At 40.0% G+C, this 72,089-nt stretch overlaps 2 long non-coding RNA genes across 2 annotated transcripts; both read right to left on the bottom strand.

The window, feature by feature from the left end:
- Positions 1 to 25,420: 25,420 nt before the first annotated feature.
- Positions 25,421 to 57,351, bottom strand: LOC116423533. The gene is made up of 4 exons (XR_004234143.1): positions 57,265 to 57,351; positions 54,481 to 54,858; positions 51,003 to 51,091; positions 25,421 to 25,952 (listed from the first exon to the last, which is right to left on the bottom strand). It is a non-coding gene; the product is annotated as an uncharacterized LOC116423533 (long non-coding RNA).
- Positions 57,352 to 60,247: 2,896 nt separating this feature from the next.
- Positions 60,248 to 63,150, bottom strand: LOC116423732. Its single transcript, XR_004234242.1, has 2 exons — positions 62,832 to 63,150; positions 60,248 to 60,608 (listed from the first exon to the last, which is right to left on the bottom strand). It is a non-coding gene; the product is annotated as an uncharacterized LOC116423732 (long non-coding RNA).
- Between the last annotated feature and the right edge of the window lie 8,939 nt (positions 63,151 to 72,089).

Genomic DNA, 72,089 nt, shown 5'->3' with positions numbered 1-72,089 from the left:
GGATTTTCAAGTCCCTTCCAAAACTCAGTGATCCATTGAGCGCCATCATTTCAAAAGTGCCCCATAAGAACCCAAGGAAGTAGGTCCAAAAGTATTATAACTACATCACTCTGGTTAGATTGTTTGTCTGTGCTCCTATGGCTCATGGATTTATACCCAGCAGCAGGGAAAGGTTTTGAGCCAGGTCTTCTAAGCCCAATGCTCTTCTGAACACAGTCCTATTGACTTCACTCTAGCCACAACAGAACAGACCTTCATCTTTCTCTCCCCTCCTCTCTCGCTTTCCCAGAAAAATCATGTCAGTTTTGTAGGGGAGTTGGACCAAACTTGGTCAGGCAACCTGCCTTTACATCCCACCTTGGACATTTAAGAGCTAGGTGACCTTGACCAAGTCATAGAAACCCTTCCCCCTGTGCCTCAGTTTCCTCATCTGTAAGAGGAAAAGATTGGGGTTGTTGTTCTCCAAGATCACTTCTGGCTCTAAACTTAGGATTCTAAGATCTTATGACAAAATTTCATGTAATTTTACAAGATTTTTAAAGGAAACCTAAGAAAATACCATCCACAGAATTGAACCAATGCGGAAAAGAATAGCACCATGAGCTCATCACCTTAAGATGGAGAGCAAAGCCAGGGTGCAAATCGCCTTTGCCATTATTCCTTTCAGTCAGTCTCTACTAGTCATTCACCTCCCTCACAAACCATCTACAATTTAGAATATAGGTTATAAGGAATATGAAAATGCTAATGGTAGTCACCTCGTGATTAAGGACCCCAAACTCCATTTGTATACACTGCCAGAAATCCAGGCCCCTAACACTGATTTGGGTTCATCCTGCTGTCTAGGACTCTGGGAGATTCTGGAGTCTGGGACTCAATGAAAATCTCTAGCATTTATCTCACAATAGGAAACAATCAGTCGTGATATATTTTGACTTATTCGGCATTTACAAAGGCAATCACCTACATAGTTCCCAAATAAGTGTTGCCTTTTCCCAGCAAACAAACCAAGAGAAGAAGATGCAGATTGTACTTCAGCCAAATGCCCGGCCAATAGTATAATTCCAAAAAGAGTGAAATAAAATGCTGGCCAGGTAATAGCGTCCTTTCTCAAGCTGTTTGATATTCCCTAGCTTTCGGTGACTGGGGTGCTCTGGGCAGAGCTGAGGGGATGGGGAGCAAAGGCGGCAGCAGCAAAACCAATGAAAATGCAAGTTTTATATAGTCGCAGCTCACACTGACATTTCATGCCAAGTGTTTCTTTGCATTTGGAAACTCTGGAGGGGAAAGGACTTCTTTTTTCCCCTTTGTAACTTTGCATCCTTCAGTCATTTTTATAGCTTGGCAGTTTTCCCCCTTGTCTAATGATGGTGTTTGGGATCTTTCACGTACAGGAACCTCTCCCCACCCTAGGCTTGTTTAATTTGGGAATATTGTCTTTCATTTATTCACCTTTATCAAGTGCACACAGAGGGCTGACTCTGGGCCACTATAGCACAAGGAAGGCCCCAGTTGTGCAGCTCTGCCTCATTTAAACCCAATTCATGATGAAGTTAAGACATCACCCCATGATAGCATTGGTCTTCTTTGAGAACAAAGGATGAACAACAGCAACAAGCATGGTATGATTGGTGTCATATTACATGGATGTTAGAAACTAATCTATGAAAATGATAGATAATATAATGCTGATAATAAATTTTGACTGATGAGAAAAAAATGCAAAAGAGAGAGAGAAAGGAGGGATGAAGGGAAGAAGGAAAGAAGGAATGGAGGGAGGCAAGAAGGAAGGAAGGAAAGAAAGAAGGAAGGAAGGAATGAACGAACAAACAAACAAACAAGGGCTTCTGATGGTTTTTCCTTGATGGTTGCTGCTCAGAAGAGTGTCCCTTCACAGAAGGATTCCTTGGCTTCTCTTAACTGCTCTACCTCACTTGAACATGGCCAAAGAGGGCACATCCACTTCTGACAGTTGGGTCTTTGGGAGGTGGTACTCACTTCCCTACTTGGCATATAACAGACAGAGAATCTCCAGGAGGTCAGAACATTTAAAACTTGAAGACATTTTACAGAGCATCCGATTTATCTACCCTCATTAGATTGTAAGTTCCTTAAGGATAATGAATGTTTGAGGGAATGTAAGAAAACTGGGATACTAATACATTGTTGGTGGAGCTGTGAACTTATCCAACCATTCTGGGAGAACGATTTGGAACTAGGCCCAAAGGGCTATCAAACTGTGCGCACGCTTGGATCCAGCAATGTTTCCTAATTGGGTCTGATTATAAAAGGGGCAAAATGTTTTTGGCAGCCCTTTGTGCAGTGGCAAAAAATTGTAAACTGTGTATCTAGAATGGCTGAATAAGTGATGGCATATGAATGCTATGGAATATCACTGTTCTATAAGAAACGACCAGCAGGATGATTACAGAGAGGCCTGGAGAGACTTACAGGAACTGATGCTGAGTGAAATGAGCAAAACCAGGAGATCATGATACACGGCAACAACAAGATTATTCGATGACCAATTGTGATGGACGTGGCTCTTAACAATGAAGTGATTCAGGCTAGTTCCAATGGTCTTGTGATGGAGAGAGCCATCTGCATCCAAAGAGAGGACTATGGGAACTTTTCACCTTTTTTGGTTGTTGTTTGCTTTTTGTTTTCTTTCTCATTTTTTCCTTTTTGATCTGATTTTTCTTGTGCAGCCCGATAATTGTGGAACTGCATATGTTTAACCTCTATTGGTTTACTTGCTGTCTAAGGGAGGGGGTGGGAGAAAGGAGGGAGAAAAAATTGGAACACAAGGTTTTGTGAGGGTGAATGTTGAAAACTATTTTTACATATATTTTGAAAATAAAAAGCTATTTTTAAAAAAAGATTGTAAGCTCCTTGAAGGTAGGGATAATCTGTTGCCTCATTTTTTATCCCCAGAGTTTAGAACAGCACCTGGAACATAGCAGACACTTATTACATGGTTTTTGATTGATTCATGGGGGAAGATTCTAAGATATCAAGAGGTTTCTTATCCAAGGTCTCAGAGATGGAAGAACCCTTCTGGGTCTTCCATGCTCATTTCTTCTATAACATACTTTCCCTCACTCTCAACCTCTCCCATTTTTGCTCTTACCCCCTTCAAGAATGTTTTCTTATATTATTAATACATTACATACATAATAGATTATATTAAGAGTTATAGAGAAATTAGTGGAATTAATTCATAGCCATTTCATTTAGGAGACTATGGGAAACTCCATTTGTTTCGGGGTTTTTCGTCCCTATTTGTGATATTTTAGATTTGGAACTTCCCTCCACAGATATGTGTCAGTAGCACATCTATAATTTACAGAATTAGAGATTTGCCTTCAGAGATTAAATGACTTGCCCAAGATCACTCAGTCATCGCTGCAGAAGTAGGATCGAACGCATAGTACCTTGACTTAAAGGCTAGCCTTCAATTGATCACGCCACACTGCTTTTCTGATTCTATAGTGCTCAAAATAGAATAAATGGTTGGAGCAATAAATCAATTCACATTTATTGGGTGTTTGCTATATTCAGAGCATTGTAAACATGGAGACAAAAATGAGGACATCCCAACCTCCAGGTAATTCCATTCTATGTAGGGGAAACAACACACATACATATAAAAGTAATTGTGCGTGTAAGGGGTGGGAATCTAGAAAGGTCTTATGCAGAATGTGTCACCTGCGTTATTTATTAAGCACCTACTGTGGTCCAGGCTCAAAGAAAGACAAAATCAGTTTTCATCCTCAAGGACCTTACATCCTCAAGAGATAGCTAAATAATTAGGTATAAATGTGTGTGTGTGTGTGTGTGTGTGTTATAACCTTCCCAATATGTTGATGGAGATCCTGTAGAGCCAATGGGCTTCCATCGATGATCCTCATTCTTGCCCTTGTTTTTGCTTATCCATTTCTAGAATAATGGTTTAATACACTCTTGTGGTTCCATATTTGTTACACCTTATGGTCTGGCCATGGCCATAATAGGTGCTTTAAAGTGCTTGCTGAATGATTGATGGGAATTTGGATCCTTCTTTAGCAGATATGAATTGGACCCATGATTTCCTTAATGTAGGGAACTTTGGAATGAGGAAACTTTCTCCACCAATACAAATTCTCACCTTTTCTGCAGCTGACTCTGAGAGAGGGTCACGCAGCCAGTTTGTGTTAGACATAGTATTTGAACCCAGATCTTTCTCACTCTGAAGTTGGCTCTGTCCATTGTACCACAATGCCTTTGAAACGTCTTTGTTCCAGGCTACATAACTGAATAAATGCTATTTCTCATCTACAAGAGTTTTTTTTTTCAAGTATGTGTAAGTGATGTTGTGAGAAATAAAACAGCTCATTTAAAAGTGGTGACTTCGATCAGCAGATTTTTGTCATCAAGTCATTTCTCAGCTGTAAAATTTTTTGACATCCTCTTACTAGAAATGGTTTAGGAACCAGTGGCTCAAATGATCTCTTGGGTACTTTCTGGTTCTCCCTTCTAGGATGCATTAGACTCACTTTGGATTCTGGTAGGGGAATGATTTCTTCCTCAGAGTTCCCCGTTTCCAGTGCCTTCCTTGCTGGCCATCAATTACACAGTTGAAGCTCTCCCTGACACCTGGGAGAATCAAGGCACTGAGTTAGGTTTCTGAGACATAGTAAGGTCTCTTGGGAGAGCAGACAATTATGATCATTTATCCTTGGGATGGATGGGAAAGCAAAATATGGTGCCTGCAACACTCGTCAGAACTCTATCTCTATCCCTGCCTCTTAACTCTCTATCCCTCCCTGAAAAATTCCCAGTCCTCACTCTCTTTTAAAAAAAAACTGAGAAAATTCAATTCATAACAGAGTAAGATATTTCAGCCATAAAACTGGAAAGAGGTAACAGGTTGTGGTGAACAAAGAGCCAGCCTGGAAAGACCATCTCCAAATCATTCTTCAAACCATCTGGCTGTGTCACCCTGGACAAGTCACTATCCACCACATACCCCAGGGAAATCTTTGAGATTCAGCTGCAGAACAACTAAAGATCAGCACTGGAAGAAGGGTTTCTACATTTCCTGTTCTTTTGAGTGAAATCACCTTACCATCCTTAAAAATCAGGAAGCTACAGTTGTAGGCCACTATGTAGTGAAGGGTTGTTGAGTCTCAAAGAGCTGAGATCAAATCCTGTCCATTCCTCCAAGTCTAAAATGTTCTCCTGCCTTCTTTCTGTCTCCTGGCTCCCTTAAAGCCACAGTTAAAATCTTCTTTGAGTAAACTTTCCTGACATCCCCTCCCCTACTTAATGCTAGACTCTTCCTTCAGTTCATTAGTCACCATCTATCCTGGGTATGTCTTGTTTGAATATAATTATTTATGTGATGTTTCTCTCATCAGAGTTGAACTTATAGAAGGCAGAGACAGTTGTGGTGGTGCTTATTTGTATCCCCAGAATTAGTGCATTGCTTGACACACAGTAGGCACTTAATGTTTATAGACTGACTCAGATACTTACTAGCTGTGTGACCTTGGACAAATTACTTAACCCTGTTTGCCTCAATTTCCTCAATTGTATAATGCTAATAATAATACCACCCACTTCATTGGGTTGTTGAGTATCAAATGAGAAAGCAAATGTAAAGTGTTTTGAAAACCTTAAAGCACTATGTAAATAGTAGTTATTATTCCCTAATGAATTACCCTGCCTGTGGTGTACAGATGTATGGTAGGGGAAGGACTGGTGTTACTTTTCTAGCATGCCATAGATTTGTGCTTTCCGGGAGATGTAACCAATCAGCACTCAAATGCCCACATGTGTGGTTTTGGTAGTGGCGGAGTCCCTTCGGAATCAAAACTCCCTCCCCAGAGGCAGATTGAGACCCAATTGTGACTTACTTTGGATCATGAATTTAGAGCTCTGAGATCATCTGGCTAAACCCAAGAGAAGATGATGAATCAGAACAGTTAAGTGCCTTGTTCAAAGTCATTCAGATAAAAAGTGATAAAGGAAAAGTTTAAATTCAAAATCCAGTGATTGCAAATTGGGCATCAGGATACCTCCAGGTCACAATTCCATTCTAGGTATACAGCTTTCTAGTGTGCAAATTTCCTAGAAATCCACAGTGTCTACATGACTACATGTCCACTCTAAGTCTACAGATTTCTAGTGTGCAAATTTCCTAGAAATCCACATTTTTACACCCCCATCCCTCTCTGATTACCTTGTGTTTACACTGTATGTAGCTTCCATGTACATGACGGTTTTCCTGTTGTCGCCTGCTTTGGATCTTGAGAAATCTGAGGGCAGGAACTGGTTTTGCCTTTCTCTGAATCCCCAAAAGCTCAACACAGTACTTGCCACATAGTAGATCATAAATACTATTGACTATTAGACAAAATAAATAGGATACAAAACTAAAATCATTATCGGCAAAACTTTGAGATAAGCCCACTGATTTATTGCAAAAATTATGTGGATATCTCAGGGTTTCATACCGTTTCCACAGATGAGATATCCTTCGTCCTTCTCCTGCCTAGCAAACTGTCCCTTATAACAAAGGAGGAAGAGAAACAGAAAAAGAAGCATGAGCTCATGAAAATTATCGGAACGAACCAAGAATATGTTCAAAGTTCCACCCCCATAATTCCCTACTTCTGAAGTGAAGGAGCTTCCTTTTCTCAGCCTTTCTCTGGGTCCCAGTCTTGGTCATTATGCTTACAATATGCTGATTTATTTAAGGCAATCCTGAGACTAACGCTTGTAAAACAGGAATTCCTAGGAGATCGCAACATTGTCTTAGAATAGAAGAAACTGAGGCGCTGGGGTGGGATGAAGTGGTTTGCCCAAGGACATGTTGTAGGTAGCAGAGCTGGGGCTTCAAGCTCCCCAGCTCTGGCTCTTTCCGCCATGCTGCGGCTCTATTTGGGATATGTATGGAGCCTTTTAAAAAGGCATGCTTCTGTCTGCCAGCCTCTAGAAACAGTGATCTAAGAGCTAGACATTTCCTATTAAAGTTTAAAAAACATAGCTTTAAGTCATACATTACATAGAGCACGTTCATATCTCATCTGACTGAGGAGGTTTGAAACTTCACAGAGGTCACATTACCGAGCAGCCATCACTTTTTACTCCATCTCCAAACATTAAATAAAAATAACATTAATAATACTCTAAGCCTGCAGTGGGGTCAGGACCATGTCTTAATTATAAAACTGGGAAATAAGTTTCTTTCTTTGTACTTGTATTCCCCAGTGCTGAGAATAGTGTCTGGCACATAGTAGGTGCTCAATAAGCGCTTGATGGATTAAATTATCTTTGTATATCCCTTTATATCTAGCACAAGATTTTACACACAGCAGAATGTAAGCTCCATGAGGGCAAGAGCTCTTTTTCATTTTTTATTTGGTGTCCCCAGTCCCCAGCACAATGCCTGGCACATTGTTGCTATTATTGTTCAGTCGTGTCTGAGTCATCATGTGAACCCATCTGGAGGTCTGGCACATAGTAGGAGCTTAATCAGTGTTTGTTGGATGGCAGTGGATAGATGCTTTAAAAATGGCGGCTGAATGGATGGATGGATGCTTCAGCTCCGATGTAGTTATGAGTAAAGACATCTACAGGGGCTGCTCCTGTGGACCGCGTGACATGCAATGGCTCAGCAGCAACAATAAAGCGTATGTGCGGAGACCTTTGCCAAATCCTATCGTTAGGGCAGATTACCATGATCGGGGATAATGATGAACGTCACCTCGCTGATTTAGCTGGGTTTCTTTATCTTTTACCATATTTTAATCAAAGGCATTTTATAAAGTGTGTTCATGTTTGCTAAGCCTGTCAAAACATCTTGTCATGTAAATCTTCAAAAAGAAGTCCCAGGAATCCAGGTACTATTAGGAAACTGAAGTTCAGGGAACTTTAGCCACGTGTCCGTGGGGTTGGTAAGTATCAGAGGTGGACTTGGAGTCCTTGTTCTTGGTTCCCATTCTAGTTCTCTGACCCCTAGGCCATGGCTGATTCTACCTGGCCTTGTGCTTACCTGGCAGTCAGAGGATGTCCTCTGGAACCGAAGCCCCCCATTCAGATTCTAGTTTTGCCCCTTACTGCTGCGATGCCTTTGGCTAAGTTCCATAGAACCTTTCAAAGTTTTGGGTTCTTTTGGTTGGTGGCCAACACCGGGCATCCCTTCTAGGTAAATCTGGGCTTCTCTTTTTTACAGATAAGTGAACAAGGCCCCCAAGTGAAGGGGACTCGAACAACTCAAGTCTTTGATGTAAGAGCTCCCATTATCTGGTTGACCAAGTTTCCCCTATGAATCAATCAATCTACCCATAAATATTTGATCATGTGTCAGGCACTGTGCTAAGCTCTGGGGATACAAAAAGAAAAAGGCAAGAGGTAGTCGTTGATGTCAAGTTTACAATCTAATGAATCATTAATCAAGGAAGGGGGGTTGTCCCCTACACTATGGCACCTTGTTTTGGTGTTCACCAGTTTCAGTTGTGTCTGACTCTTGGTGGTCCCATTAGAATTTTCTTGGCAGAGCTATTAGCGTCATTTGCTACTTCTTTCTCCATCTTATTTTATGGATGAGGGAATTGAGAGTCTCTGACAGTCTGGCAAGTGACTTGCCCAGAGTCATATAGGAATAAGAGTCTGAGGCTGAATTTGAACTTACAGCTTCTTGACTCCAGATTGTGATTGTTCAGGGGGAGAACAAATGCAGGCAAACCCTTGGATGATCACATCTGAGTTTTCGTAGCTCATTCATTCCTTTGCCTTTGAGAGCCAACGTGAAGGCTCAGGGTTGTTAGAGGGCCTGCCTTAGAAGGGGGAGAAAAGCTGTAGAGGTCTCAGAGTATTTCACAGGAGCCAGGGGGAGCCTCAGAAGACATTCTAGCCCAGTGCCCTCATTTTGAAAAATAAGAAACTGAGGCATAGAAATGACCTTGGAATCAGAGGAGCAAAGATTTCAAGCTGGGGGGACCATCTTGTCTAACCAGTTCATTTTATGGATGAGGAGACCGAGTCCTGGGCTGGGTAAGTGACCAGCCCTTGGTCACACATGAGGTCAGAGCAAGGCTTGGGGCTCAGGCCTTCTGCCTCCCAATCAGCCTCCTTCCTCCCTGTGTACAATCCCATCCTCAGAGGCCAAGTACCGGGCTTTGCCATGAGGCAGTTTCCCTATAAGATAGGGGAGTGACTCTGGGCTTCAGGGCATTAACTCAGGTAGACAGCCTGCAGAGAGCAGGATGGCTTAGGGGCTCTGTTCAGGGTTTTTAACTTAAACTGTTGTAAAGTTGCCCAATAGCTCACGATGACTTGTGCTCCATGAGGATGTCAGAGCAGCCCATTCCCCTAGTTAGAGCTCCCTCCCCGCTCCATTCCTCTTGTGGGGGAGGGGGGAGGGACTCTGGACACACTCCATCAGTGGGTCCCATATTTACTGTGGAGGATTTGCAATTTATCCAGCTGGTAAAGGGACATTTCCCTCAGGCAACATTTGTACACAGAAATAAAGCTTGCGCTTTATTGTTTGTCTCGGAAACCTAGCAATCTTAGTGTGTCCTACACTCAGCTGTGATGGGTAACAAAGTCCATGGGTAAAATGTAGCTGCAATTGAGCCTGAGTGTGAGTGTGTGTGTGTGTGTGTGTGCAGCCTAAAAATGACCCAGTTTAATTTTCTGGGGAAAAACAGCCCCCAGCCCCAGTTTTTTTTTTTTAAAAAAAAGGATTTCCCCCAAAGTGCTTATGATCTTATTTCCTTTTCTTCAATGTTCAGTTGCATTTAACTGTTCATTGCTAGAAAGATGCATTCAAACTTATGGGGCATGACGTTTTAACACTCTGTACTGAGATCCATCTCAATTTCTTTTACTCTGAAATGTAGCCTTTCTTCAGAAAGTGAGTCATTTCTTTGGATTCTCCAGTGGTGGAGGTGATGGTTTGCCATGGTGGAGGAAGAGGAACTATTGAGCCCTGGGGATACAGCACACCCTAGGCAAAATGAGGACTTGAGTGGGGATGGGGACCAGCAAGCACAAGGGAGTGCAATAGTCCCCACTGGGGAGTTTTCTGACTCCATAATGTACTTCCTAAAAGTCCAGGCTCCATTGTTTAATGTCTGACCTTGGCAAATCATTTTAATTCTCTAGAGCCTCAGTTTCCTCAGATATAATAGGAAAGGGTTCAACGACATGATGACTCAAGTCTCCCCAATAAACTAATGATCAGTCACAGAGGATGAATCATGGAGTTCTAGAAACGGAGGTGATCATGGCAGATCTCTTTTACAGAATTCCCAGGACAAAATGCCCAAGGAGTATCCCAGCCCTGCTGGAATGAGAGCAAGCGCTATACTGAGGCCAGAAAGGTAAGAGTAATACTGGTCCTGCCCTCAGAGACCTTATACACTAATAGGGAGATAATCTGCAGAACAGCTGTGGACTGGACATCAAGGCCAGAAGGTCCATAGGAAATCATGGCAGGAGAAAGAATAATGGAATAAAAATGTATTAGCACCTACTATGTGCCAGACACTATGCAACAAATATTTTTTCATTCAGCCCTCACAATAACCCTGTGTTGTTATTATTCTCATTCAAGAAACTGAGGCAAAGAGGTTAAATGACGTGTCCAGAGCACACAGTTTGGCTCTAGGCTCAACACTCCATTAGTTTGTACCACCAGCTGCCTACCAAATAGTACAAATTCAGGGTAGTCTATCAGATCTTGAGACAGTGTTGCCTAAAGGATAGAGTGCTGGGCTAGGCACTAAGGAAGGGCTCAGATCCCACTTCTGTGTGACTTTGCGCAGGTCACTCTGTTCCTCAGACTGTAAAATGGCGGAGTTGGACGAGATGGCCTTCAAGGGTCCTTCTAGCTCTGTTCCTAATATCATCCCCCTGACTGTTAACAACTTCATGGGAACTTCCCCGGCAAACCAGTCATGTTTTTCCACTGGCATTTTCTCTAAAAACGGTCACAAGGGGATCAATGACACATCACCATCCTGAGCAAGGCGCCCCAGTGGAAGGCCTGTTAAGGTGCCCACAAAATATTCACTGGTGGTACTGAACTTCCCCTGGGGACTCCCCTTGTTCTTTACCATATTAGATTGGTATCTAGACAGGGAAGTGCATTTCACTGTTTCTGTCAATGACATATATCTATCTTATTCTCTTATATTGCAGGAAATCTATGAACCTTAGCATCTCTCTCAGTCTCTGTCTCTCTCTCCCTCTTTCTCTTTCTCCCTCCCTATCATCTCTTCCTTCCTCTCTCTTGTTGCTCCCTCCACATCTCCTTTTCCCTTTCTTTCTCTCCATACTTCTCTCTCTTCTTCCCTTCCTCTGTACATTCTTCTTTCTCCCCCTCTTTTCCTCCCTCCCTTCTCTCTTCTATCTCCCTTCCTCCCTTCCTTCTGCCTCTTACCTCCTTTTCTTTTTCTTTCTTTCTTCTTTCTTTCTTTCTTTCTTTCTTTCTTTCTTTCTTTCTTTCTTTCTTTCTTTCTTTCTTTCTTTCTTTCTTTCTTTCTCTCCTCATATCTCTTTCTCTTCTCTTCTCCTCTTTTTTCCTTTTTCTTCCTTTCTCTCTATACTTCTCTCTCTTCCTCCCTTCTCTGTACATTCTTCTCTCTCTCCATCTCTTTTCCTCCCTCCCTTCTCTCCTCTCTCTCCCTTCCTCCCTTCTTCCTTCTCCCTCTCTTACCTCCTTCTTTCTTTCTCCCCTCCATATCTCTTTCTCTTCACCTCTCTTTCCTTTTTCCTCTTTTTCTCCTCCTCCTCCTCCTTTTCTCTTTGTCTCTATCTATTTCTGTCTCTGTCTCTCTCTCCCTCTCCTCCCTCCTTCCACATCTCCTTCTTACTCTCCCTCCTTTCCTCCTTTGCTCTCTCTCCCTCTCCCTCCTCCTTCTCTCTCTCTCTCTCTCTCTCTCTCTCTCTCTCTCTCTCTCTCTCTGTCTTCCTTCCTTCTCCACATTCAGTCACAGATACAGTGAAGCAATAATACATCACTAAGCATGACCCCTTGGCCTTTATGAATTATCTGTTTAGAAAGATGTGAAGCCACCTTTTATAAGCACCATAATAGATACTTAGACATCATGGATCAATAGCAAACAAGCTTGCTGGTTGTAGTTAATGAGTGCCGAAGGGGCACTCTGACAGTGACCCCTGACACCACAGCTGACAAGAAATCTATAGAGCAAAAAATAAGGAAGACGGACAGTTTTTAAAGTTATGAAAATAGATCTGTAGCCAATCGGGGTAATTTTCTCCGGACCGAAATCCTTCAGGCTTCTGGGTGGACGTTAGTTTCTTCAAGTCGCTTAATTTTGACTCCCGAGGGACGAACGGGCCGCCCACTGGAAGCGCCAGCGAAGCCGCCTGCCCACATATGATAGGCTCCCATTTGTTGCCATTCTGAGAATCATCTGATATTGTTTTGCTGTCAACGCAGCATTTTTCTCGCTCTGAAATGGGCTGTCATTTATAATTTCAGGCGGGCACAGATTTGTTAAACAGGCACATGGTAATGGGTTTCTATAAGGAGATCCACAGACTCATGGTTCTGGAAAAGAAGGAAGCTGGTGAGGTATTTAAAAACCTAATGGGAATGGAACATTGGGGGCTTCTGGGGAGAATGGTGTCGGCACAGCCTATTACCAGGGGGTAATTTCACAATAAATCCAGCCTTGTGTGTCTGTATCTTCTGTTGGAAGCCACTTCCTTCTTATTCCTTAGAGGTACTTGTGGGAAAGCAAAGAGTGTGTGGGTCTTTCTATTTGAGGTAGTAAAAATAATCATAATAGAAGTGATAATAATAATATTGACAACAGAACGCAAAACGTAGAAGAATAATTGTGGTGGAATGCTTTGTCTATCCCAGGAGGGTTTCAATCCGAACTCTCTTTTTTAAAAATGGGAATGAGATAATTAATAATAATAATAAGACCATTTCTATCTGAATTCCATCAGACAAGATGAGAATGGGATGATGATAATAATAATAATAGTAACTGACATTTATATAGTGCATTAGGATTTCCAAAGTACTTTACATACATTATCTCATTTAATCCTCACAACAGCCTTGTGCTATAGGTGCTGCGAGCATTGTTTATCCGATACACCAGTGGGGTAGTGGGGAAATAAAAAGAAGTGTAGAAACAAAAATGACTTATTAAAGGAGCTGAGAAAATCTCTAATTTATGAGGGGTCTGGATGACAGCAGATTGCTGCATTTTTCCTGGCAGAGAAATTAATATGTTTCTACCAATGCTAAAAGGAGGAAGAAGGGACAGTGGGAGATAAAATAGGAGAGAAGAGGAGAAGGGAAGAGAGGAGAAAAGAATGAGGGTAGAGAGAGGAAGGGAGAGCACAGGAGAGGATGGAGAGGAGAGAGTAAGAAAAAAAGAGGAAAGAAATAAAAATAATAATAACTAATATTTATAAAGCACTTGGAGGTTTGCAAAGCAATTTATATGTTATCTCACAGCCCTGTGAAGTGAGTATAATTATCCTACTTTATGATGATAATAATAATAATAATAATAAATAATGAAAGCTAGTATTAATTAACGTAATGTTTTAAGGCTTACAAGATATTTAACTTATTATCTCTCATTTGATTCTTCCTAGGAAGTGGGTGCTATTATCCTTATTTTGAGATGAATATGGGAAAGATTGTGACTTGACCAGGGTCATCAGTGTCCGAGGCAGAACTCAAACTCAAATCTACCTAGTTCTAAGTCCAACATTCTCTCCCTACTGCTGCCTGTCTACTTAGAAAAAAAAGTGGGAAATGAGACAGAAAGAAGGGAAAACCAAAGAAAAAAGGAGAAAATAGTGAACAAGAGAGGGTTAGAGGGAGAAATAAAAAAGAGAGAGAAGAAAGGAAGAAGAGAAAAGAGAGATCGATACAGAGATAAGAAAATTGTGTCCAATCCCTTTGAAACGCCCCCTGAACGATGTCCCCAGCGAGGGTATTATGATGTCACACTTCAGTAGCGGGGCCTGAAGTCTCAATGGTCTCCCTGCTGTTAAGCCCCATCGCAAACACATTTGTCCTGGCTGTTCTCCCCTTTGTAACCCCCTCTCATCTGTGCAAGATGAATCGCTGCTGGATCCAGGCTGACTCGGAGGGCCGAGCCCAGGTCTCGAGGAGGTAGCTCGCCTCCCGCGGCTTCAACGTTTTAATTAATTTTAACACTAATGCACAAATGAGAGTTAATCAGTCTGCCCCAGCCTGCTTTCCAATTTACCAAGTTTATTCATTAAAACTTTCCTCCCTGAACTTTGATTGAATGTCATGCTTTTTAAGGGGCCTTTCAAACTGCCTTAAGGGGATTCAAGTGATGGGCTTGGTAGCAGTTGGTGCTTGGTAAAGAAGGAAGACCTGGCAAGCAGGAGCTTATACACTCAGGAGTTAGAAAGCTATTTTAGGGGCCTGGAATCTGGGAAAAACTGGTTTAATTCCAAGATATCTAGAAAAAAAGAAATGAAAATTTGGCAAGACTCAAGGATGTTCTAAATGAAAACGGCAAAATCTGCCCCAAAAGATGCTTAATAATGACTCTATGGAGCTCCTGTAAATCATGGCCATTTTCTCTGGGGCCGAAATCTCTGTGGGCTCCAGCTGGGCATTCATTTCTGAAAACCCCTCAATTACAGGAAAATGAAATCCATCCCCTCATGCTGTCCCAAACTTGTATCTTTCACGGTATAATGAGGTCGTCCTTTAAAATTAGTGGAAAGATGGCAGCTGAATTCCTATCATGTGATAGATTCATACTGTGTTTGCCAGCCTAATTATTTTGGAATCAATGTAATAAAATCTTAGGTACACAGTTTTATCTATTAATTTCCAGAAAGTAGCTTCAAAAGATGGCATTTGAGCAGAGCCTTTTATTTCAAAGGAACTGGAGCACAATGTAATCTTTACCTTTTTAATTAGCAGCATTCAATATGATGTAACAACATATCTCATACTGTCAGTTACCAGGGAAGGCAGCAGTCAGACTGACACTCACTAAGAAAGCCATTTAATTACTTTTCAGCAATTTATAATCCAAGGAAGTGAAGGAACGGGGTGGGTCTTTTCATGTTTGCTTGTTCTGGAAAATATTGTGTTTAGAAAAAAATCCCCATCACTGAGGGGTCAGAGTTCTGACATCAGAGAGACGTCGATCAAAATACCGCCCAATCTTTGTGGATGTAAACTTGGAACTGAGGAAAACTTAAAGGTAGTTAAGGCCAAGCTCTAGCTTTGGCAGCTCTGTGGCAATGGCGCGGTAGAGATGGGAAAACATGAGTTCAAATCTTTCCATCAGACACTTAAGCTGGCCGATAGTGGCCACCTCTGTGTGCCTCAGTTTCTTTAACTGTAAAATAGAGCATAGGAATAGTGCTTATCTCCCAGGGTTGTTGTGAGGATCAAGTAATACAGGTAAAGAAACCAGAAAGGGCCAAGTGATTTGCTGAGGGCTACATAGCTAGTAAGGGTCTAATTCTAATCTGGGCCCTCCTGAATTTGAATTGCACACCTCTTGAAGCAGCTAAGTGGTCAAGTGGATAGAAAACTGGAATGAGGATCAACGATTACCTCAGATATTTATTAGCTATAGGACCCCGGACAAATCATTTAATCTATCTGCTTTAATTCCCTCAACTGCAAAATAGAGATAATAATAAGTCTCAGAGATGTTTTGAGAATTAAATGAATTTGCAACTATAAAACATTGAGTACATAGTAGGCTCTTAATAAATGTCTTTCTCCCCCCCCTTTCTTTATTTACTATGCTGCACATATACTTGGATGATTCCAGATGGTGACATAAAAGTTTTCATGTACCTTTTTAATGTTCTATAACTGAGTCTCATTGTCATTCAACTACGATAGGTTTCTGACTTGTATTTTTTTATTTCACAAAATGAAAAAAGTTACCTTTTTCTCTTTAATATAATTATTGATTGTCCTTATGATTTGTGTTGACCTTCATTTTTCAGGACAATATTCCTAAATCTCTATTTCATTATGTACCTTTTGCGTGTTTCCTTTATTAATCACATTTTTATTTAGATCGGCAGCATGGCACAGTTGATAAAATGCTGGATTGAAATCCTGAGATAAAATTCTGCCTCAGATATGTATAGCTGGTGACCTTGAACAATTCTGATTACGATAGCATCTACCTTACAAAGTTGTTGTGAGGATGAAATCAGATAAAACATTTGAAAATACTGTATTAATGTTAAATATTTGTGTTGTTGAATTATGATTTGCTAAGGATATACTTATGATCTCTTCCTTTTTATGTTTGTTTATGAATCTTTTATGACCTAGATCATGATCCCTTTTTAAAGAGGTACTGTGTATAACTGAGAATATGGATATTCTTTACTATTTCCATTCAGTTGATGAGAGAAAAAGCAAATAACAGGTCTAGGTTCCTCAGATAAAGACTATAGAGGACACCTCTTCGCACTCCATTGCTCCCTTCAGGAATTAATATTTCTCAGAATGAGGTACCCTTCCCTTTCCTTTCTCATCAGTAGATCACCTCATAATTTTGTGCTGACTCCCTAAAGGATATATCTTTCAGTACTTAATCCAAGTTATGAGCATAAGGAATCTGATAAAATGTAGCTCATTCAAGAGCTAATTCCCTTCTAGGGACCCTCAGAAGTCAGAGGACAAATACTTTGGTTAACGAGGTCTTTATATTGCGAGTCATTCAGAATGCTTTTGTAGCTCTCATTCTCTGATGTGATGGGGGATGATATGGATACTATCTTACCTGGGGAAAAAAGAATGAACAAAAGTGTTTTAATTTACCCATAATGCAACTAATGTCGAGCAAACAGAAACTCAGGAAACTATTAATTCCCTTCTTATTCTTCTTGTTGTTCAGAGGTGAATGACTCTTCATGACTCTTTTTGGGGTTTTCTTGGCAAAGATACTAGAGTGGTTTGCCATTTTCTTTTCCCACTCGTTTCACAAGTGAGAAAACTGAGGCAAATGGGTTAAGTGACTTGTTCAGGGTTACACAGTTGCTAAGTGTCTGAGTCTGGATTTCAACTCAGTCCAGAACTGCCACACATCCAACACTCCCCCTAGCTGCCTTTAGCGAATTTTAATCACTTTGCTAAGGACTTGTTACTTCACTGAGGGGAGAATGCCCTCCTCCCATGTAGATTACAACCCATAACTGATTTACAAATCATTGTAGAAATGATGTGACTTGACTATAATAATATAGTTAATATGTGTCAGAGATTGGATACAAATTCAGGTCTTCTTGACTTTAAGTCAGATCATCTAGTTCAACTCTTTCCACATCCTTTACTGAGAAGGAAACTGAGTCATGGAGAAGTTAAGTAATTTTCCCAACATCACTCAAATGGAAGATGCTTTAGAAATCAATCTTCCTATTTACAGATGAGGAAACTGAGCCACAGAGAGAATAAATAATCCTCTTAAGGTCGCACAGACATTAATAAACAGAATGATTATTATAGTAGACTCTTTCAGAAACCGGAGCAACCAGATGGCACAGTGGATAGAGCACTGGCCTTGAAGTCAGGAGGATCTGAGTTCAAATCTAGTCTTGGTACTTATCAGTTGTGAGAGCCTAGGCAAGTCACTTACTCCCAATTGCCTTGCAAAAAAAAAGAATTCAAGAAACTTCCAGGGATATCTGCTTCCCTTCCTTTCTGGCATGCTGAGGAAAAGAAAGGTTATCCAAATTAGCAAAAATTTTCAGAGAAGGAGAGGGTCCAGGGTTTCTTAGCAAACCAGCATTTTTAAATGACAGTTCTAATTAGGGTTCAAGTGACATCAATCATGTCTGTTTAGGATAATAGAACTCCAGCTGGATATCCAATCCTCTTTTTATACAGAAGCTATGGGGCATAACAGGAACAGTGATGTACTGGGAGTCAAAGGGGTTGGAATCAAATCCTGGCTGAATACTTATTACTTGGGTGAACCTGGAGAAGCCATGACCTCCACGGGACCCAGGTTCTTCATCGGCAAAAAACAGGGGGGGGGGAAGTCTCTGGTCTTTGGGGCCTTTTCACTTCTCAGATTCTATGAAAAGAGTGGCCACTGTCTAGAAGGATGCATTTTAAGACAGAAAGCGTTGACATAGAGTGGCACAGAGGGTAGGTGGGAGAACGGATGAACGCTGGGAAAGGTAGTTAATTAATTAGTCAGTTACTTAATTATTAACATCATGTGCAAGAATAATAGTACTTTCCTAGGTACATGCAAGGAACTGGGAATAGCATCCACAACTGAGGTGATGGATGAGAATAAGCAGGCTCGTTTTTCACATTTAACTCCCAAAGTCCCAGGAATCGCAGACTTGGCTTGAGCAGAAGGGTCCCAAGTCAGTTCTGTCCCTGAATGTAAAACATGGGGTCTTCTGAGGCCCTATTCATAATCTGTCTTGAAAGCCTCAATGGAGCCCTCCCTCCCACTCCACGAGCTGATAAGTAAAAAATCCAACACAAACCCCCAACCTCTAATGTTCCTTTCCAAGTTAAAACTCCATGATTCTAAAAGAGATTGTATCCAAAGAAGTAAATTAATTGTACAAGATCCTATTGGTGCTAAGTAAGGGAGGTAAGATTTGGACCCAGTTCCTCTGGCTCAAAATGCTAATAGCTAGTATTTGTATAAAATCTTAAGGTGTCCAAAGCACTTTACAATTTTTAATTCATTTGATTTCCATAGTAGATGCTATTATCTTCCCTTTTCCAGGTGAGGAAACTGAGTCAAACAGGTAAAGTGACTTACTCAAGGTCACATACTAGCAAGGGTCTTAGGTGGGCTTTGAATATAGATTTTTTTCTGACTTCTACTTTGGCCTTTTACCCATTGTGACATCTAGCGATGCCCCAAGGTGGGCCCTCAGTTTCCTCCTCTGTAAAATAAAGGGCTGGGACAGCTAAATGGTGCAGTGGATAGAGCACCAGCCCTGAAGACAGGAGGAGGACCTGAGTTCAAATCTGCCCTCAGACACTTAACACTTCCTAGGCATGTGACTCTGGGCAAGTCACAACCCCAATTGCCTCAGCAAAAAAACAAAATAAAATGAAGGGCTTGGGATAAATATCCTCTGAAATCCCAGCCCTCAAGCCATAATCCTTATCTCCACATAAGGAGACATATCTTCATAGATACTGCTGAGACTTGGTAGGATGTCACTCAACTGTAATGCACCTATCAAAAAAGCCATGTTCCGATTGTAAAGAAAGAGATTAGCCAATTAATCGACAAATGCTTATTAAATACCTACTGTATGTCAAACCCTGTGCTAGGGGATGGGAGTACCAAGACTCAGAAGGAAACAATCCTACTCTTACATTCTAATGATGGAAGTAGCTCCTGTTTAGCAATAAAATACCATCCTATGGAGATCAGGGATCTAAGAGGCAAGGAGGAAACATGGGGGAAAACATTTAAGATGACAATCGGTAGGAAAAATAAAATCTTGATGGTGTGTGTGTGTGTGTGTGTGTGTGTGTGCCACTGAACAACCAATCAGAAGCAGGAAATGGATGATGGGTTATGGAAACTGATCACAAAGTGGGCATGTGATGATAAGAGTAGTGATGGGCCTGAGAAATTTAAGGAACCAGATCTACTTAGATCCATTCCAGGGTAAGGGGGGGAAAAAGTTACAAAATGAGTACTAAGTCACTCTCAGTGAGCTTTGAAAAATCTTGGAGAAAAAAAGAGAATATTTAAAAACTTTTGTTGTTCAGGCATTTTCAGTCATGTTCACCTTTTTGTGACTCTATTTAGGGTCTTCTTGGCAAAGAAATTGGAGTGCTAAATGCAGATTCAAGTATCTTATTTTTCACCTTTTTGAGTTTTTTTTGTTGTTTTCTTTCACAATATAATTAATATGGAAATATGCTTTGAATGATTGCACATATAACCTATATCAAATTGCTTACTATCTTAGGGAGGAGAGGGAAAGGAAAGAGAGAATTTGGAACTCACATTTTTAAAATGAATGTTGAAAGTTGTCTTTACATAAAATTAGGAAAATATATATATTTTTTAATGCCATTTTCTTCTCCAGCTCATTTCATAGATGAGAAAACTGAGGCAAATGACTTCCTAGGTTCTCATAGCTAAGAAGTGTCTGAGGTCAGATTTAAACTCAGAAAGATGAATTTTCCTGGCTCCAGTCTAGCACTCTATCTACCACTTAGATGTCCTTTATTTTAAAATTGGACAAAGGCAGACATTATTCAGGTTTTCTTTAAAGGGTAGAATTTTTTCCAAATTTTAAACTCATAAGCTTACTTTAATTTCCTGACAAAATTTTAGCGTGCATTTTTAAAGACATTGTTTGTAATTGCTTAATTAGGGAAGAGGTAATCATGAAGAAAAAAAGGGTTAATTAAGAACAAACCATGTCAAATTAACTCATTTTCTTTTCTTTGAGATTAGAGTAGGGGCAGAGGGCAGATCTACTAGATCAGTAAAAAAGGAGAGAGGTAGAGAGAAAGGGAAAGCTAGATATTTGACCAAATCTTTCATGTTCTTCTTATGAATCTAGAGAGGTAGGCTTAATGAGAATATAATTAAGTGGATTAGAAATGGCTGAATGACTGGACCTAAGATCATTGATTCAATGATTTTTATCAATCCAGGAATAGAGTATACCATGACCCTGTGACTGGCCCTTTTCTATTCAACTTATATTTTTATCAAATACTTGAATTAATACAAAATGGCATGCTTACTAAATTTGTGAAAATGAATAAAAATAAATCTGACAGACAGATTGAGACAGGGAGATGTAGAGAGACAGAGAGAAGGAGACAGAGATAGAAAAATAGAGACAGACAGAGGCAGAGACACAGAGAGACAGAGGCACATAGAGAGGGCTAACATATCGAATGACAATTGAAATGCAAAAAGAACCCAAAAGGATATTGGATACTAAGAGGATACTAATATAACAGTACATTATCATTAAATAGGATATTCAAATATAAAATATGGGAAAATGTCAAGTCTTGTAGAAAGCTTGGCATGAGATCCAGTTAATCCAAGAGCACTTATGGAGAAAGAATAGCAATTAGCGAATAGAAAAGATTTCATTACTGTTTTTAGAGTGATCAAAAACTCTCCTTCCTTACCTCTCCCTCCTGGATCCCTTCAAGTTCCAGCTAATATCTTACCTTCTACAAGACATTTTTCCTGGGTTTCTTTAATGCTGATGCTTTCCCTCTGTTGATTATCTCCATTTTATACTGCTTATATTTTAGTTGTACATAATAGTTTGAATTTTGTCTTTCCCATTAGACTGTGAACTCCTTAAAAGTAGGGACTATCTTTTGAACTCTAGGGCATGACACAATGCCCGGGACAATTCACACACTTAATAAATATTTGTCAACTGACTGATAAGGGGAAGTAATCTGGTACAATGAAAGCCCCAATGATGTTGGAATCAAAATTCTGGCTCTCCTAGTTACTACTTATATGACTCTGGGTGAGCTATCTTACTAAATTTCCTCATCTGTGGAATAAGGGGGTGACTTCTGGAGTCTCCATCTCCAGATCTATAATTTTAGGGATCTCATTTTTGATGATAATGGAGCCAATGAATTTGACTCAACATCTCCATACTTATTCTGAGAAATTAGAAATGACACCAAAGAAGATGGAATCAAGAAAAGCAATTGGGACTGAATTAAAAACAGAAAAGAAAAAGTTCCGGTAATGACACAATACCGAGCTATCAAAAAGTGAAACATGTTGCCTTTCAAAAGAATGAACTCCTCCTCATATCCGGATCATCACTTGTTGGCTGTGCTGGAGAGGGAGGGGATTTTTGTCTGGAGCTGAGTTAGACGAGATGACCACAGAGACCCCTTCTGTCTGGAAGATTCCTGAGTGCTATAAAAACATAGAGACATCAATGTTCAGTCTAGCTAGGATAGCAAGTTGGGGCAATGGACCACTGGGTAGAGCACTGGAGCTGGAATGAAGAAGACTTGGGTTCAAATGCATTTCAGAAACTTACTGTCTGTGTGACTCTGGGTAAGTCACTTAAATTTAAGTTTTTTAATCTGCAAAATGGGAGAAATCATACCACCTGTCACTCATCATTATGATGAGCATCAAATGAGATAACATTTGAAAGGTTCTTTGTTAAGATTTAAAACACATTATAGATGCTTGCTATTATTATTTCAAAGAGAAGATAAAAATGAGCAAAAAGTCATGGATCAATCATATTACAAATATTTATTATGCACCTCCCATATATCAGGTAAAGACAAAAATGAACATCTTTGCAATCAAGGAGCTTACCATCTGGATGAGAGAGACAGTTATATATACAGGAAAATACAAATATTTGCAAAGTATTTAGAGGCATGGTATGTAGAGGGCTGGATCTCAAGTCAGAAAGCTATCTTCCTAAGTTCAAATCTGGCCTCAGGCACTTACTAGCTATGTGATCTGGAGCAAGTCACTTAACTGATTCAGTTTCTTCATCTGTAGAATGAGTTGAAGAAGGAAATGGCAAACCAATTGTAGGACTGAAGATACAAGGTAATTTTGTGGGGAGATGAGCCAGTTGCTAGGGAGATCAGAAGAAAACCCCAAATGAGGTCACAAAGAGTTGGACACAACTGGACTGAACAGCAAACATCTGGGAGGGATTATATAGAAAGTGGTATTTCAGCTGAGTCTTGAATAAAACTAAAAATTCTTCTCAAAAGTAGCCTTTGAATCAAGAGGATATCATCACCTCCAATTCCTAGGCCCATTTTCTCAGCTTCATAAAACCTTTATGAAAATGTGCTACACATGCATGGAGTTAACCTTGAGGAAAATATGAGTAGGCAGCAAGTAGTCTTCAAAAAATAATTCTCCACTGGGTATTAAAGAAAAGAATTGGGTAGAAACCATAAGATCCCTTTCCCAATGGCCCCACACTGGTCCCTGAGCACTCAGATCCTACCACAACTACCAGGAAATGTCTTGAACCATCCAATCAACAAGCATTTATTGTTTACTATGTTCCAGGCACTGTGTTAAGCACTGAGAGTGGAAAGAAAAGTTAAGATAATCCTTGCCTTTAAGAAACTTATAATCTAATTGGAAAGCCAGGAGGTATATAGACAGGTAAATGTAAGACAGTGGGCACTAGAAGATGGGAGAACCGAAAAAGACCTCCTATAAGAAATGACTGGGCTGGGTCTTGAAGGGAAACCAGAGAGAGAGAGGTAAGGAAGGAGATGTGGCATGGGACACAGCCAGGGCAACTCACAGAGTTGGGAGTTGAAGAGTCTAGTGGAAATAACCAAAAAAAAGTGGTCTAGAATAGGCGCATTATAGTATAAGGCCAGATAGATAGGAAGGGGACAGTGACAAACAGAGGAGGTAACAGTGAGTCACTGAATTCACTGGGTATGTGGGAAGGGAGCTTGACGGAATGGTCACATCTTTTCTTTAGAAAAATCATTTTGGGGGCTGCAGTGGAGTAGGAAGAGACTTCAGTAAAACTGACCTATTTATCAGCTGACATCTTCCAGTATTAGGCAGCTCTCTGTTGCAGGCGCTGACCTAGGTGCTGAGGATACACAGCTGGTACTACAGGAAGCTTATATTGTATGTGGGGATACCACAGATACAAATACAAAGTAGGGATAGGAGAGAGCCTGAGCCTGCCATTTCACTGATGAGAGAGTGACTGGTGAGACTTCCTCTCTCAAGGCAGGTTAGCACTTTCTGGGCTAGACATAGTATGAGAAAGTTTTCTAGAATATTAAGGGATTTAAAATGTCCCTCAGGTCCCACTGATAGTATGTGGCTGAGGTGGGGCTTGCGCCTATGCCTTTCTGACTCTCCTGTGGACTCATATTGACTCAGAAAACCACTTATTAGCATTTTTACTTATTTTGTTAAATAGTTCCCAGTTACATTTTATTGCGGTTCTAGTCTCACTTCGGATTGCTGTAGATTATTTGGGCACCTCTGACTCACCCATGATGCCTTTTTAAAATATATAACACAATGTATATGTCTCTCATATACACATGTACAAATATAATAAACCATATGCAAAGTGTCTATTTAGCATTTTCCTATTTTAGGACTTCCTGTCAATTGTATGACTGAAGATCCAGTCAACGGGGAGATGAGCCAGTTGCTGGGGATATCAGAAAATGCCCCACTAGGAGAGTGTATTTGAACTGAATTTAAAAGGAAAGTGGGATTCTAAGAGATAGGTAAGGAGGAAGGGCATGAGAGCCATGAGAAACAGTTGATACAAAATCCTGGAGACTAGAGATGGAAAATCATGAATTAAGCATAGTAAGAGGGCAGGAATTAAGCTAATCATTTGTTATCCTGAACTCTTAATATAGGTCCCACCTTGCATTTTCTGAGTATATATTTCTGGAATTTTTTTTGTACCACTCATTATATTCAAGTCACTGCTGGTAATAGGTTTTTAGTGAATGTAATTCTCCTTGTTTTATATCTTGCTTAATATTCATAATCGGAGGATCGGTCAGTAGCTTTGTATCTTTGGCCGTATCTAGTAGAGAATTTGGCATAAGCTTAATACATACATGAGCAACACTTTGTCTCCCATGAAGGGGAGCCCTAAAGACTGACTTCCTTTTTATTGAATCAAATGCTTTATTGTAACCAGCAAATAATAGATAGACTGAGATCTTATATAATATCAGTTAAGAATTATATAGCCCTTTAAAGTTTGCAAAGTACTCTACAAATATCTCATTTGATCCTCGCAGCAACCCTCTGAAGTGAACCCTTCCCTCAGCTTCCTCATCTATAAAATGGGGATAAAAATGATAGAAGTAAATGCTATCATTTTTATCTCCATTTTATAGATGAGGAAGCTGAGGGAAGCAGAGATTAAGTGAGTGGTCTGGGATCACACAACTAGTGAGTTCTGGAGACTGGATTTGAATTTAAGCCCCCAGGAACTTCATCTTTCTGCAAGATTGCATCAAGCATGGTACTCATTCTCATGTATCATTGCTACCTTCAGGACCTCAGATCAAAGGATGGAATAAAAAACTCCAAATATCACTTTAAGGAAGACTCTTGAGCCCCCACCCCTTTTGAATGTCCTTTTTAATGCTTTGTCTTCTCTCAGATTGTAAGCTTCTTGAGGGCAGGGACAGTGTCTTTTTTGCATTTGTGTTCCCAGTGTATTTTTATTCCCCACACCTAGCACAGTATTGGGCACATAGCAGGCACTTAACAAATGTTTGACACTGCATGTCCTAGCTGTCTCTATATAGTCTTTACAACTTTCAGTCAATTGAATGATCATGAAGATACATTTTCTTATAGAATGGAAAAGTATTTATTGAGTGCTACATACATGAGCCGCAATGCATATATTTGTGTACATGTGTATATATTTGCATATACATGCACACATATATTCACATATATCACATAGATATTGCATCTCTAGACACACCTGTCCTGAAACACACATATGTACAGTCATGTGTTTGTGTGTTGTGTGTGTGTTGTGTGTGTGCACACTGCTGGACAGATGAAAAGGAAAAGACTTGCTGAGTGATCTTCAAGTTGAAGCTGCAGATGGTAGATCTGTAGAGGACACAATGGCAGGATAGAATGATGGGGCTCATTGACTCTTAGGGCCCAACGGCAAGACAGATGATAAAATCTTGTGTTCTTTCCCACAAATGGTCACTCCTTGCTCATCGACATGGTGTAAGTAGCCAGGTCTTCCCCACAGCCTGGAGTCTACAGTGGCCTGGAGAAACATTGTTAAAGGAAACTCCTTGGTGGAATTGATATATGTTCCCTTCCCTCTGTTCAGACAGCCACGAACCCCAGCTCAGGCCCACATCACCTGGACTATCCCAAGGGACTTCTCTTCGTTCTCTTTGCCTCAGAACCCTAGAAAGATGAGACATATCAATTGCACCAATTGGCACAAAATTAAAACAATGTAAAATATTTTTATAATTTTTACAATGTTATGCTGTGATTTCGCCTACCTGTGCAAATGTACATAATGTATTTAATACAAATGATTATGAGCAGGTATTAAATTTTTACTTTGAAATAAGCATATCCATCCTACTATCTCTAGAATATGCAAATGTCATTGGTCTTAAATTCTGGCACTTAAAGGCTTACTGACTGATTATTCCCTTCATCAGTGCAGATTGATCTCCTACATATGCTTCCATTCTGTGTAATTCTCATCTATGAGCTTCTACCCAATATACTGGGGGTCTTTCCCCCATATATCGAGCATATGATGTATTCCAGGCACTGTGAAAAGTGTTAAGACACAAAGAAAAACCAGAGCCAGTCCCTGACCTTGAGTAGCTCACAGTCACAAGTTAGGAACAATTATGTACAAATAAGACCTATGCAAGATGAATTGGGGGTAATCTCAGAGGGAAGGCACTTATATTTAAGAGGGATGTGAGAGGTGGGGATTCAGCCCAGATTTGAATACAAAGCTATGGATTTAAACCCAAACCATCTGATTAGATTCTAGGCTTTTTCATTGTTGGGCATTGTCCACTGATAGAATAAGATTCTTTTGTGGGCAGCTTCTGTTCGATTTTTTGGTCTTTTTATACACAGCACCTAGTAAGATCTTGTGCATACTAGGTGCTTAATAAATGTTGATTGGTTGAAAGGAACTAGCAGGTGGCCCAAAGGGCATTGGAGAAATGTGATAGATCTAAGTATAATGGAACCTCTTACTGATGATAACTTGAGTGTGAGAAATGGCATAAAGGTTATCATTAAAGTCCCATAGGACCAAAAAGAAAGTGCCATTGAGAAATATACTGTGATAAAAAAAAACTTTAGTCTTAGAGTCAACCATGTCAGGGTTCAAATCATGATTCTTTCACTAGACAGTATTATAACAGTGGATACTTCATTTAACCTCTCTGGCCCTCAGTTTCTCCATATGTAAAAATGGTCTCCAAGATTTCTATGAGCTCTAAATCTATGGTGCTATGATCTTGGGCAAGGTCTACAAAATTTCTGAGCTTCATTTTCTTATCTGGAAAATGGACAAAATAATAATTATGTCACACCTGAATCAAAGGTTTAAAGTAAGGTGCAAGTAAGATCACATGTAAAAAGTATTCTGTAAACTTGATAGTGATCTGAGCATCAGTTTTGTTTTGGAATAAGAGAAAGATGAATAGATTAAATGCCACACTGATATCCATGGCATTAAAAGACCAGAAGACCTTTAAGTTTATTAGATAGATTCTCTATAGAAGTTTTATGGAAGGACTTGAAAAGAGTATAAATGAGGTGCAATCTGTAATTGTGGGCGGGCTATTTAGACTGACAACGTCATGGATCCATTGAAAAATCCAAATACAAAAGGCATACTGGTCACACTTTTTGTTTTATCTTGGTTTTACGCAAAACTGTATCACCATATGTTTTATATTAGACAATATCATCCCCCTGTTCAAATAAATTACAGTGGTTCTAGAACTGAATATGACATTTTTAGTTTGAAAACCCTTCCTTGCTCCTTCATACTTATCTAGTCTTCTGACACCTTACTCCCCTCCAACCACTTTGAAATTCAGTGACATGAGCCTTCTTTCTGTTCTTTGAACCCAGAACTCCATCTCCTTAATCCAAGTGTTTTCAATGACTAAGTCCATGCCTGGAACACTCTCTGTCCTCCAATGGATCTCACCTTTATCTTATTTGTAACTAATTGTCTGATTGTTTTCTTCCCCACTAGATTGTGACTTCCCTGAGAACAAAAGCTAATTTTTTTGCCCTTTTTGTATTGGATAGGCCTTTGACACATAGTAGGTGTTTAATAAATACTACTTGATTGCCATAGTTTTAGAGGTTGGAAAACTAAGCAAGAGTTTCCCTTTCTTTGAGGAATATTCTTCTGTCTTTGTTCTTTTACAGCAGCTGGAAATCACGACTTTGTTTTTCAGCAATCCATTATGATATCATAAGTGAAAAGCTATCTTTTTTCACAAACAACAAATAGGCAGGAAAGGGAGAAAAATCTCTTTCAGACCAAGCCTTCGATAGCAAGATCATTCTCCTTCTTGTCTTTTCATCTGACTTTCATGGATCTCCTTCATTACTTTATCTTAAGATTGTCTAGAATAATCTTTCTTCTAGTTTAGCAACTCATTCCTGATACTTAAAGGGATGCCATGAAAGCTCTTTTTTTGATATTTGAAGGACTGTCGAATGGAAGACGGAATAGTCTTGTTCAACAGAGAACCAGAGACCAGATAGATCCAAGACCACATGATGGAAATCAGAGTGAGGCAGATTTCTGGTCAGCATGAGAAGAGACCTTGAAGCACTGAGAGTTGTGACCTAATGGAAATCATTGCTTGGAACATGATAAGCTCTCTAGCTCTGGGTATGCTGGAGCCCTAGCTGGGTGCTCCTGCTATCAGAGATGCTGTAGAAAAGGTCCCTTTGTGGATGGTAAATTGGGAGAATACCTGAGCTCTCTTACAATCCCTTTGGAGTTCATCTATTAAAAGATCAAACTTTTCTCAAGGGAGGAAAATTTTTCTTTTCATTGTTCTTTAACTCTAACTGGAATGAAGGGGCTATCTTTTCCACAGAATGTTTTTTGTATTTTTCTTGGTGTAATTTGATCATTAAATTTCTAATCTCATAAGATCACAGAGATAAAGACATTTATACCCTGTTGAGAGAGCCATCTGCACCCAGAGAGGGCACTAAGTGTGGATCACAACATAGTATTTTCACTTTTTGTTGTTGTTGTTGTTGTCTTGTATTCTCTTTTTCCCTTTTTGATCTGATTTTTCTTGTGCAGCATGATAATTGGGGAAATATGTATAGAAGAATTGCACATATTTAACTTATATTGGATTACTTGCTGTTTAAAGGAGGGGAAGGAGAAAAAATAGGAACACAAAGTTTTCAAAGGTGAATATTGAAAACTATTTATCACAATAAAATATGATTTTGAAATAAAATAGCTTTTTTGGGAAAAAAAAAAGAAAAATAAAAAAGCTTCTAAAAAATAAATTGATGTCCTGAGATAGAGAAGTCACTTGCTCAGGATCACAACCAAAATGTCTGATCTGGGACCTGAATCTAGATTTTCTTGACTTAGGTTTAGTAAATGATTCACAAAAACCTCATTATTAAGTTCCATGTGCTTAAGAAGACGACACTTCCCAATATTCCAATGAATCTCTCTCTCTATCTATCTATCTATCTACACACACACACACACATATATATATATATATGCATACACACATGTATATACACATAGACACATAGGTAGAGAAAAAGAAATAGAGAGAGAATACTTTACTTATATTACTTCATTTAATCAGCAGAATACTATGAGGAAGGCTTAACTTTAAACATTATTTATTTGGCTGAAAGAGCATCACTTAGTTGAGCTGATAAGCTTTCTGGCTGTGTATGTTTTGGGAACATTAACATTGGCAGATTCAGACCTCTTCTTTCCCCATTGCACCCTGTTCCTTCATGGAATATGAGACAATTGGAAAAGGAGCTAATTGTGGAAACAAGCCTGATTTTTGAACCCTGGCTCAGGATCAGGGCAAGTCAAGGTTTCTTGACTTTCCCTAAATGTCTCCAAAGAGTAAGTGGAATGGATTAAGTCTGAGACAGCCAGAAATAAGTTGAGCCAAATATCTTATCCAGACTCCCAGTAACTTCTGAATAAAAACAGATTCTGAGGCAGCTGAGAAAAAGGAACTCTTACTCATTTGTCACACAAGGCTCTCCCTGATCCTGGCCCCTTTGGGGCTAGCCTGAACCTGAGTGGTCTTTGTTTCCCTTCAGAAAAGCGAAATCTTGACATGTAGGATTTATTTAAGAATTATGGAAATCAAGGCTTGGAAAAGTTAAATGGCATGACCAGGTTCACCCAGAAGTGAGATTCTTAATGGTCTTCATGCTTCCGATCACAAGGCCTTTGCCCTTTGCCATGCTGCCCTCAGCACCAAAGCATGATAAATATCTACCCACGTTATATCAGCTCCTCCTTGGACCCCTGGCTTTGATTGCTCCTCTCTGGGCTGTGCCAGAATATGTCAATATTGTTATCTTCAGATACTAAGGAACCATTTGCCGTCCTCTCCTAAGTCATTAAAAATAGGGCAAAGAATTCTAGGGCTCAGCTTTGAGTGTCAGCCAAAGGTGTTGTATCCTCCAGCCATTTATTACTCCAGTGATGGAAGATGACAACGGGGTTATACCTCCAGTTCATACACTTCATTTAATTAACAAAAATTAAGATCATCACCATTAGCCTGTATTTAGCTCTAAATAGCACAGGGATGATTAGAGAGGACGGATGGTGCTGAAGATTTTATAGTCCACTCTAGAAGGATGATTTTGATTCTCATTAGGGTTTCCCATCCCATCACTCCATTCTACGTTCCTATTAGAGCGTTAGGTCATTTCTCCTGGATAGAGTTCAGCATTGTCTACATGGGACAGCGCAGGGATTCTCCCTCCCTTCTCAGCAGAGAACTCTTGGAATCATTAGCACAGTCACTGAGTGTAGAGGAGACACTGCTGTTTTTATACTATGCAAACCCATTTCAAGGGTAATGATTCTCTGTCATAGTTTCTCAGAGAACTGGGAAATGAGGCTCATGAGCGACAGGGCTGATACACAAGAAGGCTCCTTCTCCTTCCCTCAATTCAGGAACTTTTTTTCATTGGGTACGGCAGCTGCTGTTTGGAAATTAATACACACACACAAGCGACAAACACACACATACACACACACACACAGATGTCTTTTGTATAACTCTCTTCTCCATCCCACAGCCACTCTCCCCAAACCACTGTGCATTCATTTTCTACGTACGCTGCATTTAATACTAAGTGTATACACTGTCTCCTTGTTGTAATGTAAGCTCCTTGAGGGCAGAGACCATTTTTGTTTATCTTTGCATCTCCAATGCCTTGCACATAGTGTGCATTAAATAACCACATGATGATTGATTATACAACTGATTCCACAGCAGCATAAATTAAAAATTTGCAGGGATCTTAGCAGAATCTAATCCACGCCCAAAGTCTGCAGACACCAGAGAGGCAAAGCGATTCCTTCATTAACATAGAGGCAGGGTCAGAGGAAAGATCTGAACCTCAAATTTCAAAGCCAGAGTTCTTTCCATTCTAGAAGCATTTGTGAAGCTCTTGTTAAGCTCTAGGCAACATGGATGCAAACATAATCCTTAACATGTACCCAGCTAGTGGCTGTACAGTGTCTGCTTGAAGATCCCTGATGAAAAGGAGCCATCCTATGTTTATTATTATTATTATTATATATCAAGCTCTGGATTGTACAGGTCAGGCTATAAAACCAGGAAAGAGACAACAGTATGGAACTGAATCATTAGAGGAAGCTTTCATAGAATCATTGGATTTTAAGTTGGAAAGAAGCCCAAAGTAATAAAGAATCATTCAGCCTCTGCCTGAAGATGTCCAAGGAGAGAGCGCTCGCTCCTAGGTCAGCCTTGGACAGCTCTCACTGTTAGGAAGTTAGAGGAAGCTAGGTGGCGCCTTAGTGCACAGAGCACCAAGCCAGCAGTCAGGAATACTCCTTGTCCTGAGTTCAAATCTAGCCTGACCCTTACTAGCTGTGTGACCCTGGGCAACTCACCTAACCCTGTTTGTCTCAGTTTCCTCATGCTGAAGAAGGAAATGGCAAAACATTCCAGTGTTTTTGCCAAAACCAAATGGAGGCAAGGAGAGTCAGAAATGACTGAAAAAAAGATCAAAATAAAGTTTTCTGGAAACAGAGCTCATTGTTGGGAAGTATTTCTTGGGGAGGGAGAGAGAGAGGGAGAGAGAGAAGAAGAAGAAGAAGAAGGAGGAGGAGGAGGAGGAGGAGGAGGAGGGGAGGAGGAGGAGGAGAGAGAGAGAAAAGAAAGAGAGACAGATAGAAAGAGAAAAGAAAGAGAAGAGAGAGAGAAGAAAGAGAGAGACAGAGAGAAAGAGAAAAAATAGAGGAGAGAGAAAGAAAGAGAGAGAGAGAGACAGAGAGAGAGAGAGAGAGAGAGAGAGAGAGAGAGAGAGAAAGAGAAAAAATAGAGGAGAGAGAGAGAGAGAGAGAGAGAGAGAGAGAGAGAGAGAGAGAGAGAGAGAGAGAGAGAGAGAGAAATAGCATACTTTGTATTTGTATACAATCAATTCTTTCTCTGGAGGTCGAGAACATTTTTCACCTTTGCAATAATTATCTCATATCATCATATTGCTGAGAAGAGCTAAGTCATTCACAGGTGTTCCTCATAAATTATTGCTGCTACTATGCATAGTGTTCTCTGTGTTCTGTTCATTTCTCTCTTCATCAGTCCATGTAAGTCTTTGCAGTTTTTTTCTGAAATCATCCTGTTTGTGATTTTTTTTGTATAATATTCCATCACAATCATCTGTCACAACTTGTTCAGCCATTCCTTAATTGATGGATATCCCCTCAAATTCAAATTCTTTAACACCACAAAAGAGCTTCTATAAATATTTTTTAACAAATAGGTCCTTTTCCCTTTTTTTGTTTGTTTGTTTGTTTGTTTTTTAATCTCTTTAGGATACAGACGTAGCAGTGGTATTGCTGAATTAAAGTTTCATAGTCCTTTAGAAATAGTGCCAAATGACTTTCCAGAAAGGTCAGATCAGTTCACAACTCCACCAACAGTACATTAGTATCCCAGTTTTCCTACATCACCTCCACATTTATCATTTTCCTTTTCTGTCATCTCAGTCAATCCAATATGTGTGAGCTGGCACCTTGGAGCTGTTCTAATTTTCATTTCTCTGATCAAAAGTGATTTAGGGCATTTTTCATATAACTATAGATAGCTTTGATTTCTTCTTCTAAAAACTGCCTATTCATATCCTTTGGCCATTTATCAGCTGGAGATTGCAGGCCCATCATTCTCATCCACTGCACTGTTCCATCCACAGAATCCAAATGGATATGAGTGCAGATGCTTCACTATTTTGGTTACCTTCCTCTGGATTTGCCTCAAGCTTTCAATATCCCTCCTATACTTTGGGCCCAAATCTGAGCAAAATACTCCACGTATCTGGTTCTGCAAATAAAGTGTAGAAGGAAGTGTGGATACAAGCAAAAAATAATGCCAAGAACTGACCAACCATTGAAAAAGAGCCTGACTCATCCCGTCTCATTTCCCTCAGTCTTTCAAATATTGCTGACTGGTGGTAGGTGGGTACAGAGATTTGAGCTGAATCATAAGAAGCCTGAGTGTGACTGGGATAAATGAAGGGTAATGGAATAGAAATTATTGGGAAGGAAGCACCTGACTTTGGGTAAGGCACTTTCCTCTCAGAGTCTCACTTTGTTTTCTTAGAAAGTAAATGAGAAGTTGGTGAATTCAAATGAGCTCTGGAATCAGATCAGATGAATCTTTTGAGGATCTGCTTGGCCTCTTACTACCTGTGTGACTTTGGGAGGATTATTTGTACTCTCTGAGCCTCATTAAAGAGATTTGTATAAAAAATCATGAATTTTAGTGATGGTTTATTTGTTAATAATTCTATCTGGGCCAGGATAATAGGAAAGAAATGAGTTTAAAGACTTTGCTAGGGTGAGATGTAGAATGAGAAGAAAAAAAGGGAAAAGTAAGAGAGAAGATAGGGGAGATAAAAGAGGAAATGGTATAGGGGAAAGAAGGAAAGAAAAGGACTTAGCAGCATTTGAGGCCCCAGTTACCTATTTCTGGGCCAGTTTATGTCAAGATCACATCTGTGTGGGTGGTTTTTAAAGTATTCCTTAGGGGCAGCTAGTTGGTGTAGTAGATAGAGCACCAGCCCTGAACTCAGGAGGACCTGAGTTCAAATCTGAACTCAGTCACTTAATACTTCCTGGCTGTGGGACCCTGGGCAAGTCACTTACCCCAATTGCTTCAGAAAAAAAAAAAGTATTCCTTACTCCTCCCCAGTGAGAGATGGCAGCGAGAAAATATGCTTAATTGAGGAAGCAACAAGATTATACGGTGACCAATTCCGATGGACGTGGCTCTCCTCATCAATGAGGTGATTCGGACCAATTCCAATAGACTTGTGATGGAGAGAGCCATCTGTTTCTAGAGAGAGGATTGTGGGGACTGAATGTGGACCACAATGTTGTATTTTTCCTTTTTTAGTTGTTTGCTTGCTTTTTTTCTTTCTCATTTTTCCCTTTTTGATCTGCTTTTTCTTGTGCAGCAAGATAATTGTGGACATGCGTACAGAAGAATTGCACATAATGAACATATTGGATTACTCATGGACTAGGGGAGGGGATAGGGGAAAGGAGGGAGAAAGAATTGGAACACAAGCTTTTGCAAGGGTGGATCTTGAAAGCTGTCTTTGCATGTATTTTGAAAACAAAAAGCTATTTAAAAAACATTTTGAGTTATGAAAAGAGATTAGGATTTGAAATTACAGACTTTAAGCCCTAAAGTTTTTTCTGAATATTTTTCATAAGCAAAATAGCCCAGGATAGTTTACATGGAGTCAGTTACTTATATTTGAATCCTGCCTCTGTCCTTCCTATGTGACCTTGAGCAAGTCATTGAAATTGTCTGGATATTTCTCAGATGTCAAATGGGGGTGTGATCTCCAAGGCCCTTTTCAGCTTTTGAGCTTTACTCTTATAGACATTTTCTCCTACATGCTGAGTCTTTTGGTACCACAGTCAGAAGTGGACTCACAGGTTGTGAGCGCTCCTGGCAACTCTGAGGGAGGAGAAGAGAGAAGGAGAAAACCACTTTAATGAACTCCAAAAAGATGCTCCCTGCCACAAGAAATAAAAATCCCTTTGTGAGGAAAGTATGTCAAATCCCCCAGCGTGCACTCTGTTTATAAATCAAGCTTTCCCCCAGCACATCCAAACCTGACCTCCAAAGGAAGTGATCGGATTATATGAAAGGTCAGTGAATGTAAAATAGTCCCAAATGCGAAGGGATCATTTTTAATCTTCTTCATTGCCTAAAAACACAGAAAAGAGAAAGTAGATTTAATTCAAATGGAAGAGTAAGCAAGGGTTTGGGCTAGCACTGTTGAAGTCAGGTTTGTTTTAATCTACCTAGATGACAACACATTCTCTCAGCTGAGCTGTTTTGGGAAGGGCAGCCTTTCTGAATGTCAGCTTTGGGGATGAACCTTGGGGATGAACTTTCCCAAACCTGGTAAGATTTGGAAAATTGTGCTGATGAGAAAACACAAAGAATTCTACACACACACACACACACACACACACACACACACACACACTTTTTTTCTTTGTGTTTGTGTGTCTCTCTTGCTCTCAAACACACACACACTTTTTTTCTTTGTGTTTGTGTCTCTCTATTGCTATCAAACACACACACACACATTTTTCTTTTTCCTTGTGTTTGTGTGTCTCTCTATTGCTCGCAAAAACACACACATTTCATTTCTCAAGATAGATAAGAATGCAGCAGAATAGGGTTGGTGCTACTAGGGGCAGGGAAAAGGAAGTCTGTTCTTGTGCAGTCTCTTCTAATAAGTATCTGGGAATGGCAGCTGCTGGGAGAGAATAAGTGAAAATTATATTTGCTTTCCTTACTTTTTCTACTAAATTTCTTTGGTTTCTATGAGGTCAAGAAATGGCAGCAACGAAGGCTTTGTTAGAGTTCCTGAAGAAACACACGGTGAAGGGAGACGTGTACCTGCCCGAGAAAGTAGTTCACGAATCCCAGACTCTGAAGTTCAAGAGAAGGTACTGAATTCTCTGAGCAACAGGATCCTAAAATTTCACCTTCTCATCTAAGAGATTTCCTGCCCAGCTAGAAGGGACGCCTTAATTCTACAAATGAATTCTCTGTACAGTGTTCTTTTCCTCCAATATGGTGGCCATCGTTTGAGTAGATTCACACTGGGTATGAGAAGTGCTCCAGCTCGTTGGCTGGCCAATTTTGGAAAATCATGAGCAAAAGTCATTTGGGATGGATGAGGAGAGAAATACATCACTAGAAAGAATTTCTAAATTGCTAAGGCTACAAATTCATATGGGGTGTTATATCTTTAGGTTTATGTATATATAGGATCATTAACCTTGACCTAAAGGAACTATAGAGGCCCAAGTCTAATCCCCATTTTATAGATAAAGCCTAGAAAGGATGTGGCTTGTCTAAGGTTACACAATCAGAAAATGACAATGGCAAGATTTGAATCCAGCTCTTCTAATTCTAGAGATAATGTTCTACTTTTTCCAATGCTCATGCTGCCTCTCATAACTTCCTCTTCTTCCCCACAATAGAACATAAGTTTCTTTAGAAAAAGTACTTCTTTATTTAGATTTTCTATTTCTGATGCCTAGAACAGTTCAGGGAACATAGTGGCTGCTTATTAAGTGCTTAGTAGTTGACTGATTGAATTCCAGCTCCTGAACGAATGTTTGACCTGAGGAGACAGGAGCCTGTCCTAAGGTATCCCACTCTAGCTAGTGTTTTCACTGTCCATGGTGTGTGTTCTCTTTAGTGGCAGAGATTTCTGGGTCTTTAGCATATGGTGAATGATTAGAAAATATTAAGTAATGATTTTTTCCTTCTATAGTTGGTATAGTGACACCCATTAGCACTCTCTCCTCCTCTCTGTCTTTGCCAAGAATGGGTTAAGGAGACCCACCTCTTTTTCTTTCTTTCCCTCTCTACCTCCCTTTCTCTTTTCCTCCTCTCTCCACTCCTCCTCCTCCTCCTCTTCCTCCTCCTTTTCCTCCTCTTCCTCCTCCTCCTCCTTCTCCTTCTCTCTCTCTCTCTCTCTCTCTCTCTCTCTCTCTCTCTCTCTTCCCCCTCCCCTCTCTCCTCTCCTCCCACTTTCTCTCTCCCTCCTTCTCTCTCTCTCTCTCAGTAAGAATCATCATTTGGAGATCAGTGAAGTGAGAATTGGTCAAATTTAATGGCACAGATAATATTTTATTTTTATTTCAATTTTAATACACTATCAACAGGCACTGAAGGAAGATATACTGCAATGCTTGAGAAGGGAACTGCCCTCCAACTTATCTTCAGTTACCGATTTGGGACCAGTTCCTCAAGTTATTTTTATGTCATTTTGGAGAATCTCAGAAAATTTAAACTCCATCAAAATGATCTACAAGGAAGGGTAGAGGTCACCTTAAGCTTTGCTCAAGGAATCAGAATGGTGTCTGACCAGGATACATGAAAATCTTTTTTTCCAAAATACAGGAAAAGTCTCTGGGCTGAAGACGCTCTGGAAAAATGCACGGCTGCCTTTCTTTTCTCTTCTAGTATCCAAGTCATTTCCTCTAGTGCCAGATCACAGCACAATGCCATATACAAATGGTCTCGGAAGCCCCAAAGTCACTGTAGGCTCTGGCTATAGATGCTTGATGCAACTGTGGACTTCTGTGAGGTCTTAAATAGGCTGTTTCAATTCAATAAGGATTTGTTATAAACACCTAATATGTCCAAGACGGGCAGCAATGTAAAACTTTAGAATGCCAAAGCTCATTTGGGACTGGATTCGAATCCTACACCAGCCACTTAGTGGTTGTGGTGCCTCAATCCCTTCATCCAGGAAATGAGGTAGCAACAGGTGGCTCCACTGTATATAAAGTGCTGGACTTGAAGTCAGGAAAACTTATCTTTCTGAGTTCAAATCCAGCCTCACCCCTTTACTAGCTGAGTGACTAGCTTTTTTTTGTCTCAGTTTCCTCATCTGTAAAATGAGCTGGAGAAGGAAATGGAAAACCATTCCAGGATCTTTGCCAAGAAAACCCCAAATGGGGTTATAGAGAGTCAGACGCAACTGAAATACTGTAAATATTTAATAGTTTTTGTGTACTTTTAAATAAACAGTACACAAGGTTTCTATACGTTTCAGGGAGTGAATGGCAGGGTAAGAGGGATGGTGTAAAAGTTGATACATAGGTTCCTGTTGCTGGGGCTGGAGGCTGATCTGGCCTCCCTTGTACCCAATTCAGAGTCCAGTTCTACGAGAATGGAACATTATAGCATACAGGAGGCTAGGCTCTTCCTCAGAACAAGCTGCACCATGGAATACTGTGAATATCCTATTTGGGGTTACTTGCATTGCAAGCCTTAATGAGAGAGGAAAGACATTTAATGTTTTTTAATTAAAGCTTTGGATTTCCAAAATCCATGCAAAGATAGTTTTCAACATTCCCCCTTGCCAAATCTCCCAAATTTTTCTCCCTCCCCTCCTCCTACCCCCTCTCCTAAATGGCAAGTAATCCAATATATGTTAAACGTGCAATTCTTCTATACATATTTCTATAATTATCATGCTGCACAAGAAAAAGCAGACAAAAAGGAAAAAAATGATTAAAAAAACCTAAAGGCAAGCAAACAACAACAAAAAAGATTGTAAAAAACTACGTTGTGATCCACATTCAGTCTCCACAGTCCCTTCTCTGGGTACAGGTGGGTCTCTCCATCACAAGACCATTGGAACTGACCTGAATCATTTCATTATTGAAAAGAGCCACGTCCATCAGAATTGCTCATTGTAAAATCTTTTTGTTGCCCTGTACAATGATCTCCTGGTTCTGTTTTTTTCACTCAGCATCAGTTCCTGTCAGTCTCTCCAGGCCTCTCTGAAATCATCCTACTGATCATTTCTTACAGAGCGATAATATCCCATAATATTCATATTCCATAACTTATTCAGCCATTCTCCAACTCATGGATGTCCATTCAATTTCCAGTTTCCTGCCACTACAAAAAAGGCCGCCACAAACATTTTTGCACATGTGGGTCCTTTCCCCTTTTTTATGATCTCTTTAAGATATAAGCCCAATAGAGACACTGCTGGATCAAAGAATATGCAGAGTTTGATAGCCCTTTGGGCATAGCTCCAAGTTGCTCTCCAGAATGGTTGGATCAGTTCACAACTCCACCAACAATGTATTAGCATCCCAGTTTTACCATACTCCCGCCAACATTCATCATTATCTTTTCCAGACAGGCATCTTTGAATGAACAAAATGGAGAGAGTCTCCAAATAGCAAGTAAGCTAGTTTGGCTGAATTAAGACTGTGTGAGGAAGAGAGACAATACCCAACCAACCTGGAGAGGTAGATCTAAAGATAAAAGATGGAATCATTTGCATATAGGATTTATTAACTATTGCCAGGAGAAGAAACCCTGGTGTAACAAATAGAGAGAGAGTATGGTTTGAAGGTTCCCGTTGCTATCTCTGACTGTGTGACCTTAACTTCTGCATGTCGTGGGCTACTTTCAAAGACTCTTAAATTGTACAAAAATTACTAACCTAAATTTCTAGAGACTTTCTTCATTTGGGATTTACTGGTATCAGTGGAGCTCCAACTTTTTAATCTAAGGATTTTATGTTCTTAAAAATTATTGAGACACTCCCTAAGAGTTTTTGTTTGTGTAGGTTCTATCTATAGATGTTTTCCATATTCGCAAAAGAAAATATCTTACTATTGTCATGAAAATATTTTTGACCTTGTGGATCCTGATAGGATCTTGGGGATCCCTGAGGATTCCTGAACCCCCCTGTCTTATACCAGTGAAATGCCAGTGCCATTTCCAGTTCCCCAACCCCTTGAATCTCATTGTCTTCTTGTATAAAAATAGAGATGATAATGCTTGTCTATACTTCATGGGTTGGATTGAGAAAAGTTGCCTGCAAATCTTAGGTTTATGGCACCAATTGCATCCTAGAAGTCTTCTAAAGCCTTTGACCATCAGAATTCATTTGCTTGGCTTCCCCACTGTCTCTCACATAGTTGATACAGAACAGGATTCCCCCCCCCCCCCCCCGCCCCTTTGTCCTTCTGCAATTTCAGCTCCGGGGGTAGCTGTTAATCAGCCTTCGATAGTCTTCAGTATTTCACTCAAGACCTGCTGGCAATCCGAAAGCTCTCCTGGTCCTGACATCTCTTGCAAAATGAACTTCAGCGCTCGCCCCATCTGTTTTCTCTTTTATTGAGGGATTCTTTCAGAGCAGCCCTCTCTCACGCGAGTATTAATATTAACCTCAGCAGGACTTGCTCCCTTATAGAGGGCCGCTCACCAGGGGACAAAGTGATAGGTTCCATCTTCAGAAGATTTAATGGTACCAAGTCCAGTTTTTAATGCAATCTTTGTCAGGGAGAGTTTCTTCCCAGACACCTGACGTCCTGCCCATCCACAGAGAGATGGTGATTCGGAGCTAGTTACACCATTCTCTGGGGCTATTAAACTGTGTCCAATTTTTTTTCTAGATAACTTCTCAGGACATTGGATTGTTTCCTTCTTCAAGAGTCTTATCACAGCTACCAAGCTCTTCTGGTAATTGCTTTGATTTTCCTCATCTGTAAAATGGGGATGATAATACTCAGAGGACTCCCTCTCCGAGCTATTTTGAGACTCCAAGGAGGCCAGAGAATGACAGATTTAGAGCCCAAAGGGACTCATGTAACTGATTGTAACTAACATATTTAAAATGTTTGCCAATACATATGTATATATTTATATATAAGTAAATATATGTATATAAATATTATCATAACCTATGTGTAGTCATACATAGCTGGAAGGGAGCTCAGAGACCTTCTCTTTCATTTTACAGATGAGGAAGCTGAGGCACACAGTGGTTGAATGGTTTGTTCAGTGTCTAACAACTAGTAACTGGTTACAGCAGAATTTAAACCTGGGTCTTTCTGACTCCAGAGCCAGCATATCATCTATTAGACCGTATTGTTCTCTTAATGTTCTAAAAGAAATCAGACATTTCCGAATGTAATTAGATGATGTTCTATCTCTACACAATAGTTTTTCATATATAAAACTCAGAGGATTGAACTAATGCTTTCTAAAGCCAGCAACAATATTAGCATGCTGTGTTTGGGTTCCATGGTTCACAAATTCACATGAGAAGGCAGCTCAGAGGCAGCTAGTCCAGCTGCCTTGATTTACAGAGCAGGAAACTGAGACTCAGGGAGAGGGAATGATTTGCTAAAGATGACACAGTAGCATCAGAGACCTCTGAATTCCAGAGCCAGTATTCTTTCTGTGGTATTATCTCCTTAGTATCCTTTTTTTCCCCTCAAAGACTGAAATTTGACTAGCATTTATGATAATAATAACAACAATAACAAGCCTTTGTGTGGTGCTTTGAGGTTTGCAAAGTACCTGACAAACATCTCATTTTATCTTCACAACAACTCTGGGACTGAGGTGATATTATGATTATTAGATCATTATTATTTCAATTTTCCAAATAAGGAAACTGAGGGAGATGATGGTTAAGTGACTCACCACACAGTTAGTGTTTGAAAGTAGATTTGAACTCATTTCCCCAACTTTAGCACTCCAGAAACCACACCTATTTAGACCCACTCTGTGAAGAGTACCTAGTTATATATATACATATATATTCTTTTTTAATAATATAGTACCTACTCTCGAAGAGTTTTCTTACCATTTAATTGCCTGGGTTTGTGATGTGTGTGACAGGGATGAGAGGGAAAAAAACGTACATGTATGTGGTGGCAGGTAAGAAGGGAGTATTGATCAATGAGGTTCACCAATAAGCTTTACTGAAATTTCAGTAGGGATATGAGGTGGAAGAGGGGAGACTTGAGCCTTGGCTTACTGTTACAAAGAGAATAAAGAGAAGGAAAAGGATAACTGAACCATAAGAGCTTAAATCCAGATGTGAGGCACATCTAGAAATGGAGGAAGTCAGGTGCTCGCAGGAGAAAGGAACTGCTCACCTTCCCTCAAATGATGAAGTTGTGCCACGGACTTGCCATCAGCTACTCATTAATTGGCTGAGGAAGAAGGAAACCAAGGATCAGTTGGCACAGTCTTATTCAAGAAAAGAGAACCAAGTGGTGACCTAATAAAAATAACAGAAAAGCTTTTTTGTCTTCCTGGGGCTAGTATCCAAGATTTGGAGAACTTCCCAAGACTTATCAGAATGGTTGCCAATCGCACATACCTGGTGATTCACATGGACCCAAGAGGCCCAGAGTATGGACGACAATCATGAAGTCCTAGCCAAGGAACCAATACCACGCAACACAAATTGTTTTCCTCCCTGTTGGCCATTGAAAGCAAGACATGTAGGAAAGAAAAATGATTTGGGGAAATGAACAGATGAGTAAGAAAGTAGTGTCTGAGAATGGGAATTGCACTTGGAGATCTGGACTTAAAATACAGGTAAGAGACCCCTGGCCAAACATAATAGATCTAACAAAAACCAATAGTCAACTAGTGCTGTGCTAAGTACCAGCGTTTCTTACAAGGTCAGCTAGTTCAACTGAGGCCCTCTCTTTGGGAGTTTGTGTGTCTCTTAATTTCCCTGGATCACATAGATTGTAAGTACTAGGATGCCAGCAACCTTAAAAATGAGAAGGGGAAAGTTTTAAGACATGTTCCAATGGAATGGGAGCTCTTTGAAGACAAAGAAGAACTCCTTTTTGTTCTTTGCATTTTGCTGGAGCAAAATGTTTTTTTTTTTTTGGTTTTTTTTTAGCAAAAGTTGATTGAATTAAATAATGTGACAGGAATCACTGAATCACTAGACGTGAGGAGTGAGAGAGGGGAAAGAGTCCAAGTCAACTTTAAGCTCACAAATGGGGGAGATTAGGTGAATGGTCACAGGAAGGAAAAGTCCCAAACCTCAAAGCCAGAGATGAAGAAGGAGGTACAGAAAAATGAAGAGCTCCATTTCCCAGGCTTCCCTGGGTGTCTTAAACGATCTCCACTTTTTATACCTAATAATTGTTGTCTTTGGTAACTAAGACTTGAACAGTAACAAGACGTATAAATCACCCCCCAGGCTCTGAATTACTCCCATTAACAGTTGTTTTGTTCTCCTGGTTGCTGAGCAGCTAGTGAGCACATAGGTGGAGGTCTGGCCCAGAGCCAAGTGTTAAAATAAGTTATGTTAAATGGATGACTGAATAGTTCCCCAGACTCTCTCTAGATTTGGGGGTTGAGGGTCTACACTAAAGTCATGGGAGACTAGTGTTTTGGCATCTTCCAGTTGTTCCATGGACTTCATTCCCCCCTCCTACCACCATTATTTTTTTTATTAGTCTGTCTTATTGAGTCTCTAATCTCATTGTTTTCCCCTTATTGGACATTAAAGGTATTAGTGAGGTAGCTAGGGGTGAGTGAAAAGAGCAGGCTTAGAGTTTGAGACCTTTCTCTAAGTAGGAAGAGAGAACTGGAGTAGCATAAATCTGCTTGGGCCAGGATACTTAGCTAGCTGTGAGTCCTGACCCCAGCATTGGTTAGCTGAGTGAACCTGGGCAAGTAACTTGACCTTTCTGGACCTCAGTTTCCTCATAGATAAAATGGAGAAGTCTTTTCTATTTTACAGATTTCTTGGGAAGTTCAGGGCAGATAATGTGAATGAAGCACCGTGTCCATGTTACATCATCATCATAGTCATTATACTGTACCTCTTCTATATTCTCTTACTGAGAAAAGCAGACATTTTTGAATTACAGAATTCATGAATTTCAGAAGACATCTCAACTATTAACTATCAACTAGTCCAAATAGATAAATTCTGAATAAATACTTTCCCACATATTCACTTTCATTTATTTATTCATACGTTATAAATCAATAAAAAAGTACTTGTTAAGACTAATATGGCTCCCTCAGAAATGACGTCTTCTTGGCCTTTTCATTTGGTCTTTTCCATTCTAGGTGTTGGGAGGAGAGTTTCTGACCTGGGAAGAGTCAGCCACAAGCGTATGGGAGTGTGAGTCCATGTGAGACTTGCAGCCTATCTAATATCAATACACCAAGGAACAAGACAAATCTTAGTTGATGACCTAGAGGACATTGGCTCTGTGGAGGGACTCATCCAGCAGCAATGCCATCTTTGTAAGTAATCTTGGTGGGACCAATGCTATGGAGGAATAGAGCTAAATTTGACCCTCTTCTTCCAAAGACAGAGCTGGTATATGGGAGCTCTCAAGGCATTGGGAGAAGTGTTTGCAATTATTTTGTCTCTGAAATAATTAGTTTTTCATAATACCAATGAAATAACCAAAGGTTTAATGAACAGTGCTAGAGACTGCCCCACTGTCAAAGGGTGGAGGTTCAGCCATGGAGAAGAGGAGCTCACAATTCCCTACGAACATAAGAATGCTAAGAGGGATCTGTAGCCTGCCTCACTCAACAGAACCTCACAATGAAGTCCAAAACCACACATAAAACACTTTGGAAACTTTAAAGCACAAGATCGACATCATTGTTCTTATGAAGCTTTACACTTAGTCCTGTTAAATTTCAGCTTATTTGAGCTGGCCCACAAGTCTAGTTTGTCAAGGTCTTTTTGGATACTGACTGTGCTGTGCCTGCAAACTTTGTGTCATCTGCAAAGTTCATGAGTATGCCATCTTTGCCTTTGTCCAGTCTAGGATTAGGGAAAGTCAAGCTCTAAGATAGTGAAGAATTCAATTCATTTGGAACTAACTTAACAAATGTTTATTTCTAAATTATTTGTATTTATTTTGTAATTCTCCATTTACAATAGAAATTTTTAACATTCATAATTTTTTTTTAAATTTAAGGTCTGCTTCCCTCTCTTCTCCTACTCGTTGAGAAGGTAAGCAATAAGATGTTGATTTTACATATAAAGTCATGTAAAACATATTTTCATATTATTCTTGTTGCAAAAAAACATACATATACACACATACATTCAGGGAAAATGAAGTGTGCCAATTATGCTTCGATCTCCACTCAGAATTCATTGTGAACATTTATAAAGAGCCTACTACATGCAAGAGCTAGACCTTGGAGAGATGCTAGCTGAGCACCCAGGTCTCCTGGAGCTGTGGATTATGCTCTTGGCTAGTAGAGGACATCATGGTATTCTTTTGACTCTGGCACACGAATGACCCAAGCAGGATTGGAAACCAACCCCTTTGGCGTTTGGAGCAAAATGCAAAGTAGGTAGACGATGGTCAGTAATCAGTGTTAGTGTCTATCTTGGAGCTTTTTGTAGAGTGAGTTAGAGAGAAAATTAATTATTGGCTGAACTCTGTTGTATGCTGAGGATGGCAGAGGGAATATCTGTAGTTGGGGATGTGGGATAAGGAGATTTGAAAATGCATTTCAGATGTTTGGCTGTGGATTCTTATAGGGTTTAGGATTTCCTTTCTTTCAAAGTTGTATCAATTAATGTGGATTAAGTTAACGCCCATGGAGGCAGGTACCCCCAATTTGCACCCAATCAGCGAGATTGAGAACATGCTGTCGATGTCCACAGAGAGATTCTGGCATCTGGAGAGTTTTTGCAGATGCTTACTTGCTTCCAGAAGGAAAAAAAAAAGCATCCACTGTGGAGGTAAAGGCTTGCTAATGGGGAGAGAGACAGAGAGAGACAGAGACAGAGACAGAGAGAGGGAGGGAGGGAGGGAGAGGGAGAGAGAGAGAGAGAGAGAGAGAGAGAGAGAGAGCGAGCAGTAGCATGAGTGTGAATAAGCCTGTGACAGCAAAGCCATGTGCAAGAGATGGGCCATCACAATGACCAAGCCATGATTCCTGCTCTCAAGGAGCTTATAGAAAAATAGAGGATATATTTCATTTCAACGTGGGCATTCCCTCACCAATGAAGATGGCGAATATCTTTTGCCTTTTTTTTGTATCCCCAGTACTAGCACAATGCCTGGCATATAATAGGAACTAAATAACTTTCTGTAAAATCTATAAAATGGGAAAAATAATAGAATTATTTTCCCGAGTTGTGAGTTTCAAGTGAGATAATATTTCTAAGTATTTTGTAGATTTAAAAACTTATCAATGGCCACTGGATGATCTCCAAAGGAGAGGGGCAAGGGGCAAGATGGGCTTTATATTCTTTGATGAATTATCTATGTCCATAACATAACAAACATCCATTTGTAAGCTTCCTGAGGTAGAAATTGTTTCAATTTGGTTTTTGTATAATCCCCACCATTTAGCATAGTGTGTGGCACATAGTAGGAGCTTAACAAATGCTTGCTGATTAATCGATTGCTCTTAATTGAACAAAAGTATTTTCATTTCATTTCGGAATCCTTGCTATTTACTTTGCTTGGATCCTGGATAGGAGCAGGGCTCACAACAGTGTCTCAGCCAACAGCTCCTCTGCAGTTTATGTCTGCTCCTGATTTGGGAAATAAAATTAAACAGCATCTTTACTACTAATGATGTGAGATATTGGTTTTTATTTGTATCCACTGCAATTTAATGACTTAAATTGCTTGAGTACTTTTGATAGTCTGGACAAAGGGATATTGATTTTGCAAGTTTTTCTTGCTTGCAGGTAGATCTTCTTGGCAAACTGAATAGAGGAGTCCTATTTCCCATGGCTAGCTGGGAAATTGTAAAACTGGAAAGAGGTTATAACCAGAAGGTCACAGCATTTAGAGCTAGAACAGACCTTAACGATTATTAAATTCTACACCCATATTTTTCAGATGAGGAAACAGAGGTACAGAGCGGGTAAATGATTTGCTCACGTTCACATCAGTTAACAAACTACATTAATTCAAGGAGTCGAATTTGATCTCACAGCTGTCAATAAGACTTGGTAGAATGAAGTCTGTGACTGGAATATGGGTCAGTCAAGCAGCAAACATCTATTAAGCACTTATTATTTGCTAGACAGTCTCCTAAGCACTGGAGGGTTGAAAGAAAGGGGAAAGCAAGATTCCTTTCCCCCCCAAGGGGCTCACGTTTGAATGGGGGAGACAACAAGGATGTATATAAAACCATAGAGAATGAGAACGAAGGCAAAACAATGTATTACATGAAGAGTAAACTAAGATGAAGCACACTTGTGTGATTCTGTTTATAATTTATTATAAATGCAATCATGATAAGCTATTGTAATTTATATGAATAATCATATTTTATTACTATTATTAATTACACTAAGCCCCACGCTGATATCTTCATTATAATCACAATGATTTGACACACTCAAAGTGACCACTTTAGCAAGGGCTGGTAATTTGCATTATTATTGTTGTCCATATTAAATTATGACAAGCAATAGGCAAATTAATTTCTAAATGTACTTCAGGTTACATTTATCCGTTACTTGAAATACTCTCCGTGGGGCAGGAGGATACAAAAGAGCACATTTTCTTCTGTTTTAGTGCTTTATGCCATGTTTGGGAGGCTACTTATCATGGTGAATAAATGGGTCAGGAAGACCTGACTTTGAATCCTGTCTCTGGAACTAGAAATTACAGATAACTTGGTAAACTCCCTTTGATGATCAATGGAGTTTTCCACACTTTGGATCTAGGATATTTCATCTGTAACATAACAGAGTAGACTGAACTCGAGGAGTTTCTTAAGTTTCCACTTCACCATTCCTCAAGTTAACCTTTGTAAGCCTCCTTTTCATTATCTGTAAAATGGGAATAATAATACTTGGCTCTACCTCCAGGGCTGCTTTGAGGAAAACACTGTGAGAAGTGAAGAATACTATACAAATGTGAGTTCTCATTAGTATTATTATGAGAAAAGCCCATATGGAAGTCTTCGCTTAAAGCACACAACACATGGGCTTTGCAAACCATTTACCTATCCCTGCTATATTAGGTTTCCCCATGAGAAGAGCTGGAGGATGTAAAAATGTTAATTACTGCTCCATTGTCATTGCTATCATTTTAAGCATACTGGAGCGTGCTGAGCATCTGGCCTCGGGCTCAAACAAGGAGAGCACATTTTTATTTGGGGCTCTTTGGGATTCAGGCTTTGTGTTCCTTAGTTCACAGAATTATAGAATTTCAGGGATTATAGAGAATGGGAAAATCATCTGGGCTGATTGTACTTGGATCTAAAGCCCTTTCCAACAACTTTAATAGGGTGGCCAATCCGCGATGAGAGGGAACCCATTCCCTCCCATATCAGTGCCTCCCATTTTTGACCAGCTCTAATTGTTAGCAAGTTTTTTCCTGGTATCTAAATTAAATCCAATTCTCTGTACATTCCATCAATATAGGTTCTCTGGGATTAAGTAGAATAGATTGAATAGTCTTTCTCCATGACAACCCATCAGATCTCTGGATATAATTTGTGTGCCCTTGCCCACATCTTCTCTTCCCAGTCTCAATATCCCTTGTCTCTTCAACTAGTCTTGAGATGTCATGAATCTTAGTCTCCCTAATGTTCTGCTCACATGGTTCTGGAATCCCTTTCAGTTTCTAAATTCTTCATAAAATATGGTAGCTCAACTGAACTTCATACTTGAGATGTGGTCTGACGAGGGGTCATTCTTTTGTGTTGCCTTCTCCGACTCTACAAGATGCCACCAATGCCAGATAAAACTGATGTGGTCACATAACAAGGTTCAGGGAGAGCAAAGATGAGGTGTGAAGATGGTGAAGAATCACAATGAGGCATTCTGCCTGACAAAAGGTACCTTTATTAATGAGCAAAGGTCTTGGCCAAAATCCAAATAGCATTTTGTTCCATACTTAGGGAAGGGGAGATTTTTATAGATTGAAGGAAGGGGGAGAAACCAGGAGATAAAGGATGTTTTGAAAGAATCTGACAACCACTGGGGAGGTGTTTTGCTTGAAGGATAAGATCAAGGAGGAGTTGGAAAGATACTTCATGGGTAAGGACAAAGTTAGGAAAAAAGGAAAAATATTTGAAATATGTTAAATGTATATGTTAAATACAATATATGTATACATATTTATACAGTTATCTTGCTGCACAAGAAAAATCAGATTTAGAAAGAAGGTAAAAATAACCTGAGAAGGAAAATAAAAATGCAAGCAGACAATAACAGAAGGAGTGAAAATTCTATGTTGTGATCCACACTGATTTCCCATAATTCTTTCGCTGAATGTAGCTGGTTCTCTTCATCACTGCACAAGTAGAACTGGTTTGAATTATCTCATTGTTGGAAAGAGCCACATCCATCAGAATTGATCCTTATATAGTCTTGTTATTGCTGTGTACAATGATCTCCTGGTTTTGCTCATTTCACTCAGCATCAGTTCCTGTAAGTTTCTCCAGGATTCTCTGAAATCATCCTTCTGATCATTTCTTACAGAACAATAATATTCCATAACATTCAGAGACCACAATTTATTCAGCCATTCTCCAGTTGATGGGCAGCCACTCACTTTCCAGTTTCTCACCACTACAAACAGGGCTTCCACAAACATTTTTGCACATGTGGGTCCCTTTCCCTCCTTTAAGATCTCTTTGGGATAGAAGCCCAGTAGAAACACAACTGGGTCAAAGGGTATGCACAGTTTGATAACTTTTTGAAGCTCCAAATATCTTAAGGTTCCCAGTAAACTCCCTCAGGCTTTAAGTTGGCAGTATTTGGATGTACAGGAGGAGCCCAACAGGGAGAATCTGACTAGATGGAGAGTAGTAGTGAAGGGCCCCAATTCTGAGATTTTATGATACAACAGGTGGAATTTTGCACCCAAAGAGCTGTCCAGCTAATGCAGAAAGTTTGACCATTAAGTGGTGAATTACTTGTGCTCTGGAAAGTCATGGAAAAAAACCTATGTTCTTATACATGGTAAGGTGAGGGCAAGGGAGAGTAAGTTTATTTCTATCTGTATCATCAGAGAAGTGCTCCCACCGAGGAAGTCACAGGTGTTTTTTTTTTTGGTGGTTGAGGTAATTGGGGTTAAATGACTTGCCCAGGGTCAGACAGCTAGAAGTGTTAAGTGTTTCAGGCCAGATTTGAATTCAAGTTTTCCTGACTTCTGGACTAGTGCTCTATCCCCTTCACCATCTAGCTGCCCCAAGTCACAGCTTCTTGAAGAAGTTAAATAAATCCCTGTACTAAATTTCAATCAGGTTAATCCCTTCCCTATCCCCAGCACCCTGCCTTACATATATAAGTACCTCTAAATACATATTGTCAGTGTTTTAAAACCTAGTTTGGCCTGTATAACCTGGATAATTGGCCTGATTCTTTATTTTGTTTTATTGCTTGAGACTTAGTTGAATAACATTAAGGGATGAGGTGCCAATGGTGTCCATTATGTCCAACTGCATCTTTCTTCCCTAGAAATTCTTCTCAAGAGTTGGGAGTTTCTTAAGTAGAAGTCTAGTAAACACATTAGAACCCCAGTGATCGCTGACTAAATTTTCTTTCTAGTGAAGTAGGATTTTAAAACCATATCAGCGAGCCTTTGGGGAGCTTTTTTTCTGAAGAACTTTTTTTTAAAGTAGGAAGAAAAGAAAAGAAAAGAATGCTTCCCTATAAAAACAACTCTGTCCAATTCTGGTTCTATTATGTACTTCTTATGTGACCCAGGGTAACAAAAATATTAGAGATGATAATAACTAGTATTTATACAGATGGTACAGTGGATAGAGTGCTGTGCCTAGAGTCAGGAAGACTCATCTCCCTGAGTTCAAATCCTGCTTCAGAAATGTCCAAGCTGTGTGACCCTGAACAAGTCACTTAACTCTGTCTCAGTTTCCTCATCTGTAAAATGAGCTGGAGAAGAAATGGTGAACCACTTCTATGTCTTTGCCAAGAAAATCCCAAATAAGGTCCCAGAGAATCAGGCATGACCAAATTGACTGAATAACAGCAAAATATTTATATTATATTATATTATATTACAGTATATCATATTATATTATATTTATCATCCAATTTCATCAAGTCACTAACCTTCCTAGCTTCATTTTCCTTATTCATAAATAAGGAAAGTCCCTTCTGTGTTTAAAGTTGCCCTTTGAGGACCTCTCATATCCCTTCACCCTTATCCATCATGCTGAATGTTGAAAAAAAAAAAGAAAAAGAAACCTGAGTGAAAGGAAAGAAGAGAAGAAGATAAGTGGAGGAGAAAGGACAGGATGGGGGAGCCTATTGTGTCTTAGTTCTAGAGCTGAGAGGATCCTTGGAAGCCATTTTGTGTTACTTCACCATTTTACAGAGGACAAAACTGAGGCCCAGAATGCTCATGTGACTTACCTATGGTTACTTGGACTATAAGTGACTAAGCCATGTCTGCTAAATATAAATGCAGCATTATTCTCCCTGGACGACACAGCTCCCCAGTGCTGAAACAGAAAGAAGAAAAAGGGAGGTTGAAGAGCAGAAATAGAGGGGTGTTTTGGTATCAGAGCAGATTTATTTATTTTTGATAATTAGGGAAAGGATCCCAGGTTTGGAGTTAAAAGCACCTCCATGGTCATCTAGTCTAATCTTCATTTATTAGATAAGAAAAATAAGGCTCTGGAACTAAAATAACCTTCCTTACACAGCTAGAGTACATGATAGAGCTGGGATTTGAACTCAGGTCTTCTTTAATGCCTATCATAATAACAGCTAGCATTTACAAAATTCTTTAAAGTTAGTAAAACACTTCCCAACAGCCCTGGCCATTACACTAGTATTAGCTCCGATTTATCCTTGAGTAAACCAAAGGAGAGAGAAGTTAAGTGACTTGCACAGATAGGAAGTCTCTGATGGAGATTTGAACTCAGTTCTTGAGCTAAAGTCTGATTCTCGGTCTACCACAACCCACTAGATAATTATTAAGTAGTGGAGAAATTTAGAGGAATGGATCCGAAGCAAGGGCAGATTTTCTCCTCTCCAGTCTGGAAAGACATTATCATTAATATTTCTCCTCCATACATGGGAAGATGGGTTTGACCAATGGCATAGGGGAGAACCGAGCCAATTAGCATTTCCAACATGGCAGATCAGGAGCAGTTGGCTCCCTCTGTGACCCAGACCCTCATCTAAGTGACATAGCTTGCATCCACCAGGAAAATCAGAACCTGAAAACCTGTCCCAGTTCAGCCTGTAGCACCAGGTTGGGCCTTGCCCAAGACAGTCCATGTCTATGATTCAGTCTCTGGGGGCTGCTTCTGTTCAAAAATGGCTCTGATTGTGACGTCAGCTGGACCCCAAGACTGAATTATAGCCTCACATTCGATCAAGGATCATCTATTATCCTATATATTATCCATCACTGCTACTCCGCTGTTCAGAAGACAGAGCCGGCAGCCATACCATGTGTGAACACCTGAGGTGCTTTAAACCTATCAATAATCAACACTGTGAACAAAAAGATTGGGTTGATGGGAAAAAGGAAAAAGAAAGCAGAATTCAACAGTCTTTCTAATAAATAGTAGCCATTGCAATTGTTTCCTGCTGAATGCCCCCCAATTCAGCTACCCTCAAATTTATGCTCCCCCAGAAGGATTTAGCTTGGGATATATCCTCCTTTAACTTCCCCAAACAGAATAAATTATATCCTAACAGATTACTGAATACTCTATGGTTGACATAATAAACACTAAAATCCAGCCTACAGGAAATGGATGAATTTGTGGGGCTTCCCATATACGTGTCCGTATTTAATCAGAAAATTGCATTCAATTCAATTCAGCAAACATTAGCAGCCCTGGAAAGCATATTAATTGAGGTTTACCATCCGCCAGATATATTTATATACGCGTCTAACTATTACAGATGTGAAATATTTCAATACAAATGCTCTTAATTATCCATTAGGGTTTCCTGCCCCCATCTAGTAGCTTTTCAATAAAAATGGGGAAGCGATACTTATTTAGGGCCTGTTAGGCCTTCTTGGAAATTCATTCAAAATATGAGATGTGTGTATTTCCTTTCTGCTTGTAAACTGGATTGAGTTGTACAGTTAAGTGCTCTGAATGGGCTCACGCTGTTATGTTGATGGATGAAGGCTTAAGTAATTGACATCTAGTGCTCTCCTTAATGCCATTAGTCCCTAATTTCAGAGGTTAGAATAAATGTAAAGCATTCTTTTATTGAGTCTGGGTTCTCTAATTAAATCGAGCGCTGGGCTTTTCATACAATAGCCCTTGTAAAGACTATCATCATAATGAAATATATTTACAAATCAAATGCAGTAATGAGCAACTGAGTTTATTAAAATGCAGCTCCTTTTCCAAGCTGGCCAGGGAAAAAGAGATGAACCTTTGCTGATGACGGGAGCCTGCTCTCAGTTTATTCTCACTGCCTTTAATTGTGTCACTAGAGTCTAGCTGTGAATTCCTTCAGTCGATAGGTCATTTGGACGGGCAAATATTTACTCAACTTCCTCAAAAATGTTTGGTCGGAACGTTTGCTCAGTTATGACTCTTCTTCTCCCCTGGAGTTAGCCCAACTCATCCCTTCTTGCATGAGCGAGAGAGCTCTGCCTCCATCCCCAGTCAACCCTTCAGCCAAAGTGCTCCAGTTCTGTTGAAAACCGAATTTATTGAACCTGAAAACCTGATTTCAAACATCAGAGGATTTGATATGAGTGTTTCCCAAACTAATTTGACTAGAGAATAGTTAGAGACTGGAAATGTATTCATATTATCACCTCACATCTAGTAAGTTAGCAAAAATATGCTGAGGAAACTCAGCGTTGGACGTTGATGAAGGGGTGGTGGGAAGAAAGACTCCACTGCTGGTGGAACAGGGGATTGGGTTTAATTATTCTGGAAAATAATCTGGAATTAGGCAAGAAATGTTACCACGTTGTTCGTATCCTTTGACCCACAGATCTTGCCCCTGGAATTGGATCCTAAAGAGTTTATTGACCAAAAGGAAATGTACAAAAATGTTCACAGTAATAATAATTGTGATAACAAAAAGCTGGAAATGAAATATGTGCCCAGTGACTGGGGAATGACTGAACAGATGGTGGTTTAATATATGTAATGGAATATTATTGCTCTATAAGGAACGACAAATATGAAGAATTCAAAAAAAAAAAACATGGGAAGGCTTGAACAAAGTGATAAGAGAGTGAAGAGAAGCCCAAAAAAAAAAAAAAAAAGAACACACACACACACACACATACACACAAGACATCAAAAATGTGAATAAAGTCAACATGGAGAGGATGGAAACCAGTTCAGTCACTATTAGTACTATCCCCTGTAAGTTAAAGAACTCATCCTTCTTTGCTGTTAACATTCAGTAGATTGCTTTTGGGGTAAGGTACTTTTTAAGGGATTTTGAAAGAGGCATTAGATACAAATACAAATTAGAACAAGTACAATCTATGCAAACATTGTGTGTATGTATTTTTTGACCCATAAATGAAGATTCATGGAAGATAATGTCATGGAGAATCCATAAGATAAAAGAGACTTGAATTAATGTAGAAGAAGGTAATAAGTGTGTTTATTTTCAAGCTGGAAAGTTGCCTCATATCTATTTTTAATGCATATACATAGATTGTTGGGCCTGACATTGGGAACACCTGAGTTCAAATTTGACTTGGATACTTCCTAGCAGTGTTACTTAAAATCTGACTGCCCCAATTTTCTCAAATGTAAAATGGAGCTAATAATAGGTTCTACATCTCTGGGTTGTTGTGAGGACAAAAAAGATAATATTTGTGAAATGCTTAATAATGTCTGGCACATGGTAGTTGCTTAATAAATTCTTGTTCCCTTTCACTTACCCATATGACTTTCTTTTCCCTGCGTCCATGTCTTTTCACAAGTTATCTCCTATTGCTGGAAGGATCCCAACATCTTCTCTTAGAATCCTTGTTTCCTTCAAGACTAAATCAAGCTACCAGGTTCATGGATCACATTAAGATAAGCATGGTGTCCAGAAAAGAAGGGCTGCCCTGCCCAGACCATAACTGGATGTTATGTACGTGCAAAGGAGATCTATCAGTAGATGCCTTGTACTCAGGCCATTTGACGATGGTTCCTCGAAGGAACTGGTTGAAGAAACTGGGAGTGTTTTCCTTGGAGAAGAAAAGAGTGGAAGAATAGAATGGAGTATGATAGCTATCTCTGAATATTTGTAGGAAGTAGACTTGTTCTTGTACCTAGAAGGCAAAACAATGAGGGAAGTTGTGTAGTTACTGTCTAAAGAAAATGTCACTTGCCATTCAAGTTGTCTGAAAAAGAAATGGTCTTCTTTGGAGACAATGGGTCTCTCTTCCTTGGAGATGCTCATACAGAACCCGAATCACCATTTCTTGGAGATAGTAAAATGGGGATTCCCTTTCAATGGTGGGTTAAACTGGATGGTCTCTGACGTCACTTAAACCCTAAAATTGGATGAATAGTCACTGCTTTAAGTCTATCAAACCCAAATTCTTCTTCAGAGAGGGGTGATCCTGAGGGATGCCTGATGCCTGAGGGATGAATGGAGGCTACTGGGGCAGAATTAATCTCAGGGACTTTAAAGAGAAACTATTCTGGGATAAAATAAGAATCCTGTAATTTAGTGGAAAAAAATCAAAGGACTGGTCACTTAATCCTTTGAAGGTGACATGCAGGTTCCTGGCGTTTCTTCATCATTTTTCTCATGAATCTTTATTTTATTTCCTTGTAATGTATTTAAATCTGGTCCCTCCTTTGAAGACAAACTTTTTTTGATATGAAAAATTATTGAAATTCTGGTTGTTTTCATAAATATATGTTTATTGCATTAATTTAAAAATATTAACTTTCTAAGCAGCTTAGGTTATGTCCTTATAAAAAAAGTCTCCTCACCCTTCAGGCAAATCATTTCCCTTTCAGGGGCCACAGTTTCTTTTTCCATAAAAGGAAGGGGTGACTTCTGAAGTCATTTCCAATTCTAAATCCAGAATCCTAGGATGATCAGTCTCTACATCATTCTCAGCAGACAGGGAGGCAACATAGGGAGGCAACTTCAAATTAAGTGGGAGATTAGGAACTTGGAAAATTTGAGCAAATAATTTGAGTGTAGGGACCCAAATTTTAGAAGTATTTTTCTAGCCCATTAATAACAAAATTTTTTCCTTCTCTGTGCTTTTTTTTTTCTTATCTAAAGGGGTAAGATCAGGTGATCTGGAAGTAGAAGGGGATAAAGAACTTAGTCTGACTCTCAAAAAGGAGTTACCTAATTGGTACAATGGATGGAACAGTGTCTGGATTTAGAAAGACTAGTTCAGATTTGACCTCAGACACAATAAGTATAAGACCCTGTTCTGATCATTTAGGTTCTTTCTTCCTCAGTTTCCTCACCTACAAAAATCAATTTGCTACAATTGTTGTGAGGACTAAATAAGAGAATGTTTATAAAGCACTTCCTAAAACTTAAAGTGTTATTGTGAATGCCATATCATACGAATGAAGAAGTATCCCACCCTAGACATCCAAATGGCACAGTGGAAGTCTCGGATTCAGCGTTTGAATCTTCTTTCTGACCTTTATAGCTCTGGGGACACGAGGAAATTCTTTTATCTCTGAAAACCTCAGTTTCCTCATCTGCAAAATGGGAATAATACTTATGCTGCCTAACTTCCGAGGGCTGTTAAAAGGAAAGAAAGCGCTCTTGAAAATTTCAGTGTGCTGCAGAAGTAGGATAAATTATTAAGGAGCAGAGTCAATATTCACCACCACCACCACTCCCTATTTTTCTGATTTAAAATTTCTGTCTTCAAATCCAAATCCCTGTCAGATGTAAAATGATGGTTCTCATTTTTCTCTTTCTCTCTCTTTAAAGCAATTGCTAGTTTTTCTTTTCCCACGAGGCCATCTTTAGCCCGTGCCTAAACACACCGACTCAGAAAACAAAGCATTCCAGCCACTCTTGGACTCCATCCTCCAACACCCATCCCTGAGCCTTGACCTCCCCGGAACCCTCCCTTCCCCGGCCAGACTGACCCACCCTCCGGGTATTAACTTAAACTGGTCTCTCCATCTAGGAAAGCAGCCCTCACGGGTAATAGGAGTTAATTCTTATTGGGCTCAGACGTGTTCTTGGCCCTCCACAGATTCTTATTCATATTTCTGCCCCGTTTGGTGATTCTCAATCGGAGTTTTCTAATAACAGATCATTTCTTTTTGTCTAACTTTAATCTGGTCCTGTTTGACAAGCGCCATCCTTTTCATTGAAGGGTAAGACCACTTAAAGAAAGGCCAATAAGCCTTTGCACTGCTCAGCGGGCTCGGGTGATTTGTCACCCTGCGCGGTGGTGGTCACACCAATGGATTTATCTCAAGGTAAATGGAGATGCTGAGACCCGGGACCCGGAGCTTTGATTAAGGCCCCCTTTTTGTAGTGTTGATAGATGTTGCTTGTGTTTATCTATTTGAAATGCCACTAAATCTGTGAATACAATGGGAAAAGAGAGTACTTTGCTGCTGAAAACATATTAGTGATTTATGTTTCGCTAAGAAGTACAATAAAGAGACAGAGGCTATTAAGGAGAGCTATTTTCATGAGAAATAGTTCAGCTTTAAAACATTATCAACCCCACCTTGATAGAGACTTCCATGCATGCATAATCATGTTTACTTAGCCCTTTACTTTGGCTTCATAGACACAGGAACACCGGGCCCTGCTAATATGAATAAGTTAGTAAGCAGAATATTTACAGCGGAGGAGACGCCTCGATGGACTGTTGAGACATCACAATGGAGCGGGGAGACGTTCTGCATATTAATTTTCCTCTCCGAGGAAGGGGCTCCCCACCTACTTAGCCAGGTCTCTGGTAGGTTTTGATGGACTTCAGCTTGCCTTTTTTTTTTTTTTTTTTTTTTTTAATAGGACTGCCCCGATGTCTATGGGATTTGGGCCCCCTGGCTCTCCCCCACCCGTCCGTCCGCCCCACCCCATAACATTTTAGTAGAAATAACCGGTGGGATGACACGTAAAGATGATAATACATGGATATAACTTATCACATGCATCAATGTCATCAAGACGGCCCCATTTAAATGAATAGGGTCAGATGAGGGTGCTGTATCACCCTGCCTCGTGTGACAGTTACAAATGCATAACCTAGTCTGCATAATAGGAGTGTACAAACCGGCGGAGATTTGTAAACTTGGTTCATTTCAACCAGAACTGACCCACAGGAATGGGAAAGATAAAAAAAAAAATAAAATAAAGAAAGAAAGAAAGAAAAGAAAAGAAAAGAAAAGAAAAGAAAGAAAGAAAGAAAGAAAGAAAGAAAGAAAGAAAGAAAAGAAAAGAAAAGAAAGGGAGGGAGAGAGAGAGAGAGAAGGCAACCGAGCTGTCTGTCGGGAGCTAAATGATTCTGTATTTCCCTGTTTAGCAAAATCCTAATGAGCTTCCATTTCCTTGGGCCTGACTGGGGACCACGGACCAGAGACCACCGCGAGACAGATGAGCTGCTGTTTATGGACAGAGCAGGCTGAAGTAGGGGGTGGGAGGGGGTTCACGGGCAAGGGCGAGACGGCCCCGCCGAGGACCCGGGACCACGCCGGGCCCCGCTGGCCGGGCCGAGCCCGCGCGCCCGCCCTAATTAGGTGTTTGGGTATTTTGCGAGCCGGGCTTATGATTTATTGAAATGTTCCCAGAATTTCTCATCGCAGCTAATGAACAATGGTTGGGGGGAGGAGGAGGGGACGCCGTAGTGTGTGTGTGTTGGGGGGGGGAGGTGTGTATGTGTGTGTGTGAGAGAGAGAGTGTGAGTGTGCGTGCGTGCGCGCGCGCGCACCTGGAGCGTGCAAAGGAGCCCGGTCAGGGACGTTTGAGCGAGGCGCCGGCCCCGCCCGGGCCTTGGCAGCGGCCGCAGCCGCCCAGCCGAACGCCGGGATCTGGCCAACACCTGCACCTCATTTGCTTTGCCGAAGCGCCATGCCCCGTCTGCCGCTGGTGAGCTCTCCCTCTCATCCTTCGGCTGATGACAAGTTATTAATTACGGCCATTAGCGGCGGCAGCCAGCCCGAGATCTTTGCTGCTCTCTGGAGGTGAGAACCTCGGCGCCCGGATGCGGGCGGAGGAAGGATGGGAAGCACTGGGGCAAACAGAGCGACAATCTGCCCAAAAGGGATTGTGAGACGGTGAATAATTTATTAGAAAACATTTTTCTTTGTCCTTCCCACAGACCCACAAATCGTCCCTAAGCACTCTTTACCAGCCTTGCAGATAATGTACTTACACATCTCACAGCCTGCTAAATAGACTGAACAGGCCACGGAGTTCACCTCCACACCGCAGCCTCCCGGCACCCGGGCACACGCACCAAACGGCGGCCTGTTCTGTCGGCCGAGCGGGGCTGATGGGACCGCGAGTAATTGCATCCAAATGGAAATGGTACAATTAGGGCCAAACGCAATGGATGGCCCCTTCTCCTCCCTCCACACTCCCGACTTTTATTTCTCTATAGTTTAAACCCTCCTGTATTGAGTTTGTCAGTTCCTGGGCACATGTGCCACAAAAGTCTGCGGGCAGACGCGAGCCAGGGGAAGGAGAGGAGGGATGGGCTTCAAGGCGAAGAGAAGGAAATTACTCCGGCCTTCCCCAGCAGAAGACTTTGAACGTGACACAACAAGGTGGGGGGTGGATCAGAAAGGGACGCCAGAGGTCATTTATTCCACAATATTGTTTTTGCCAGGCCCATCCAAGCTGCCCGAGGCCCAGGGAAGAGGATATTAGTCGTGATTAGAGCCAGAGGGTCATATTTTCAATTTGCCTCGGAGTCACGTTTGCCTCCAGCTCCAAGCCACAGCCTAATTTCCTCCCAACACAGACTGCGGAGTCTGTGCTCAAGAGCAGCACAACTTTACAAGTGCTAATGGCACAGCGAGAATGTCTCCCTAAGTATATCCCTGCTTTTTTTTGGGGGGGGGAGGGTGGTAGGTTGTTAGCCTGGTAGTGCAGAGGAACGAGATTCAGTTAATTCTTCAGCAGCTACTTATTATGTACCTGGTCTGTGGTTGGCACTGAGCCACAAGTGAAACTGGTCCTGACTGCAAGGGGCTTAGATTCAATTGGGAAAATGATATGAGCACAATGAGGTAAATACACACATACATACACACACACAAAGTAATTTCAAGAAGCAGAAGGGTGTTGACACACGTGGCATTGACTATTAAATTAAAGATGGCCCCGTTTTTGTACTTAAAGCTCTTTATAATTTTTGAACCTTCTTATTCCCCTTCCATGAATCCTGGAAGATCTGAATTTGAATCCAGACCTTCCAGGTTCCAGATTTGTTGCCATAATACCTCTCTATTTTATCAGTTAATATGGCAGTAAAGATATACACGACTATTTTCTTTGCCACTGCACCCTAGGCCACTGCACGGGGCCTTTCCGTTTGCCTGTGGCGAACCCTTCTGGATGTGCTGTCTCCCACTTAGAATGTGAGTTCCTTGGGAATGGGAATGTCTGATGTTCCATTTGGATCCCCAGCACTTGGCACATAACACTTAACAAATGCTGTGGATCAACTGAGATAACATGTAAAACACTTTGCAAACCTTAAGTAATTATCAAAATATGATGATGATGTCATTTATTCATCATACTTTACTTTGTATCACATGAGTTCTGTTATCTGGGGGGGGTGCTTATCTATGGCACCCCTGCTTCAATTTGTCAATGGATTCACAGCCTCCCAGATGCTGGTATTCCTTCCAGTGATAATGATTCATGCCTTCTCATCCTCTTTGTTTCTGGGCTATGTCTTCCATTGGACGCTCGGTTGAGTCACCCAACCTGTTGGAGTGAATCATACCATTTCTTGGTTCTTATTTTCCTTGAGTGGTTGGTCCACCTCCTTTGTTGACCACATGACTTGTGGACTGATGATATCTCTTCCATCATATTTTTTCTTGAGGGTCATCTCTGCAAAAACATCACAGCTTATTTGTTCCAATCCAGTACATGTCCACTTCTTTATAAGTCTAATGATCTTTTGATTCTTCAGAAAATATGACATCTTGGGCAAGACTCAAAGCCATCATGGGAGCATTGATTAAATTTAATTTAATTTAAAAATTAAATAAAGAGATGGGGTTTTGTAACAGGGAGCAGCTTTGTATCACTGAAAACACAATACAATTTCCCAAATGGAATCCAGTTCACTCTCTCCCCACTCTTCATTAGACCATAGAGATAGAGGCCATTAAGTCCAATCCTTCCATTTTATTGATGAGGGCCAAGATTATGTTATTTTCCCAAGGTCATACACAATTAATAAGGGTCCGAAGCAAGATTTGAACTCATTGCTTCCTGATGTCAAATCTAGTGCTCCATACACAGCAACAATAGCTGCCTATTCAATTTTTAAAAAGAATTTTTAAAAATTAATATTGTTGTCCTTACATGACCTAAATTCCCCCTGTTTTTTCCTTTTCCCCCTTTAAAGAGCCATTCCATAGAATATATTTTAAGGAAAAAATCAGCAAAACTGAGCAGTACCTCAAACAAATCTGACATTAAACACAATGTTCAATAACAGTGGATTACCACTCCCTTAACTCTGCAAATAAATTGGGGGAAGTTAGGCATCATAGTGGACAGGGAAAGAGACCTGGTTACTTAACCTCTTGGGGCCTCAGTTTCCTCATCTGTAAAATGAGGATGCTAGTACCCAACTCCTAGGACAGCTGTGAGGATAAAAATACTTTGTAAACCTTAAAGTGCTATATACATAGTAACTGTTATTGTCATATCTCTTCTCTGAGTCCTAGTTTATTCTTTATAATTTTACAACATTATTTTTTGTTGTTACATATCTGTGTTCTTTCCATTTACATTGTTATAATTATTAGGTACATTGTTCTCTTGGCTTTGCTTACTTCATTCTGTATCAATTCATATAAATCTTTCCAGGTTTCTCTGTATTTAACACCCATCTTTTCTTACAATAATCTTACCACATATATCACATTTTATTTAGTCATTCCCTAATCAATAGGTATTTACTTTGTTTGCAGTTCTTTGCTACTACAAAAAGTACTACCGTAATATATAGCACCTCTTTTTTGTCAGTGATATCCTTGGGATACATGCCTAAAAAAATGGAATCTCTGGGTCAAAAAGCATGGATATTTTAGCCACTTTATTTAATGTAATCCCAAATTCTAAAGAGCCATTTGCCCAGCTGGTTATACTAACTTCCAATCCTACCAATAAAGCCTTAGTGTGCCAGTGTTGCCTAGTCAATGTTAAACATGGGTCATTGTTCTAGGGGAGTATCTTCCCAACATATAGCTGCTCAATGCATTGGCCATGAAACTGTTGGCCATACTCAAGTATGGATTATTTCATTCTTTGTGCTTGCATCCCCAGGCCTAAGATAGTGCCTGGCACATAGAAGGCACTTGATAGCTACTTTTTGATTGATTGATCAGTTGGACAATGGACATTCATTTTGTTTTTCCAAATTGATCTTTTTTGAACAACTATGGGTTTTATTGAGGAGGTCCTATGATCAACACCATGTCAACTGCAAATAGAAGCAAAGGGAAGAACTCTTCATCTGTCTATAGAGAATCCTTATTCTGCGGGCCTCGTCCAGGGCATTGTCCATGAAAGTGGAATGTGTTTTTGGCAAGTGTAAGAGAGGCCAACATACCAGTACGAATAGAGATTGGGAGAATGAACTCAGAATTTAATACACGAGCAAAATTTTCCTCTTTTTTATACTTTTTATACTTCAATTAATATTAATCTAAGGGATAGTGTGTACAGTGCATTAAAGAACTGGTCCTAAAGCCAAGAAGTCTCAGTGCTCCAGACAATTCTCTAAGACAATAAAGTGCTGAAGACAAGCCAAGTGACAATGGCGAAGAGAGAGTCCTCATCCAGGAGCAGCCCATGCTAAGGAAGTCAGAATCCTCATCCTTTGTCCCATCCTTGATATTAACTAACTAGGAGTCATTATTCCAATAACTGCTTTTCAAGAAATCATGGATAATCTTGAAGTATCCAATTGACATTGCCATTCCTCTGAGCTAAGTAGTGCCAATTTCAAGGTAATGGCAGAACCTTCTTTCTATGTAATGTCTGGGTTAGCTTTCTGGAGGATCTCTGGACGGGCCTTGGTCTTAACAGGAGAGTTACCATGAGGATGGTCAGGGATAGAGTCCTGAGTCTGGAGTCTGGATCCTAGAGTCTGGAGTCTGGAGTCTAGAACCTAGAGTCTGGAGTCTGGAGCCAAGAGTCTGGAGTCTGAGCTCGAGCTCCCACACTCACTCACTTTCACTCTCCAGTCTGCTTATTTCAAGTCCTCTCAGCCCTTAAATACCTTAGTACAATTGCATCACAACAGCCAACTGTAGCATCATTACCTCACCATACTAAGTACTAAGTATATGTGAACTAGAGAACTGTTATCTCATCAGTCACACTGAGTAAACACCCTGTTGTAAGTATCCTTGTTTCAAGTATACTTCTCCAGAGTTCTGGCCCTCTATAAGTCGAAGATCATATTCCATTTATTTTCTGTGTATACAGTTTCTATGTACAGAGACAGCATGTCTCTCCCATTAGTAGGTGGGACTGTGTTTTTGCCTTTTTTTATATCTCTGAGCTTTGCACGGTGCCTGGCATATCATAGGTGCCTAATAAGTGTTTATTATCTGAGGAGTAACAACACAAATTTACCAACACTTCCATGTGAATTAGCTTATCAGATCAGTATTATTTCTTATCATGAAGATTTGTAAGAGGTTATAAATTTGTAAGGTTATAAATTACTGTCCAAAAGTAGGATTTGTTGCTTTCTTTTCTGGTGAACCCTTCTTTTCCAGTGATCTTCACACAAATATTGAAGGACCAGTTAGTTGGTAATTATAGTGGATGTTCTTTTTTGTTTGCTTGTTTTATATTTCTCTTTTTAATTTTTTATTAAAGCTTTTTATTTACAAAACATATGGACGGATAATTTTTCAACACTGATCTTTGCAAAACCTTGTGTTCTAAATTTTCCCTTCTTTCCCCCCACCCCCCTCCCCTAGCTGGCAGGTAGTCCATTACATGTTAAACATGTTAAAGTATATGTTAAATCATATAGATAATATATATACACATATATATGTATATATATACAGTTATCTTGCTACACAAGAAAAATTAAATCAAGAAGGAAAAAAAATTAGAAAGAAAACGAAATGCAAGCAAGCAACAAGAGAGTGAGAATGCTATGTTGTGTTCCACACTCAGTTCCTATAGTCCTCTCTCTAGGTGCAGATGGCTCTCTTCATCACAGGATTATTGGAATTGATCTGAATCATCTCATTGTTGGAAAGAGCCACGCCCATCAGAATTGATTATCGTATAATTTCGTTGTTATACCAGATATTCTTGAACATTTATGTATGAACTAGATGGAAACCCCTTCTAACCCTGAAATTCTGATCCTTCATAATTTGCCTACTTAGAAGTAGACATAACTCCAGTGGCTCTAGAATCTCCCTGATTTGGGGAGCCTCTTTAATGATATAAATGATACAAATTGTAATCCATCCATTCCTGCCTATCTCCTGAGGAGTCTTGTCTTTTTCATTCAAGTTGCCCACAGGGGTTTCATCCAATGTAGCCATGGCCTTCTTCCCCCCTTCTTCTGACATTGAAAGTATGCCAGTAGAATAATCTGATTGTCTACTGATCCCCCATCCTCTCCACAAGACCAACCCATCTTTTTTCTCCAATGCATTTCCCTTGTTATTTTCTTTGTTACTCTTCCTTTTCCTCATCAGAATTCATCATTGGTTATAAATGACTTCCTGTTTTCACCTACTATGTACTTCTCCATTGTCATCTGTGTGGTATTCATTTTTTAATTCTTTACAAACTATTGCATTCCCTGCCCTATAAAAGCACCAGTGGGATGTTGAGTCCTGCTTTCATGGGAAGTTTAAAGCCCTGATTAAAGATTCATATGATAGGTCCATCTTGCAGACAAAGAAACTGATTCCAAGAGGTTAAGAGTCTTGTCTATGGTCACAAAAATAGTAAAACTTTGAGATGGATCAAATTCAAGCTTTTCCCAATTTGCTTGGCCAAGCACTCTCTTCACTGAGTTTCCCAGTTCTCTTTAAAAGACCTTTTCAATTTCCTAAAGATAATCTAGCCCACTTAGTCCTCTTATTCAACTCTAGACCTAACTCCTTGTTCATTAAAGCATCTCGCCCCCAAAATATATCTTGATATGAATTTTATTGTACATTAATAGGGGAAAAATAATGGAGGGCTTTTCTTTCCTGTTTCTCCAAATGCCTCCTCAAACTTTCACCTGAGCCATGTGGGGATGAGCTGACAGGTGGGACTCAAGAGACCTGTTTTAACTCTTACCTTGTGCAGTCAGTGATAAAATAGTTAAGACGGTGGCAGCCCATGGCCCTGCTCGAGGTTTGTTTGTTTCTGTAGCGATGAATGGAGCTTCTGTGAAGAGCAGCCTGTTATTTTAACACCTCATCTCTCGTTTGACGCTGTGACCAGTTCGCATGTACACAAGACTTTCTTCAGGGAGATTCCATCTGTGTTTCCTCACCTGCAGGTGTGGGTGCTTTAATTAAAAGCTCTCACTAAGATGTTGTTATTTTGTGAAAGGATGTGAATTATAGCAAAGCCTAATTATGAAGGATAATTAGCAGCCAGGCGTCCCACCAGTTTGCTCTCTTGCATACACGCTGTCAAGACAAGACCCAGAGAGCTTGATCCAAGGGAGAAAGAACTGTGGGCTTCCTTGGCATTCTCCCAGAATTCCAGAGGTGGTTTCCTAAATTGTTGCATGTGGTCTTGGAGTATTGTATGTTAGATGACAGCAATGGTGGCTTTCTGTCAGCAGGATTGACACTAGAGTTCCTAACATCATTACCTTAGCTTTAGTTCTGGAAGGGACCTTAGAAGACACAGAGTCAAACCTTTTCACTTTACAAATAGGGAAACTGAGGCATAGTATGTCATGATAAGATCACAGGGTTAGGGTTGAAAGGGTCCTTAAAGGCCCATGAGTCCAACCATCTCATTTTCTGGAAGTATATAAAAAAACCAAGGTAATGGAGCTTTCTGGGACACCATCCATGTGGCCCCATCCACCCTTACTTCATAAGGAGTCTATTGAGCCTCCCTAAGGATGCAATCAAATGGTCAATGATTTAAAGCTAGAGACCGTCTGGTTTAATCCTCTATTGATATGATTGTTCCCAAGTCACATGGATTACAAATGGCAGAACTGACAGGAAGTCAAGTTCTCAGACTGCAATCCAGGGTTCTTTCCACACTCCCCATTGGCAGATTGCCACCTAACAAAATCAATCTCTCCTCACCTGACGTTCAAAGCCCTTTATACTCAGGTTCTTGCCTTTCTTTCCAGACCTATTGTTCACCACTGCCTTCATACCCTTTGCATTCTATCCAGAGCTGTTTCCCAGAATTCTCACTTCCATACCTACTCACAATTCATTCTCCATGCTTATGTAATGGGGGACATTGGTAAATGAGGGTTCCACCATTGGGCACACTCAATATCCACAGAGGCTCAATGAACCTGCCTCCAGAAATGTGTACTAGAGATACCCTCTGCTTTCTGTCAGCCATCACATAGCAATGAAGTCTTATACAGAGCCAGAACCAGTGAAGGTTCCTAGAAGAGAGAGTGAGCCCAGTCAGAGCTTGCATTCCATTGGGGGCTCTCCACATGGCCACTGCTCATACTCTGAGGACTGCACCTTAATTGGCCCTGCCCTACCTCAGTATGTCTGAAATGTGCCACCTTCTCATTTCTGTTTTCTTGGCTTTTGGGGGGAATCAGCTCATATACTATGCCTTAAAATAAGCTTTAAAAACTTCTTGTTAATCATCTCTTTCTCCTCTAATTGTCTTCTATTAGGACCTTAGATTCTAATTTTGGAGCTAGAAAGGTCTTTAGAAATTATTCTGGAGCAGCTAGATGGCACAGTGGATAGAGCACCAGCCTTGAAGTCAGGAAGACCTGAGTTCCAATGTGATCTCAGACACTTAACACTTCCTAGCTGTGTGACCCTGGGCAAGTCACTTAACCCCAATTGCTCAATTGCCTCAGCAAAAAGAAAAAAGAAAGAAATTATCTATTTTAAGGGGTAGGTGGATGGTACAATGAACAGAGCACTGGTCCCAAAGTCAGGAGGACCTGAGTTCAAATTCCATCTCAGACACTTAACAAACACTTCCTAGCTGTGTTACTCTGGGCAAGTCACTTAACCCCACTTTCCTTGCCAGAAGAAAAAAGAAATCTATTCTGGAGATTCTCAAAATGCAATTCTTAGACTCCTGGGGGGCCCCAAAGACCTTTTCAGGGTGTTCACAAGATCAAAACTACTTATGTAATAATACAAAGATACAATAATACAAAATACAATATTTATATGGTAAATATTAATAGATATTAACCACATGACAGTATATAGTCTTGTCATAGTCCTTTTTTAATCTTAAACCAATCAGTTGTTTCATATTCACTTCTGTTAGTTTTTGGCTTGCATACAGGTTCCTCAGGGGACAAATAAGATCATCTGGTCCTTCCATTTCTTTGAGGATTTGCTAGATGTCTTTGTGATCCACACGTTCTGGGAAGACTTTTGAGAATCCCTTGGCCAGCAGGGAAATGAAATCAATCAATGCTTGAACAAATGCAAACTCTTCATTGGAAGGTCAAATACTGGAGCTTGAAGCTTAAACACTTTGGCCACATAATGAGAAGATGGGACTTGTTGGAAAAGATCCTAGTAAAGGATTGAAGGCCAAAGAAGAAAAGGATGGCAGAGGAAGAGATGGAGAAATAGTATCATGGAAACAATGAACATGAGCTAGAACAGCCTTTGAGAGAAAGTGGAGGAGAGAAAGGCCTGGTGTGCTGTGGTCCATGGAATCATGAAAAGTTGGACACAGTAGAATGATTGAACAATAACAAGATTGGTTGGGGCCAATTTCTGAAGGACTCCATGGAGCCACTGCAGTTTAGAGGGTAAAGGAGTCACATTGTCAGATCTGTGCTTAATGAGAATCACTTTGGCAGGAGCAAAACTAAATGTGAGCCATCGGTGAAATGTGGTTATTAAAGAAAGAAATCAAATTTAATGAATTTCCATATTAAGTACCATCTGTATACAGAAAAATGTTCTCTATTCTGGATTTAGATACATATAAAGTCTAGCTAGGATACCATGTCATCGCTCAAAAAGCCGCCAGGCTACAATGGGGATAAAACTCCAGTATAGAGAATGATGATGCACATGAGTACACTGTAAGTCAATGAGAAAGAAGCAGAAAAGGCGCTAGGAGGGAACTTAGTGTTGTAGTTAGAGCCTTAGACCTAGATTCAAATCCTGTCTCAGATACATGTGGGTCAATCACTTAACTTGTCCCAGTCATAGTTTCTCATCTATAAAGTAAAAATATTAATAGCAGCTATTTTACAAGAAGGATCTGAGGACCTGTTTCTTTTTCTTTAAGCTTCATTATCCCTCATTCCTTTAATTGATTCTCACATGGCACATTCTCAGTATTCCCACTATTTTCAGTTCATCAATGCCCTTCCTTAAATAAGGCACTCAACACTGAACCCTGAAGTCCAGAAATTGCCTGATGTACCTTTCCCTCTATGGAAAGTTAGCTTACATTGATCTGTATATGTTCTGTACATACCTAGCCGTTTAAAAATTGTCTCCTCCATTGATATATATGCCCTTTGCCTCTCAATATCCCCAGTGTTTAGCATAGTACTTACACACAGTAGGTGCTTAATAAATGTGCCTTGCTAGATCGATAGATTGATTGACTAGAACAGAAGTCAAAACTTTCAACTTTCTATCCCTGAACACTCAGACTCTCTTGATTAAAAGCATTAGCTTTGTTAATCACCATATTATGGTACTAACTCATATAGCTCTTTAGTCCACTAATGGCCATAGCTCTTTTTTCCACAGGAACTATGAAAACTTATTTACCCTGTAATACACTTGAGAAGTTGATTTCTGAAATCCAAGTAAGACCTTAGATTGGCTCCCATTAAATTTCCTCTTATTAGATTTGGTTCCAATAGCTTAGTCTGACAAAACCTTTTTGGCTCCTGCTCTGTCGTCCAATTGTAAATTCTCCCAACATAATTCCATCCGCAAATGTGACAAATATGGCATCTTTGCCTTTTTCTAAGTCATTGGTGAAAATGTTAACAAGATGGCCACACATTGTATTCTTTAGCAATGTATATCGGACATGCACGGTGACAATATTTTGGGACCCATTTCATTCTGTCCCATTTCAGATGTATTATTTGCCAAACCTCTCTTCAAGGATTTAAAGGATTGAAACATAGAAGAGAGATTAGATTTGTTCTACTCGGCCCTGGAGGATAGAATGAGGAACAGTAGGCAGAAGCTGGAGGGAGGGCAATTTAAGCTTGATGTCAGGAGAAACTTCCTAACAGTCGGAGCTGTCCAAAAGTGAAATGGGCGGCCCCAGGTGCAATGGGTTCTGCTATCATTGGAGATCTTCAAGCAGAGACTAAATGATCATCAGAAATGTTATAGAAATAATCCCTCATCATGTCAGGGTCATCCTGTTTGGCTTCTAAGAAATCCTAAACTCTGAAATTCTTTGATTCTGTTATTTATCTTTGCTCCTATAACCCAATGGATTTTGCTCAATGGCTACATCACAGATATACATATATCAACAGAGTGCTATAAAGCCAGTGCTGGATTGGGATTTGGGAGGATCTGCTTTAAAATTCCAGCTGTTCCATTAGGAGCCGTGTGACCTTTATCTCTCCCCCTCTTGGCACTGTGACTGTGATTTCCCATCCTGAAAGCTGGGGAAGATAATACTTCAGTTTCCTTATTTGACCTTGTTGCCATGAAGAGAATGCTTGGTAAAACTTCAAATGCCGTAGGATCGAGAATTTTAGGTTAACTGCTTTTGCTTTGGACACTCCGGGTGGCTTTCTATCTTAGAGAAAAATGAGCCCCAAATCCTAGAATTATAGAAAGTTGGTAGTTAAAGGGGAGCTCAGTGGCCATCTTGCCAAATTCATACGTGAAAAGAAACCGTACTATAATACACCCAACAATAATACACTTACAATAACACACCCAACTTATGAATTACTTCCATGCCATGTAATTCAGGAGAAAACTAGGATATGGTCTTGTTCTATTCACAGTGTGATGGTTTAAAGATTGAACCCTAGTAAAGTTTACGGGCAAGCCATAGTGATGCTAAATCTACCAGCAATGAAACAAAAATAGCAGTCACTTTACAGCGGTTTTCCTGGCAACTGAGGAATTCAAGTGTGGAAGTGAGGCTGATGTCATAAAAAGGGAGTTTATGAGAGCTTCCAGGAGGAGGAGAAACTGGAGGAAAGGATATTTGGATGGGAGACAGCTTTAAAAAGAGTTGGTGAGAAGATTGGCTTTGAAAAGAGAGAGTGGGTAATAAGAAAAATGGTCTCTTCACCTCCATGTCCCTAGGCTCACTCCATAGGATGGGTATTTCCATGATCTCAGCCTCTGGTGAGCACTTGGTTCTTCTCAGGGGATTACTGCCATTCAATTTGGGGCACAAGATTGGAAGCTAAGTTTTACTGCTCCCCAAAGAGCAATGTGAATGGTAAGCTGGAAACACTAGAAAAGGAGTGGAGGCCTTTTTTGATACTCCAGTCTAATGCTTTTCACCTCCCAAATTGTCTTGTATTTATAGATTTGTTTGTATTTAATTGTATATGTGTATGAAGCTTCATGGTACAGTGAAAAGAGGATTAGGACTAATTCTCATCTTTATCTCATGATTTATGTGACTTTAAGTAAAAATAATAATAGTAACAATAACAATTATAACAGCTAGCATTCAAATGTCTCTTTAAAGTTTGTAAAGTGATTAGCATATTGTCTCATCTGATCAGCAAAAATTAAGTCTCTTGCTCAGTAGTGTAATGGATAGAGTAGTGACCCTGAAATGAAGAAGACCTGAGTTCAAATTCAGCCTTGAACACTTACTAGCTATATGATCTTAGACAAGTCACTCAAGCTCTATCTGCTTCAATTTCCTTTGTAAAATGGGGCTAATAATAGTGCCTGCCTTCCAGAAATATTATGAGAATAAAATGCAACTTTTATAAAACAGTTTACAAACCTTATTAATGCTAGCTACTACTGTTGCTAATAATCATCATCATCACCATCATCATCATCATCATCATCTCTGACAATCTGTTTCTTCATCTGTAGAATGAGTGTGATTATAGCACCTACTGCAAAGAATCAAATAAGACACTAAATGCAAGCTATTATAAATGTCAGAACTTTCCATCAATGTGAACTATTATTATTATTTAACTTTATATGCCTCAATTTCCTAATCTACAAATCAGAATATTAGCAAAATTGACATTTCAGGGGGTTTTATGCCTTGGAGAGAGAAAAATGAGCCTCAGATCCTGTAATTATTGAGAGTTAACAGTGGAGGTCCCTCCTTGATCTAAATTGATGATTTTATCATCTTCAGTTGCTTCTCTCCCCATTAGAATGTAATCTTCTTGAGAGTAAAGATCGTTTCTTTCTCTGTAGTTGCATCCCTGACGTTGGGTACAGTTGCTGGCACATAATGGATGTTTAATATATATATATATATATATATGTGTGTGTGTGTGTGTGTATGTATATATATATATATATATATATATATATATATATATATGTGTGTGTGTGTGTATGTATGTATGTATACACACACATAGATACATAGATAGATAGATTGATGAGCTTTCCTTCCTTGGAATCTTGTATGATATTTTGTATTTCCACATATTCCGTTATATGTCATAGGCTTCTCTGGAATAGGGGAGAGCCAGCCAGTCTCTCTGGCTGTGTGACCCCCAGGTAAATCATTTAATTTCTCAGTGGCCCGAAGATAAAATTTTTAGAATTAGAAATTTAGAAAAGATGCTATCTGCATTAGTAGAGAAAATTTCTTCACTCGAAGCTCCCTGTACTGAATAAATTACAGATTCAGACCCCAAATGCATAATTACTGTAGTTAGAATATAGGTGAGGATATAAGATATCTGCTTTCTTAGTTCTTAATAGAAATTAGGACTAGAATGTATTGCAAGAAGTTCAGATAGTCCAGTTATGTGGAGGACCAAAATCCCTTATTTTGACTGGTTTGAAGTCACACAGGGAAGGGTCCAGTACCATATAATGAAACCAGGACTATGGGAATGGAGGGATTCAGGGCAAATGACAGAAATGCACCCCTGAATGAGGGTCAGTAACTACAGCTCTGGGTAGGTTGGTATTTGAACCAGAGCAGGAGGAGGAACTCTTAAACTTGGAATGTGAG

Source organism: Sarcophilus harrisii, chromosome 4 (assembly GCF_902635505.1).
Source record: "Sarcophilus harrisii chromosome 4, mSarHar1.11, whole genome shotgun sequence".
NCBI classification, from domain to species: domain Eukaryota; kingdom Metazoa; phylum Chordata; class Mammalia; order Dasyuromorphia; family Dasyuridae; genus Sarcophilus; species Sarcophilus harrisii.
The sequence above is the reverse complement of the archived record's forward strand: the minus strand, read 5'-3'. Positions and strand labels throughout refer to the sequence as shown.